The 53,195-nt window shown below is 54.2% G+C and overlaps 2 protein-coding genes and 1 pseudogene across 11 annotated transcripts; 2 read left to right on the top strand and 1 right to left on the bottom strand.

The window, feature by feature from the left end:
• Window positions 1-6,321: 6,321 nt before the first annotated feature.
• LOC106967323 (60S ribosomal protein L23a-like) lies at window positions 6,322-7,803 on the top strand (annotated as a pseudogene).
• A 6,972-nt stretch (window positions 7,804-14,775) lies between these two features.
• On the bottom strand, window positions 14,776-21,573 carry LOC128316519 (sterile alpha motif domain-containing protein 1-like). 2 transcript variants are annotated; one of them, XR_008300562.1, is made up of 3 exons: window positions 21,197-21,533; window positions 17,644-17,893; window positions 14,776-15,192 (listed from the first exon to the last, which is right to left on the bottom strand). XR_008300562.1 is itself a non-coding variant. In XM_053226896.1 (2 exons), exons 1-2 carry the CDS (start codon window positions 21,571-21,573, stop codon window positions 20,739-20,741), a joined length of 417 nt encoding a protein of 138 aa, XP_053082871.1. In that variant the 3' UTR covers window positions 20,294-20,738. The 2 variants fall into 2 exon arrangements, 1 of the variants encoding a protein (XP_053082871.1); XM_053226896.1 differs by lacking the exons at window positions 14,776-15,192; window positions 17,644-17,893 and adding an exon at window positions 20,294-20,778 and having other exon boundaries at window positions 21,197-21,573.
• Window positions 21,377-52,258, top strand: TTLL1 (TTL family tubulin polyglutamylase complex subunit L1). Of its 9 annotated transcripts, none has more exons than XM_027070556.2 (13): window positions 21,378-21,501; window positions 24,563-24,594; window positions 26,854-26,924; window positions 30,313-30,429; window positions 35,798-36,006; window positions 36,677-36,857; window positions 37,487-37,621; window positions 38,211-38,319; window positions 43,287-43,430; window positions 45,406-45,492; window positions 47,165-47,328; window positions 51,461-51,514; window positions 51,987-52,258. In XM_027070556.2, the coding sequence occupies exons 4-13, from the start codon at window positions 30,317-30,319 to the stop codon at window positions 52,114-52,116; spliced, it is 1,326 nt and encodes a 441-aa protein (XP_026926357.1). In that variant the 5' UTR covers window positions 21,378-21,501; window positions 24,563-24,594; window positions 26,854-26,924; window positions 30,313-30,316; the 3' UTR covers window positions 52,117-52,258. The 9 variants fall into 9 exon arrangements, with proteins under 9 accessions (XP_053082870.1, XP_026926357.1, XP_026926358.1 ...); XM_053226890.1 differs by lacking the exon at window positions 21,378-21,501 and adding an exon at window positions 21,640-21,729; XM_053226889.1 differs by lacking the exon at window positions 21,378-21,501 and adding an exon at window positions 21,833-21,972.
• Window positions 52,259-53,195: the final 937 nt, after the last annotated feature.

Here is a 53,195-nt window from a genome sequence, read left to right as displayed (position 1 = left end):
ATTTATGAGTCTCTTATGCTTTGTCCCCCTCCCTGTTTTTATATTATTTTTGTTTCCCTTCCCTTATGTTCATCTGTTTTGTGTCTTAAAGTCCTCATAGGAGTGAAGTCATATGATATTTGTGTTTCTCTGACTAATTTCACTTAGCATAATACCCTCCAGTTCCATCCACGTAGTTGCAAATGGCAAGATTTCATTCTTTTCGATTGCCCAGTAATACTCCATTGTATATATATATACCACATCTTCTTTATCCATTCATCCGTCAATGGACATTTGGGCTCTTTCCATCCTTTGGCAATTGTCGATAGTGCTGCTATAAACATGGGGGTGCATGTGTCCCTTCGAAACAGCACACCCGTGTCCCTTGGATAAATGCCTAGTAGTGCAATTGCTGGGTCGTAGGGTAGTTCTATTTTTAGTTTTTTGAGGAACCTCCATACTGTTTTCCAGAGTGGCTGCACCAGCTTGCATTTCCCCCCCAAAAAAACTTTTTTTTTAAAAGAGGGGCACCTGGGTGGCTCAGTCGGTTAAGCGTCCGACTTCGACTCGGGACATGATCTCACGGTTCAGGAGTTCAAGCCCTGCATTGGGCTCTGTGCTGACAGTTCAGAGCCTGGAGCCTGCTTTGGATTCTGTGTCTCTGTGTCTCTCTGCCCCTCCCCAGCTTGTTCTTCCTCCATCTCTCTCTCTCTCTCTCTCTCTCTCTCTCTCTCTCTCAAAAGTAAATAAACATTAAAAAATTAAAAAAAAAAATTGGGCCTGCAGAAGCCTTGGCTTCCTTTTAGTCCAAGAAAAAGCCCTGGGTTAGATGGCAAAGGATAATAACAGTAATGAGAATGCTGGCATCCACAACCATCTGTTCTGTCCCCACGTCCCAGGGCTAACGACTTTTTATTATCCTCTGTCATTCTTAGGACTGCCTGATGCAGCAGGAATGAGTATCCTGGTGTCACAGACACCAGAGCACCCACAACGGGTCCCAGAGCAGGCAAGAGACAACTTGCGGCCCCATTTTACAGATCAGGAAACTGAGGATCTAAAAAAGGAGGCTAGCGGCGCCCCGCTGGCTCAGTCGGAGGAGTGTACGACTCTTGATCTCAGGGTGCCGGGTTCGAGCCCGGGGTTGGGTGTAGAGCTTACTTACATAAATAAATAAACCTTAAAAAAAAAAAAAAAAAAAAAGGTCAGTTGCTGGAGATCACGCAGCCAGCCTTTGTGTGCAGAGACAGTTACAAGCCCAGGTCCTTTCAGTGCCCTTTCCACCCCTCCACAGCTGGGCTCAAACCTCCTGGGCCTCAGTTTCCCCTTCTCCATAGGGATTTGCTAGCCTGTCCCAGGGCCGTCATGCCATGAATCCTGCTCTCTAAGAGAACACCGCGACCTGGTGGGGCAGCCCCTTCCTTCCCAGGGAGGGGGGAGGGTCTCCATCCCAAGGAGCTGCCTCCAGGGGCCTTGGGATCCTCCAGCCCCAGCCGACCCCTTCTCTCAGCAGTTTAGGGATCCACTAGCCGGTAGATCCTCTGACACCAACTTAGGGTTGAGTATTGTCCTTGATATGACATTTTTCTGGATCATTCATTTAAGAAATATTGATTGTCACCATATGCCAGGCAGGGTGGTAGCTGATGGGGGTCTAGAGATGACACATTCTAGCAGGACATTCATCCAAGGCGGGGGGCTGGTGGGGAGACGGGCGGTGGGAAGAGGGAGCAGAGAGCGGGGCAGCTTGGAGCACGTGGATGCTGGAGGGGGCACAGTAAAGCCGGGCGGTGAGTGGGGAGAGGGGGAGGGCCAGGTCTTCCAGCCAAGGTGGTGGAGGGAGGATGCAACCTTCCTGGAAAGATGGAAAGAAATGAGGACAGGGCCTTCCCTAGATGAGAACATTCCCCTGCCTAAGGCGAGGGAGGGGAGGGGAGGGGAGGGGAGGTGGGAGCGGCAGGGGCGAGGAGGGCTGGCCAAGTGTGTCTGCCAAGTGCCAGCCTCAGTGACCGGGGCCCAGGTGGGGGAACGGCGCATCGGTGGGATTTTCAATGGTCCTGTCTTTCCACTTGCCATCCCAGACTTTTGGCCTCGCCTTGGGACACCTTATCTGGAAAATTCTCCCGCTCTGAGAGGCTTTGTAGTATCAGGAGGGACCCATCAAAGGGCTTTGCTGTTCTCTCCTGACTTGTGCCTGAGCTCCTTGCCAGCAGGCTGTGGAGAGCTCTGTGGGCTGGGCGTGTTCCTGGGTGATTTCGTGTCACCTTCATGTGCTCCTGCAAGGTAGGTCTCCCCATTGCACAGACGAGGAAACTGAGTCTCAGAGAGGGGTCCTAAAGAGTCCAAGGTCACCTAGCCAAGAGATCGGAAGACTGGGGCTTGAACCTTGGTCTCTCTGTCCCATCTGACTTGGGGGTCTGTAGCAAGGCTTCAGGAAGTCTGTGAACCCCTTCAAACGAAGCAAAATTTCAGTTGGGGTATTTGCCTTTCCCAGAGAGGGAGCCTGCAGCCTGGTGAGTGAGAAAGTCGAGAACGGGGACTCTGGGATCACTCAGCACTGAGGTTGGATCCTGACTCTGTAACTTGTGTGGCCTCGGGCTGCTGAGGAAATGGAAGCATACGAAAACTTCAGTGCCCGGCGCACAGCTGGAGGTCAGGAAACCCAGAGGCTATTGCTGAAGGAATCCACTTGGCATGTTCACCAAAGAAACTGTATCTCGGAGGTACAGCTTCTATTAAACGAGAAAACACACTTTTACAAGCCAGTGCGTTCACTACAATCCCACATCTTGAAAATATCCTTATAGAAAAGTCTGGGAAGAAATATAGGACTGCAAAACGGGAATAGTGGTCATCTCTGGGCATACAGATAACTGGTATGGTTTTCTGCCTTGTGCTTTTCTGTATTTTCCAGATATTTTTTTTTTTCTCTACAGATGTGTATTGGGAATCAAAAAAAAAAAATTTTTTTTTTTTTTAGGAAGAGAAAGAAAACTGTTTGGTCTTGTCTCAGACTGGAGCTGAGCCAAAGACAATGGGCAAATCTATAGCTCCAAGTGAGATAAAAGCAGGACAGAAGAATATAATGGATCTCAGGCAGAAAGCTCCGGGCCTCGGGAGACGGAAAACTGAGTCAGGCTCCTTAGAGAAGACTCAAGCATATCAGGAAAGTCTTCCTGGAGGAAGAGGTCTTTGAAGGGCTAGATTTGAGAGCCAGAAAGGGCTGGATTTCGACCAAAAGGGAAAGATGAGTCTGGTCCTATGGTCCTGTGGGTACTGGGGGTGCCGATGGAAGGGCTCTGAGCAGGACTAGATCTTTAGGAACTGGACCCGGCAGCCACATGAGATGTTATTGGATGGCAGATGGAGCCTGGGGTCTCTGAGAGTGGCCAGGGCTCCTGAACTGGGGGGAGGGAGGGCATCCCAGCTTCCATCCAACTAGTAGAAAGACCCAGGTTACCCCCCCCCCCCCCCACAGCTGGTCAGCAGGGTCTCCTTTACTTTGCTCTGCTCATCTGGCCCAGACTATACTGCAGTCCACAGTTAGTGCGGCCCCCTATGGATGGACCTCTTGTGAAGCCCTTGGGAACCTCATGACATTCCCATTTTACAGGCCAGGAGACTGAGGCTCAGAGAGGCCAGCTGAGCTGTAGGATAGGGAGGTGCCGTTGCACTGGGATGAGGGGGAGGGGGCTCCCTTCCCAGCTATGTGAGCAGGAACTCACCTACTGCATCCAAGCCTGTTTCTCTCACTTTGCAGGGAGTGGGGGACAGTGACACCCAGTTGTGAGGACGGCAGCGGGTGCCTGAAGAGACCGTCATGCCATGACTGTCCCAGGTCACTCAGCAGCTGGTGGGGCTACTGGGTATGTGTGTGCATATTCACATGTTGTCTATGGAGCTGTAGGGGGGGAAGATGGGGACATTCTCCAGATACCTCTGGGGGTTGGTCCCCCTTGGAGTCCAGTGACATGGTGGTGGTGGGGAGGGGGGGGGTTGAACCTTTGTGCAGGGGGGAGTTTCCCCGGGTCACTGGGTTAAGAGACACATCCCCACAGGCTAGCCCTGCCTGGAATTTCTGGGGAGCAGGACCAGGCAGTCTCTACAGGTCACCGTAGGGCTGTGTGACCATGCATCCGTGGGGGCCCCGGGGCACATGAATCTGGAGTCCGGGCTGTATATAGCCGATAGCACTTGGCTTCTCTGGGAATTCGAGGAAGCTTCAGGAATGACCGAGATCAAGGTCAGTGGCCAGAACCAAGCATCTGTCTTCAGCTGGGGAGCCGCTGGAGATTGAGGGAAGGGGGAGGTGGGGAAGGGTCCCTGGGTGCCCAGAGCCTGGAGCCAGATACTTCTCCAGGCCCTAGAGAGGCCTTAGGGGACAAGAGTCAGCGGTAGTAAGAGTATTTTTGAAAGTCAAGGCTGGTTCTTAGCTGCTTGAGTAATGCCTTGGAAACCCGGAGAGCTTAGTTACCCCCTCGGTTCTCTCCCAAGGGTCTGGCGCTGGCCTTCTCACAGCCCCGCTAACTCACCTGCTCCCACACCGGCATCCGCCAGTCTCAGCTGACATCCCGTCCCAGCTGACGGCAGCCCCGTCCTTCCAGGTGCTCAGGCCAAAGACCTCAGAGTTGTCCTCGATGGTTCCTTCTCTTACACCTGCCACCTCCTTGAATGTGGGCCAGGTTCAACTCCCTCCTCCCCTCCTCCCTTCTTCCCTTCTTTTCCTCCTGTAAACTCTACCCCCAACGTGGGCCTTGAACTCACAATCCCAAGATCACGAGTCGCCTGCTCTACTCACTGAGCCAGCCAGGGACTGATTTCCAGGGAATAATTTCTAATGTTTATTTATTTTTGCGAGAGAGAGGAAGAGAGACAGAACATGAGTAGGGGAGGGGCAGAGAGGGAGATGCAGAATCCGAAGCAGGCTCCAGGCTCTGAGATGTCAGCACAGAGCCTGACGCAGGGCTTTAACTCACAAATCACAAGATCATGACCTGAGCCAAAGTCAGATGCTTAACCGACTGAGCCACCCAGGTGCCCCTCGGGGGACTAATTTCTAATGAACAGAATTTGGCAGAAATGAAGCTATAGCATTTCCAAAGCCAGCTGCCAACAGCCGGCGCCTTATAAGTGCCCCTGCCCTCCAGTGGACCCTCAGGTTGCATTCCCCCATTGCACACATCTTCCCAGGGCTCTCTGTCTTACAGAGTAAAAGCCAAAGTCCTCAAGGCCCTACCTAACCTAGCCCCATTTTACCTTTTTGGCTTCATTTTCTTTTCCTTTTTCTTTTTTTTTAATGTTTATTTTTGAGAGAGCGCGCACACATGAGCAGGGGAGGGGCAGAGGGAGAAGGGGACTGAGGATCCGAAGCGGGCTCCATGCTGACAGAAGAGAGCCCGACGCGGGGCTCGAACCCACGAACCACGAGATCATGACCTGAGCCGAAGTCAGAATCTTAACCGACTGAGCCACCCAGGCACCCCTTGGCCTCATTTTCAACTACTCCGCTCATTGCGCATTTCATTCCAGCCACCCTGGCCTCCTTGCGATTCCTCAAACACAGGTTCTCAGCTGCCTCAGGCCCTTTACACGTACTCCTCTGCCCGGATTGCTCTTCCATTAGAAATCTGCAGCTTGGTCCTCGGATCTCCTTAAATCTTGGCTCAAACGTCACCTTTGTCAGCAAGGCATCCCTGACACTCCCACCTAACCCTGCAATCCTTGGCTTCCTAGAGTTCTTTACGACTGTCTTGCATTTATGACCTCTTACGGGCACTATAGTTCTCAATTTTGTTTATGGTATGTCTTCCCCAACTGGCATAAAAGTGCCACAGGGACAGGGATCTCTGTCTATCCTTTTTCCTGTCTTCACCGCCGTATCCTCAGAGCCTAGAACAAGGCTTAACTTGGAGTCGGCATTCGGGGTGCCTGGGTGGCTCAGTCAGTTGAGCGTCCGACTCTTGGTTTCCGCTCAGGTCGTGAACTCACGGTCGGTGGGCTTGAGCCCCGTGTCAGGCTCTGTGGTGACATCGCAGAGCCTGCTTGGGATTCTCTCTCCCTGTCTCTCTGCCCCTCCCCCCACCTCTCAAAATAAATACATTTTGAAAAAATTGTTGAGGGGCTCCTGGGTGGCTCAGTCGGTCACGTGTCTGACTTCGGCTCAGGTCTCATCTCACGGTTTGTGACTTCAAGCCCACATCGGGCTCTCTGCCGTCAGGACGGATCCTCTTCGGATTCTCTGTCCCCCCCCCCCCCCCCGCTCCTCCCCCATTCGTTCTCTCTCCGTCTCTCCCTTTCAAAAATAAATACACATTTTAAAAAAGTGGTGAGATATCTCTTCTCACCCAATGGGGAATGTTTCAAAAGCACGAGGTAATTGAGTGAGGGTGAGCGGTGGGAAAGTGGCCTTGGGCCTTCCAGATTCGTGGGGGGTACACTCGGGCTCCATGAAGACGCGGGCTGCTCACCGCTATAAACACAGCGCCTGGGACCGTATCTGGCACAGAGTAGGTGTTCACTAAAAATTAGAATGAACGCATGATTAAACAGATCTTTCCAGAAGGGAATTTGGCAATGTAGAACAAAAAAACTTAAGAATGTGGGGGCTCTTGGGTGGCTCAGTCAGTTGAGTGGCTGACGTCAGCTCAGTTCATGATCTCGCAGTTCCTGAGTTCAAGCCCCACATGGGACTCCCTGCTGTGCGCACAGAGCCTGCTTCCGATGGATCCTCTGTCCCCCTTCCTCTCTGCTCCTCCCCCGCTTGTGCACTTTCTCTCTCTCAAAAGTAAATAAACGTTTAAAAATATATATTTATAAGAAAACCCAGAAACTTAAGAATGTGTATTCTTTGGGGGCCAACAATCCGAATTTCAGGAATTTTCTTGCAAACATAGTTAAACTAGTTGTCACAGGTGTGTGTGCGAGCACGTTCTCGGAAACTTGTCCGCTCCCTCCCGCACCCACGCCGTGTGGGGGAGGCGGCACACAGACAGATACGTTTTCTGTTCTTATGGAGCATATTGTCCCGGGAGTGAGAGAGAAGCAAGAGGAAATCAAATGGGAGAGACAACCTGAGTCCCCATCATCCGGGGATGAAAGATGCCGTGCTGTGCAGCTGTGGGTCTACACGTCCTGACGTGGAAAGGCATCGCACCTCGGCTGTGCTGAGTGAGACAAAAATGTTCTAGGGTAAAATGTATCACAGGAGTTGACTTAAGTTGGAAAATATTTTCCCCCTTCACAAAGATGGCGCCAAAGGCGACGAAGGAAGCCCCTGCCCCACCCCCATCCCCCGAAACCAAAGCCCGAGCAAAGGCTTTGAAGGCCAAGAAAGCAGCGCTGAAAGGCGTCCACAGCCATAAAAAAAAAAGAAGATCCGCACGTCACCTACTTTTCTATGGCCCAAGGCACTGCGTCTCCTAGGGCAGCCCAAATATCCTGGAAAGAGGCCCCCTAGGAGAAACCAGCTTGACCACTATGCCACCATCAAGCTCCCCCTGACTGCGGAGTCAGATATGAAGAAAATAGAAGACAACAACACACTTGTGTTCCTCATAGATGTCAAGGCCAACAAAGCACCAGGTCAAACAGGCTGTGAAGAAGCTCTATGACATTGACGTGGCCAAGGTCAACACCCGGATCAGGCCCGATAGAGAGAAGACGGCATATGTTCAACTGGCTCCCGACCATGATGCTTTGGATGTTGCCAACAAAATGGGGATCATCTAAACTGAGTCCAGCTGGCCAAATCTAAATATAAATTTTTTCACCATTAGAAAAACAAATTTTTTCATTTGCCTTGAAAGGTCTGTAAGGAACATTCTAGAAGGTCAAGAGTGGTTAATAGGTGCAGATATTGGGTTTTTTTTTCTTTCTCTTGTACATTATTTGCAAGTTTTCCAATGAAGATGTATTATGTTTCTGGCCATAACACTTTTTAAATGTTCATTTATTTTGAGAGCGAGAGTGGGGGGCGGTGAAAGAGAGAGAGAGAGAGAGAGAGAAAATCCCAAGCAGGCTCCAAGCTGTTAGCACAGAGTTCAACGCAGGACTCGATCCCACCAACCGAGAGATCGTGACCTGAGCCAAAATCAAGAGTTGAACGCTCAACCGACTGAGCCACCCAGGCGCCCCAAAACAATAACTTTTTAGTAGATATTATGATGAGTGGAAGGAGCCAGACATCAGAGAGAACATACTGCACAATTCCACTTGGGTGACGTTCAAGAACAGGCAAAACTAATCTATGGTAATAGAGGTGAGACTATTGGCTAGGTCTCGAGGTGGGGGTGGGTACTGGCTGGGAAAGGGCACGAGGGAACTTTCTGGGGTGGTGCGAATGGTGCTCACGGGGTACATACCTATGTAACCATGCGTCCAGCTGAACGCTTAAGATTTGCGCACTTTCCGGTATGTAAATGAAAACTCGATACTGGAAAATAAAAGTAAACAACACAAAGCACAACGCATCAGACTTAAAATAGCCAAGCGCAAGGATTCTAATTAAGACCCGGATGCCCGGCTGCCAGGAGTACTTACTTGGTGGGCGGAGCCCGTGATGGGAACCCGAGGGGCCCCCTTTGCTGGTGGCGAGGGTCGTATCACAATTGAAAACAGAGCCCGTGCATTTCAGAGCAGATTAAGGAGGCTTAACCAGCCAGGCCACTCAACTCGTGCCACAACAATTTAATAGACACGTGTTCGGGCCAAAAAAACCAAATGGCCCTGAGTGACCAAAATAACCTAATCTCATGCAACCTGTCAGGGGGACAGAGAACAGGCCTCCGCTCCATCAGACAATTCCAGGAATCCAGGGTCAGAGAGAAGGTGATATCTGCTCCTGAAGCATTGTGGGGGCCTTGAGCCGCAGGCCGTGGACATCCTGCGGCGACGGCCACCGCTGTTCGATGCCAGGAGCAGGTTCAAGGCCCCAGGTTATCACTCAAGTCAGGTCTGGCGAGAGGGACCTGGCCCACGTGGCTGCAGGCAGGAAGGAGCCCCGGTTCTGCAGAATCTCCTTTCACCCAGAAATAACATCCCTTCTGACAGCTCAGTTTATCAGTGATAGCAGATTTTTTGAAAACAGTAACAGCAGTTTCTACGGCTCACATGCCCACAGTCCACAAGGAGGGGCTGGCCTGTGGTGTCAGGGCAGCTGCTGTCCACACCTCTTCTCTGGGGGGAGGAGGCGCCCTTCGAAGGACCTCTCCCAGTCTGGCTTCCTGCGGTCTGTAAGCTCCGAGAGGGCAGGGCCCGGGTTCGCTTTCCCTCTCCTTCACCCCGCACCCCGGACCCTCTGTAGATCTCTGATTTACAAATGAGGGAATGTCCCTTCACCATCCCTTTCTGTCCTCCCAACAACCTAGGAGACAAACAGTGCCGTTCCCATTTTACAGAAGAGGAAAATGAAAGCAGGAGGTGATGCGGGCCACTCGAGCGGGACCCCGTTTCTCCTCCCAGGCCTGCAGGTTTCCCCGTCTCAGGACTGCTAACCACAGCTGTCCCAAACGCCCCTGCTCCAGCCTCGAAAAGTGAGGAGGACCCCGAGAGACCACAGCATTTTGGGAATTTTTCTTTCATAGAGAAATAATTTTTCTTCTTACTTAAAAGTTCTGCAGTCTCGTCCTCTCTTCTGAAGAAGTGTAGGTGTCACCATTTCCCCCAAATCGAATCAATAAAGATAGTGCCGAGCAATCAAGCCTTTGATGACCACAGGGGAGCGGGGAGCCCCGTCTCCTTGGGCACTGGGACTGGGAACACACAGAGATGCAGCCTGGAGGTCAGCCTGGTAAACATCTCAAAACGTCCACGACCCAGAAATTTCACTAAAGGACACTCAGGGTAGAAGGAACAGCGTGAGCAGAGGTATGTAGGCTGGAGAGTTGAAGCACAGACGTTTGACCTGGCTCTTTGTTCCAGAAGGAGGGAGCTGCTAGCCAAGCCAGGTGGCAGGACGGATCACCCCCATCAAGGACTGGGCTCAGCACTCAGTGAGCCAATGATCCTGGCTGGAGGAGGCCTGGGCCTGGAACCCACTGAGGGGCGGGGGAGGGGGGTGGAAACTGACCCCCCAGCGTTTGGCCAGTGAGGGTTTGTTTTATTTCTCCAGTGCAATCGGGTGAAATTTGTATCTAGAGCCCATTTCACAGATGAGGAAGTTGACTTCAGTGAGGCTTCAGCAACAGGCCTGAAGTCATAATGCAATTAAAAAAACAAAACAAAACAAAACAAAAACCAGTTTGCACTCAGGTGTGTCCAATTCCCGATTTCAAGGCCATCCATTCATGCCCAAACCTCCCCGTGGCATCTCCACTGAGCAGTGAGACTCTGGGAACAACACGGGGTGTCGAAAGCCCTGCCCTCAGGGGACTCAGCATCCAGAGGGGAGGTCGAAAATGGGAGAAAGTATCCAGCTAAAGGCTTAGGGGCCTGAATCTTCCTCTGATAATGTGGGTCTTTTTGGGGGGATGGGGTTGGAAGTTCGGGGCAGGGGCGGAAATGGAACCCAGCGCAGCCCATTCGGGTGCACGTGCTCGTTTTAGGGCATCTGCCCTGAGTTTTCTACAGGTCCTGCGTCAGGTCTGTGTTGGCCCCAGATGAACTGTGGGGCCTGGGCCAGCCTCCTCACCTCTGCCTCAGTTCCCTTCAGTGCTGAACAGGGGTAACTCTGAACCTCAGAAGGCCGTCGCAGATATCATGATGTGAATCGGGGGGCTCAGATTTTCCTGCCCGAGGCCGGGTGGCTTAATTCATTGGTAGGAACTTTTCTTAGGTCTCTTCACCAACACCCGGTCCCCCCTTGCCACCTGCAGATGCTTTCCTCCTCACTCCCTCGTCTGGTGCAACCGCCTCTGGCAGTCTGAGGGGGTGAGGGGTCGGTCAAGTGTGTGGGGGCCGGAGGGAGGATCGAGGGCTTATTACATTAGGGTCCATACGCTCACACGGTTCTGTTAAATTCCATCTCGTCAAAAGCACTGCCAGGCGAGGTGTGTGGACCCTTCTCGATGGAGAAACCAAGGCCCAGGAGCCCTAAAGGCCGAGCTCAGGTCCAGAAGAGATGGTCAGGTACGTACTCAGACCTTTTCTTCTGAGAGAGAGGGGCCCCAGGGCTGAGAGAAGTCTGGGTATTTTAGACGCGTGCTCATACAGGGAGCTGTTCTTTTCTTGGTCCTTCCCAGTCCTCACTGGCCACCTTCCGTGGCCAGACCCATGCCAGGCCCCCGGGGGGCACAGCCGTGAATAGTCACAAGCGGTCGGAGAGGGAGACAGGTGATCGGCCAGCCTCCTATGATGGGCTCCCTGACCTCCAGCTGCACTTCTCGGCCTCCACCACCCACGGCAGTCGCCCGCACACCCCGCCTTCCCCCACCGATGGTGCACAGCTTGCCTGCCTCCAGCTGCCCCAAGACAAAGGGCAGCAAACTCGGAGTCCCCCAGACCTGGGCTCAGATCCCCTCTGGCACCAGCTGGCTCCCTCCATGGTGCAGGTTTCCCCATATGAGCAGTACTGAGCAGGACGGGATACGAATGTGTGCGGTTGGCTCACGGGCACTTGGAGGTGGGGGGTGGGGGGACAGGACCCCATCTCTCTCACTGGCTTTGTGTCTGTCCTGGGGCCTTAACATGGGGGGGAGAGCATTTCCCATGAATCTGAGATTTGTCTGGAGAGAAGGTTTGGACTCTAGACTCTCTCTTAACCCCCATCCCAACCCATCAAACCTCAGTCCTGCCATGGGGTAAACACACACACACACACACACACACACACACACACACAGAATGTGGTCCTCATCTGAGTGCTTCTCTTTCATTAATAATGAATGATAATAGTAATAACAGGAATGATCATAGAAACCGCACCCCCCCCCCCGCCCCCAGGCCCGGCTTCTTGCTGGACTGTTCCATGCGGCCTCATTGAACCTCACAACCCTCCAGCTGGTTCTATTTTAAAGAGGAGGAACTGAGCACCCGAGAGGCTAAGAATTCAAAACCACAGCTTGTGGGCGGCTTTCCGGGATATAAATTGATTCTTTTGTCATTGTTTTTCCTCTACTGCTGACTAAACACCTACTCAGCCTTACCTGGTGGAGGGTCTGAACACCTGGGGCCCCCCCAGGGCTGGGGGACAGTTGGGGGATCCCAGCATGAGGGCAAAGGGGCGGGGTCCCTGCAGGCGCAGAAATGGATGAGAAGGGAAGGACGGGGTGGGAGAAAGTGGGGGCCCCCCACCGAAATGGCCCACCCAGCTGGCTTTGAGGAGTGACCCTTGCCTCCCACCGGCTCCAGGCACTGAAGATTCTAGCCAGGAACACAGAAGTGCAGGGAGGGCATTTTCATGTCTGAAAGGCCCTCTCGGGCCCACAACTCTGCTGAATTGTCTCCGCCCTCTGCTGTGTGTCCACGAGCCGCCCGGGTCACCTAGCTAGATGAGGCTGACGTGGCAGTGTGACCCAGGTGTCGCCAAAACCCTGTTCTTGTGTTTATTCCCCATTCAGCTACCCCGTGCCAGCCCTGACTTGGGGACGGGAGGAGACTGGGCCCAGCTCCCAACAGCCCAGGCTCCTGGACGGGGCCCCGTGGCATTCTAGGCCCTTCTGGCTACCCCTGGGCCAGGTTCCCTGCTGTGTGCCAGGCCTGGGACAAGGGTCATGAGATAGGAAACCGAGGTGCCCAGTGGTTATGTTTGCTGCCCGGGGTTGCACAGCCAGAGAGCTGGCAGGACTGTTCTGAGTGGGGCGCCCACGCTGTGCGTTGAGTGTGGAGCCTGCTCGGGATTCTCTACCCCCCCCTTCCCCCTCTACTTGCGCTTGCTCTCTCTAAAATAAAATAAAAATTTTTTCCTTTTTTTTTTTAACATTTATTTATTTTTGAGAGACAGAGCAGGAGCGGGGGAGGGGCAGAGAGAGAGAGGGAGACACAGAATCCGAAGCAGGCTCCAGGCTCTGAGCTGTCGGCACAGAGCCCGACGCGGGGCTCGAACCCACGAACCGCGAGATCATGACCTGGGCCGAAGTCGGACGCTTAACTGACTGAGCCACCCAGGTGCCCCAAATTTAAAAACTTTTTTTAAATAAATAAGAGAGAGGAAGGAAAGAGGGCATGACAGAAGAAACGGGGGGTGGAATGAAGGCCTCCAGTGACAGCCTCCGGGAGGCCAGAAGTCACAGCCCCACAGAGCCTGTGTGTCTCCTCTTATACACGACCTGGTATGTTTGTATTTATTCATTTACTTGCCGATCATTCCTCTGCCCCGCGGAATGTGTGTTGTCCCCACCGGAGCCAAGCATGGGAGAGGCGTTCGGTAATTATTTATTGAATGAATTAATGTTTGCTTTTTAATGTTGGTCATGACCCTCTAAACAGAGCTCACAGCCCACCAGGGGGTTGTCTCCCAGTCCTGGACAACTACCAAGAAAGAGACTACTCTTGAGAGCGTTCTTTCCAGTGGCAGGAGTGGGGGGAGGCAGGGAGGGGGGTAGGCAGGGGCTCCCTGCTTTCAAACCCCTCCCCATCTCTGTTCTCATCATTTCTGAGCCCCCAAGGACTCCACTCCTTTGGCCCCAGGCCAAGCAGCCTGCCCTCTGGACTTCAATCCCTCCCCCCACCAACGCCCTCCCTCCCGCCTCACCACCTACCAGAAGTGGGCACCACAAAGCCAGAGCTGGGCCCTAGTATGCAGCCCCTCCCCATCCTTGGTAGGTGCCCAGTCTGGGTCCGGGTACTCTCACCATCAAGCCCATGGCCTCCACGCTGCAAGGGGCTGGCGTGGGGGTGCTAGAAACACCGGTGAGCCAAAGCCCGAGGGTGGCCCTGGGGCCGCTGGAGGCTCTGAAGGTGGGGCAGTTCCTGGCTAGACCACTGGTCTGTGCCTGCTGCAGGACAGGGCCTGCGGGTCTGTGAGAGCCTGGGCGCTGGGGGGGTGAGTCGCTGGGTTCCACAGTAGCATATGGAGCCACTGGGGGCTCACGATGGCCTCAGGGAGCAAGGCACTGGGGCTCCTTCAAAGTTCTCAACTGTGCTTTCCGCTGGCACCTTGACAATGGTGAGCAGACCTCCTTGGTGGCAGCATGACCATATTTTAAAAAAGTGGAAATATACACATTAGGATGACTGCTATTTAAAACAAAAACAAAGGGGCACCTGGGTGGCTCGGTACGTTAAGCATCTGACTCAATTTCTGCTCAGGTCATGATCTCTCGAGCCCCGCATCGGGTTCTGCACTGACGGTGGGGAGCCTGCTTGGGATTCTCTCTCTCCCGCTCTCTCTGCCCCTCCCCCGCTCACACTTGTACACGCGCACGGTCTCTCTTAAAAAAATAAACTTAAAAAAAATAAAACAAAAACAAAAGGAAAAAATAAAGATCAGCAAGGATGTGGAAAAAATTGAAATCCTTGCACCCTATCGGTGAGACTATAAAATGATGTAGCCACTATGGAAAACAGTATGGCAGTTCCTAAAAAAAAATTGAAGAAGTATCATGTGAGCCAGCAAACGCACTTCTGGGTAAATATCCAAAAGGATCGGGAGCAGGGTTTTGGAACAGATATTTGCACACCCACGTTCACGGCAGCATTATTCCCAGCAATCAAAAGGTGGAAACAACCCAAACGTCCATCCACTGATGAATGGATAAGCCTAACGTGGCTTGTACATACAATCGAATATCATTCGCCCTTAGAAAAAGAAGAAAATCCTGACACCGTGCTACAGGAGGGATGAACCTTGAGTGAGGACATTATGCTAAGTGAATAAGCCAGTCACAAAAAAAGACAAATGCTGTATGATTTCACTTATATAAGGTCCCTAGAGCCTTCCAGTTTGCAGAGACAGAAAGTAGGAAGGTGGCTGCCAGGGGCTGGGGGGAGAGGGTAGGAAGGGTCATCATTTCGTGGATGAAGTTTCGGGTTTGCGAGCTGATGAGGTTCTGGGGATTATACAGCAACGTGAATATACTTAACACGGCTGAGCTGTACACTTAAAAATGGTAAAGACAGCAAATTCTATGTTCTATGTATTTTGCCATCACTTTTTGTAAAAAGTGGGAGGGGGCGCCGGGGGTGGCTCAGTTGGTTAAGCGTCTGACTCCGTTTTGGCTCAGGTCACGATCTCATGGTTTGCGGGTTTGAGCCCCGCATCGTGCTCCGGAGCCGGCTTGGGATTCTTCCTCTCTCCCTCTCTCTCTGCTCCTCCCCTGCTCGCACTCTGTCTCTCTAAATAAGCAAACAAACAACCAATTTAAAAAAAGAAAAAGTGGGAGAACACCACTTGCTGGGCAAGACTCTTGTGAGGGTTCGGTGAGGGGCGTGCTGGCCAGTGTCCTGCACACGGTGGGTTGGGCTTTGTGGGCTGTCACCTGGGCAACTGATGCTCCCGCAGCCCCACAGCTGGCTTAATGCTACTGTAACTGTTAAAATGCTTCATAATTTTTGAACAAGAGTACCTGCGTTTTCATTTTGCACTGGGCCCCTCCAATGATGGAGCTGGTTCTGGCCCTCGGCCCCTAAGAACCACAGGAGCTGGTGGTTCTTAGTAAGAAGGACACTTGGACAGACTTTGTCCCTACTTCTGTGCAGGAAGAGCTCAGTGTAGGGGACACGGATGGTGGAGGTAGAGAAGGGAATCAGGGCCACATGATGACCTCTCGGGGCGGGGGGGTTGAGAAGCAGTGGGGCCGCCTGCGGAGAGGGCAGAGGGCCACAGAGAGCAGAGGTTGGGAAGGGGCTGGGTCCAGATCGTCCCAAAAAAGGGCCCTAAGGATGCGCAAGTCAGTATTTCAAGTGTCCCTTGGAACCGGCCTGGGAAACCGGCCGTTGCTGGTACATTTCATCCAGGAGATAAGGTTTATTGAACACCCATGAGCCAGCAGCGCGAGGCCGGAAAGCCTCACCTGCATGATCTTCCTGTTCTCGTTCACCTCCTTGGTTTAAGGTGACAACACCAAGGCCTGGAGCCCCGGAGAGACCAGGCACGGAGGGACAGGGGCAGTAGAGGGTGCAAACTCGGCCAGTCAGGCTCCCGGTTAGTGCTGGTTCCACTAGGTGGCGCTGAATGGAAATGATGATGGACCTTGGCTAGACTTGTGGGGAGGTTTCAGGAATGCTCCTACGCGAAGCTCAGAGCACCATCTAGAAAATGCACCTGCCTTCTCCAGAAGGCGGCTCTTTATGTTCTGGGGAGGCAGTGGTGTGAGCGGTCCGGTTTCCCGGGTTCAAGTCCAGGCTCTGCCACTGACAAAGTCCACACATTTTCACAACTTTTGAACTAAGTTAACAACATAATTGAGAATACACATGTGTTTTTGTAATATGGGTCTACTGATGAGGAGGATGAATTTCTTTCTTGGGGGTGGAGGGGGGATAACTTTCACTACATTGGGGTTCAAAGTTAGCGTGTTCCCTGTCATCCAATCGATTGCAAATGGTCATGGGTATAAACCATTCTTAGCTTCCTCGAACTGTAAAAAACAGGTGGCAGGCTGGATGTGGCCAGTGGTTTGCTGTCTCCTGACGTAGCGTATTAACTGTATTAACTCTGTTTCCTTGGTGCTCAGTTCTCCTTTGGCTGAATTTTGTGCCATTGTTGTTAATATTTTCGTCTGAACCCTCTCTTTCATGAACTATTTATCCTCATGGGGCAGTGGACTCAATGTTTACATCCCCGCCCCCAACACATAATTCATGTGCTGCAATTCTAATCCCCGACGTGATGATGACAGGAGGCGGGGCTTTGAGGAGTGATTAGCACACCAGGGTAGAGCCTGCGTGAATGGGATTAGTGCCCATTAAAAAAAAAAAAAGAAATAAAAGGACCTCAGAGAGTTCCCTCACCTCTTCTGTCCTGTGGGGACAGGGTAAGGAGATGAGGGTCTGTGAACCAGGAAGTGGGTTCCCAGCAGACACGAAACCTGCTGGTGCCTTGATCTTGGACTCCCCAGCCTCCAGAACTTTGAGAAATAAATCTGTGGCGTGTGAAAGGCAACCAGCGTCTGCGGATTTGTGATGGTGGTCTGGGCAATCTGAGACGGTCTAAGGCATTTCAGCTGAAATGGGAGAATGCTCTCTGGGGAGACCAACGGCCCAGCCACACCATTAATTAACTTTCTGGCCAACTGTCCACATGCGTATTTTCTCACCTTCCCTCTTGCTTCTTATCTCAGAGGTGTGCCAGGGTTTGGTTCAGAAAATGCACCTTTTGGGGGGCCTGGGTGGCTCAGTCGGTTAAGCGTCTGACTTCGGCCCAGGTCACGATCTCAGTTTGTGGGTTCGAGCCCTGCGTCGGGCTCTGTGCGGACAGCTTGGAGCCTGGAGCCTGCTTCGGATTCTATGTCTCCCTCTCTCTCTGCCCCTCCCCAGCTCAAGCTCGCACTCTGTCTCTGTCAAAAAAAAAAAAAAGAAGGGGCGCCTGGGTGGCTTGGTCGGTTAAGCGTCTGACTTCAGCTCAGGTCATGATCTCACGGCCCGTGAGTTCGAGCCCCGCGTCGGGGGCCGTGAGTTTGAGCCTCGCGTCGGGCTCTGTGCTGACCGCTCAGAGCCTGCAGCCTGTTTCAGATTCTGTGTCTCCCTCTCTCTCTGCCCCTCCCCTGTTCATGCTCTGTCTCTCTCTGTCTCAAAAATAAAATAAACGTTGAAAAAAAAAATTAAAAAAAAAAAAAGAAAATGCACCTTTTTTGGAGCTTTTCTCTTTTGCTTGGTGGGGAGTATTTGTCCCCATTTTACCAGGGTTGCCGCCCATTCATCGGTTCTGAACACATCTTCCAGGAATTCCTCACTGTTTTGTCTGTCGGGAGTATCTCTTCCGGTTTCCCAACTATGTCACAGATTTAGAGCAGGTAGTCATTCATGCAGAGAACCAGTTCTGGAAGCGGATCCATCCTGGGTAAAGACTATTTCTGGAACTCCATTATCTTAGCACCTAAAGAGAGTAATGTCCTTGAAAAGAACTTAACAACCAATGCACTTACATTTGCACACTTTCAACTTAGGACTTTATACAATTGTTATCCTTCAAAAACACACAAACTGGGATTTTCCAGAACCCGTGCTGTGACCTCACCGCGTAATATCTCCTGTCGTCACTCTACCCACGGGGACCACCTGACATGGGCAATGAATCTCGCCCCGCCTGCTGGATCTTCCAGCACCAGTGACAATGGGATATGGTCATTGATCCTCAGCAAACCCAGAGGCATGACTGAGAAACAGAAGATCTTATTTATTTTTATTTTTTTAATTTTATGTTTTTAAATTTACATCCAAATTAGTTAGCATATGGTGCAACGATTTCAGTAGATTCCTTAGTGCCCCTTACCCATTTAGCCCATCCCCCCCCCCAAACCCCCTCCGGTAACCCCGTTTGTTCTCCATATTTAAGAGTCTCTGGTGTTTTGTCCCCCTCCCTGTTTTTATATTATTTTTGTTTCCCTTCCCTTATGTTCATCTGTTTTGTCTCTTAAAGTCCTCATAGGAGTGAAGTCATATATTTGTCTGTCTCTAATTTCGCTTGGCATAACACCCTCTAGTTCTATCCATGTAGTTGCAAATGGTGAGATTTCATTCTTTTTGATCGCCGAGTAATACTCCATCATGTATATATACCACATCTTCTTTATCCATTCATCCATCGATGGACATTTGGGCTCTTTCCATCCTTTGGCTATTGTGGATAGTGCTGCTATAAACATGGGGGTGCGTGTGTCCCTTCAAAACAGCACCCCTGTATCCCTTGGATAAATACCTAGTCGTGCTATTGCTGGGTCGTAGGGTGGTTCTATTTTCAGTTTTTTGAGGAACCTCCGTACTGTTTTCCAGAGTGGCTGCACCAGCTTGCATTCCCATGAGAAACAGATGATCTTAAGACAAAACCTGATAGAGTAATTCTTTGGTTTGGATGCCTTTGGTATTTAGAATCCTGAATGATTCATCTTCTACTGTATTTGTCTATTTCTTCTGCTTTTTCATTGCGATTTGGGGGTGTGAAGGGAAATACGTATGTTCAGACTGCCATTTCAAAATTGAAAAAAGTTTAACTTTATTTTATTGTAGCTTTTAAAAAATTACAAAATAATATTTTTGTGCTACTAAAATCCAGACAATAAAAGATACAGGCTGGGACTGCCTGGGTGGCTCAGTTGGAAAAGCATCTGACTTGATTTCTGTTCAGGTCATGATCTCATGGTTCGTGACTTTGAGCCCCGTGTTGGGCTCTGTGCTGACTGCGCAGAGCCTGCTTGCGATTCTGTCTCCCTCCCTCTCTGCCTCTCCTCCTCTCTCTTTCTCTCAAAAACACATTTTCTTTTATTTATTTATTTATTTATTTATTTATTTATTTATTGAGATAAAGCACACACACATGAGCAGGGAAGGGGCAGAGAGAGAGAGGGAGAAAGAGAGAATTCCAAGCAGGCTCTGCACTGAGAGTGGGGAGCCTGATGCGGGGCTTAAACTCGCCAACTGGTGAGATCATGACCTGAGCCAAGATCAAGAGTCAGATGCTTAACCAACTGAGCCACCCAGGTGCCCTAACACGCATTTTCAATGTATCATTTAGCTTAGTTGATTTTCTTTTTAGCCTCTTACAAGTTACGCTTTTACAACTTGTGAGGATGGGTCTTTCTAAGCACAACAGGAAACGAGATGCTAAACTGGAAAAGGGTTAACAGATTGTAGCTACTTTAAAAACTAAAACCTGGTTATCTTGATGGCAATGGAAAGCCCTTGAAGGCTTTTTTATTTTAAATACATTTATTTATTTACTATTATTTCTTAACGTTTTATTATTTTTTTTTCAACGTTTTTATTTATTTTTGGGACAGAGAGAGACAGAGCATGAACGGGGGAGGGGCAGAGAGAGAGGGAGACACAGAATCGTTAACAGGCTCCAGGCTCCGAGCCATCAGCCCAGAGCCTGACGCGGGGCTCGAACTCAGGGACCGCGAGATCGTGACCTGGCTGAAGTCGGACGCTCAACCGACTGCGCCACCCAGGCGCCCCATATTTTTGAAAGACAGAGTGCAAGCGGGGGAGGGGCAGAGAGAGAGGGAGACACACAGTCGGAAACAAGCTCCGGATAGCTGAGCTGTCAGCACAAAGCCCTACGTGGGGCTCCAACCCACTGACCATGTGCGATCATGACCTAAGCCAAAGTTGGATGCTTCACCGACCGAACCACCAGGTACTCCTAAATACATTTTTTAAAAAGCTTATTTATTTTGAGGTAGAGAGAGCCAGGGAGGTGCAGAGAGAGAAGAGAGAATCCCAAGCAGGCTCTGTGCTACCAGCATAGAGCCCAATGTGGGGCTTGAACTCACGAACTAGTGAGATCATGACCTGAAGTGAAACCAAGATTTGGACGCTTAACCGACTGAGCCACCCAGGAGCCCCTAGGCCTTGAAAACTTTTTAAACTACGTTTACGTGATCTCAGTTTGTCTTTTCCCTCTGGGATCACCTAGCTCCCAGTTAATTTTTCATATTGGCCACAACTTTTTTTTTTTTATACTATTCGCTCTTCCCTGTGATGTTGGCCTCCTTCCATTGGCTGTCGCCAAGCCTGCTAGTATTTGGCTGCTGGTGATGCATCTGGAATGGCACGTATGCTGCATAAGACAGGAGGATGTGGGAAGCCAAGTGATGCGACTTCCTAGGTGCCATGCACCAGGAATTTAAAATCTCTTCCACCCCTGAGAGACGGAGATTTCTCTGGGGAGAAATTGTAATGGAGAGGATCGGAGGTGCCTGGGCCCAAACAGCTAGAATGTATCAGAGCAGGGACATAAAATTCTGCTTCTCTTCTTTCCGGCTATAGACAGGAAAACTGAAGGTCAGATAAGGGAAGTGACCTGCCGAAAGCCACATAAGCTAGTGGACTTTGGAGCGAGGGCTCAATCCAGGTCTGGCTCTGGTTTTAAATTTCTCACTGGGCCAAGCTGCCTCTTCCTAATAGAGTTTACAAAATACAGTTAGAGAAACTAGACCTGCGCCACGCTCAGGGGACATTTCACAAATGAGGTGACCTTTGAGTAGGCCCCGTACTGATTATTACGTGCCGAGCACATGTCACCTAAGGACAACGCACCCGCCAAGGGAGGCACTACCGACAGCGCCAAGCGCACACACACGTTAGCTGAGCAGCCGAGGGGACCGGACCCCGGGCCCTAATCACCCCACGGCTCTGCCTCCCACTGTCAGGCTCCACCTCGCGCCCGACCCTTCTCAACCTCATTCCTGGGTCCTGAAGGCTGCGAGGTTCCCGGGGATGGAGGGCCGGCTCTTCTAGGATCTCCGCCGAGCGCGCGGCGGGCGGGGGGCCTAGGGAGCGGCCGGGAAAATGTGACCCCGGAAGCAGTCGCGGCGCCAGCGGCCGCGTCTTCGGTTGCCAGAGCGCCGCCCCGGAAGTAGAGCGCGGCGCGCGGCGGGCCGGTCCGCGGGGCGGCGAGCGGCGTCCTGCTGCCGGCGCCGGAGTGGGGCTGGAGGCGGGGCCGGGGCCCGGCGCGGGGCCGCCCTGCCCGGTGAGGTCCCGCAGGTGAGGTCCCGCCGCGGAGGCCGCCGCCTCCCCGGACGAGGGTGTGGCCGCTCCTGGTGGGCGGGTGCGCATGCGCGAGCGAGCGTGGGCGCCCGGGTCTACGCGGCCGCGACCGTGTGGTTTAGATGCTGCTTGCCGGACCGGCGGCCCCCGGGAAGCCTGCGCCGATCACTGTGCCCCTGTTTTTCCTCCGAGTTCCTGTGACTTTCCTTGTGCTGCCCGCTCGTTGTAATTGCATTCTTCTTCATATTGGTTATCCCCGCATTTCATCGTTCCTGGGCTTTTCCCATTCATTTGCAGTCTGTATTGTTTCTCTCGGCATCTTTTGCAGGGCGCGGTGTACCTGTGGCGGCAGCTGTGGTCTGGAGACAGATTCGTGTCCCCCGCCCTGCTCGCCCTTCTCTGAGGGATGGGACCTAGGCACTGCCCCTCCCCGTGCCCTCATCACTCAAAGGGAGTGGGAGTGAGTGGGTAGGTAGCCATGCACCCCGTAGAGTAGCTGGGGCATTACAGGGCATTCGTTCGAGAAGTAAAAGTATCCTATTGTAAGCAGTTTACGGTTTGCAGAGAGGTTCTTTGTTCACGAAAACATTTAATGAGCACATTTCAGTGCTGGCTTGTGGCAGCGCTGAAAGGTTGGTCTTGCTCTGTGCCCAGGGGATTACCAATAGTGCTGAGTAGTTGCTGTGGAGGCTGGCACTGCCTCCCGGTGGGGTGTGGACATGGATGGTGGCCATACAGCGGTGCGGAAAGTCCTTGTTTTTCACTATGAGCTATTGTTTTCTTTAAGGGTGGCATTTTTTTTTTTTTTCCTTCTCAAGGAAGACTGGCCGGAAAGGAATCGAAATGCCCTTAGAATCCTGGGCTCGTTGGGACTTTGTGGAAAGTGATACTGACCAGAGTGTTTGGGGGGGGTGGGGGGGGGTAGTGGGGATGGAGACAGAGAGGGCTCCGGTTTTTGTTGTTGTTGTTGTTATTTTTTTTTATGGCTGGACCCAGAAAAGTGCAGTGACTCTATGAATGGAAGTTCTTCCCTCTGTCTGCTTTTTCTCCTGAATGGCTGTCCTGGCTGTAACTGGATGTAGTCATAACTCCGGGATGTGAAAGGCCTTTTGGCAAAGTTCTGTCCTCCTGGGGTTGTAGGTCCAGCTATTCCCCGAGATGTTCTCTCGCTGAGCAGAAATCCGCCCAGCTCCAGGTCTGCTTCAGGCCCCTGGAAAAGCTGTGGAATCTGTGGGTGCTTTTACTGGTTTTCTGTCCCCTGCAGGGCTGACGGCCCCTGTGGGGCTGGGCCGTGCCTCGTTCTCTACTTGGCGCAGACAGCACTTGTTTGATGGTGTGCGGAGGGAATTCCCGTCCTTATTTTAGTTAATTTGTCAAATATTGATTGAGCGCCTGCTGTTTTTAGACACTATTCTGGACGCAGGGGATTCAGTAGGCAATAATGCGGAACAACATGTCTGCTCTCCTGGTGGGAGATATGTGTGTCAAAGATAGGGAGTCACCGGGGAACCGAGTTCATGAACTAGACCGGTTCTTTTTGAAGATTCTTGTAAAATGTTTATTGGGTAAGTTTTGAGAGAGAGAACCAGCAGGGGAGGGGCAGGGAGAGAGGGACAGAGGTTCAGAAGCAGGCTCTGTGCTGACAGTGCGGAGAGCCTGACGCGGGGCTCAAACCCACACACCATGAGATCACGACCTGAGCTGAAGTCAGACACTCAACCGACTGAGCCATCAGGCGCCCCTAGACCAGTTCTTTTCAAACTTGGGCAGGGGTGGGAATCTCACCTGAGAGGTTATTAAGATACAGATTCCTGGGCCCCACCCCCAGAGAGTCTGAGCGTGTGCGTTGGTGTAGGGGTTGGGGGAAGCTCAGGAACGTGTCTTTCTAACAAGCTCCTGGTGGTGCGGCTGCTGCCGGTTCACGGGCCATGCTTTGAGTTGGCCCCGGACCGAACGATTGGGCACAGCCGGGGTGCCACCAGGGAGCAAAGCGACAGCGTGGTGAGTGGTTGGGAATTGGGAAGGCAACTCGGAAAGGTTGACCTTTGCGAAGGGGCCAGATGCAGGGGGAAGAGCAAAGCCTCAAAACAGGATGCGGCTTGGTGGGTGTGAGCAGCTGAAGAGAGCTGGCGCGTGGGGAGGGTGCTGGAGACGAGGCCCGAGAGGTGACGGGAAACCTAGATTTCACGGGGTCCACCTTGCAAGTCATCGGCAGACTGACAGCTTTATTCTGGGTGCTTTATTCTGGAAGCCCCTGGAGGCTTGGGGGCAGGGTGACGCGATTTGCTTGGTGCGTGTGAAAGGGGTCAGTCTGCTGCCGGGCGGAGAATGGGTGCGTTGGGGTGCGGCCGGCACTAGGGAAGCCAGTGGGAGCCTGCCATGGTCATCCGGGATTACGGGGACGCTGGGGAGAGACATAGACAGATCTGGAATCTTCTGGAGTAGAGCTGGCACGATTTGCTGCTGGATGAATTAGTAGCTACTTCCCCCTCAGGACCACAGTTGAGCTTTGTTGGGGCGCCGACGTACTTTGCCGCTGGGGCCCTCAGCGGATGGGGTGTGTTTCTTGCCTCCCTGGATCAACACCGTCCACAGGCACCTCGTCCCAGGCAGCTTTGTGCCTCCCGTCATGGACCCAGCACAGAGCGGCTGTCGGTGCTGAGGGGGTGGGTGAGAAAGAAGCTAGGCTGTCGAAGCACAGACCCCAGGGCCATCCCTGTGCCAGCCTGTCCTCAAGCTTACGAAGGTCCCACCCACTGGCCCCAGGAGTGGGTCCCACGTCGTGTTCTGAAAATTGCCAATTTTCCGAATGCCTTTGCCTGGCTGACGTACCTTAGGAGGTGACAACAGTCCGCTATGATTTCGAGCACGGTCAGCGTAGAGATCAGCACACAACTGACTGTTTTTCTGGGTTAGGTTTTCTGATGTTCAGTTTGAAAAGCAGCAGACCGAACGGCTTTAACGCGCAGTTCCTGGGAACCACTAGGGAGGTGACCTATCAAGTTCATTGCAGGCTACTGTTAACCTAGCCTTTTTTTTTTTTTTCCCCCTCTTCTAGGAGGAAGTAACAGGAAGACCATCTGACGTCAGGTATTTCTTGGTTTTTCTAAGGCAAAGGGCTTAGTATTTCTTAGGGTTGGGAAGCAGGTAGCCCCAGCTTCTGTGCCCGGGGCGGATTGGCCAGCTGGCTCCTTCGCCTGTTCCGCAGACCATTTCGAGCCCCCTTCACTGTGCCTGGCCCCGGCTGGGTGCTGGGGGGACAGAGACGAATCAGCCCACCCCCGGCCCTGTGGGTGAACTGACAGTCGACACTGTGGGAGGGAGGCGAGTGTGGGTGTCCTCAGGCTGCTATCTGTGCTCTGCCCGTTACTCTCGGAGCCCCACTGTCCCCATCTTATAAATGGGAAGAACACCTGCCCCCCGGCAGCCCGGGAGCCAGAACGGTACCCGTGGTAGAGAAGAGCGGGTGCAAACTGCCCAGCTCTGTGCCCCGTGGGTCCTGGTGTTCCGTGAATGGTAGCCGTTGTTTCTAGTGATAGCATACAAATGCAGTTACCGACCCCGAGAGGGTGGGGAGGGTCGCCAGTACCCAGCCAAGGGCCCGGTGGGCCCACTGCAGGTGGGGCGGAGTGGAGGAGTGTGCAGGGCCGAATCAGGGAGAGCCGAGGCACTCGTTTCCAACCCAGTGAACCGGAGTCCCTGTGGTGTGCCAGGCCCACACCTGCCGACCATGCCGTGACCCCCACAATACCATGAAGGACCTGTGGCTTTCATTCCCGTTTTGGGGGGGAGTGCCGAGGCCCCAAGAGAACTAGTGAGCACCCGTGGGCGTGCGAGCACCGGAAACGAACCGTCTCCAGGGTTCAGGTGCAGAGGAACCTGCCATCCGGTCCTCTGGCCCCTCCCAGGCTGCCTCATCGTTGGTTCTCCGTGGTGGTGACCGTGCTGGTTCGGTGCATTTCTGAAAAGAAATCCTGTGTGTCTTTAAAGGAGACGTGGCCTGAGTTCGTTTCTTTTTCTTCCTTTGTAACCGTCAATAACTGGTCTGCCCTGTCGCCCATCACTGTGCTGTGCTCTCGCTCCCACATGCGTATTTAAAGCCCTTCATGGTTGGAAGTTTCTTCTCCGTCTCCTCGTGTCTGGGACGGTTCTATTTTGCGTAAGTTTCCGAGGGCCGTACTGCCAAAGGGCCACGAAGTGGGTGGCTCGGGGAGGCGAGAAGTCTGAAATCAAGGTGTCGGTGGAGCCACGGTCTCTCTGAAGAATCTGGGGCGGGTTCCTCGCCTCTTCCGGCCTCTGGCGGACCCAGACTTTTCTTGGCTTGTGGCAGCATCGCTGTGATCTCTGCCTTCATGTTCCCGTGACCGTCTTCCCCGTGTGTCTGTACGACCCTGTGTCGTCACATGGCGTTCTCTGCCCGTGTCTGTGTCCAGATCTCCTTTTTTGTTGTTGTTAATTTTTTTTAAGTTTATTTATTTTCGAGAGAGAGAGACCGAGAGAGTGAGCGGGGTGGTGGCAGAGAGAGAGGGAGAGAGAGAATCCCAAGCAGGCTCTGCACTGTCAGCACCGGGCCCGACGTGGGGCTCGAACTCGCAAACTGTGAGATCGTGACCTGAGCTGAAACCAAGAGTCAGACCCTTGACTGACTGGACCACCCAGGCACCCCTCCTCCTCCTCCTCCTCCTTCTTTTTTTGTCAAGTAATCTCTACACGCAGTGTGGGGCTTGAACTCATAAGCTGGAGATTAAGAGCCGCATGTTTCACCGACTGAGCCCGCCATCTGGAGATAATGGGGCCGGCCAAAGGGACTGTGAGCCCTGTTGCAAAGGCTCCCACCTGAACCTAGAAAGAATCGGTGGGATGAGAAGGAAACAGGTGACTGAGAGAGAGCCCTCACCTCGCACACTTCTAGAAGGAACGTACGCAGAGAACTAAAACACAAGCCAGGAAGTTCTGTGTGCCGACTGTATCCCAGGAGAGGGATACAGGAGGTTTGGTGGAGGGAAAAGGTGACCAGAGCGGCTCCCTGGGGGAGGCGGCCTTTGAACCGCGCCTTGTGTGATTGGCGGAGCTGGATCCAGAGCAGCAGCGGGGAGGTGGTGGTGTTTCGCCCAAGCAGGGGTGCGCGAAATGAAGGAGTGTCACGGCAGCTCAACGAGGCCGTGGGAGCCAGAAAGTAATAGAATTCAGAGATACTTAGCACAGTGAGGCCCCGAAGCATCTGGCGGCGTGCCCTTGTTCGGCAGAAGACGTATGTCCCGGATACCGTGGCGAGGTGCGGGCTTGCGGTGTTCTCTGTCTCTCGGTCTTGTGCTGTGTACATTTTGTCTGCGTGTTCGTTTGTTTTAGGTAAGAACCCGCAGCACGAGTCACTGAAGGAGAGAAATTGGACGTTCCTGTTGGCTCCATAAGTACCTATGGTGGGTCCGGCCTGAGCAATTGGTTTTCCTTAGCACCCATTGTCCACACGATGGAAAGGGGGAGCCGGGGGCGGGGGGCGGGGGCGCACCAAGAAAACCTCCCCTTGAAGGCTCCGTGTCCTTGCTCAGTAAAGTGAGGATGAGAATATCTGTCCTGTCTGCCTTATTGGTTTTGGGGATCGTGCCTGGGAAGCATTTTCTTTAAATGTTTACTTATTATTTTTGAGAGAGTATGAGAGAGAGAGAGCATGAGCAGGGGAGGGGCAGAGGGAGAGAGAATCCCAAGCAGGCTCCACACTGTCAGCACCGAGCCCGACGTGGGGCTCAATCTCACTAACTGTGAGATCGTGATCTGAGCGGAAATCAAGTCAGATGCTTAACTGACTAAGCCACCCAGGACAACTCCCCCCTTCCCCCCGCCCGGGCCCCCCGGAAGTATTTGCTGACTGTTAAAGCACAGGGCAGGTATCAGGCACTGTGCTGGGTCACCCGGGGTGGGTCAGCACCTGTGCCAGGGGGCAGGGGGACACTGAGATGTAGGACTTCGCCCCTGCTGGTGGTGGTGGTGATGTGGGCGTTTCCGGCCTGGAGTCTGCAGTCGGACTGGAGGGGGCAGAGCAGAGCTGGAGCCAGATTGGGCAGGGACGCAAGCTCTAGAGGCCGCGCTCAAGTGGGGAACCGGGCTCCCGGGCTCCACTGTGGGTGTTGACACTGTGGGGAGTTTGCTCGGTGAGGGGTGCGGGGTAACAGCCGTGGGGATCTGGCTCCCGTGCTGTCCCTACCGTCGTTTCTGTGCGGTGACTGCTGACTCTCCACGTTAACAGCCTTACGTTGTCATATGGCACCTTCTGGTTCACAGAGGACGATTACCTTGACCCCATGGCCACTGGCATCATCCTAATGAAGGCCAGGGAGGCAGAGGACTATGTGAAAAGAGGTGGTGCTTCAGAGTCAGGTCACCCTCAATTCGAATCAGGGCACCATGGGTCCGTTCAGTATGATTTTTGTTTAATGTTGATTTATTTATTTTGAAAGAGCATGTGAGAGCGAGCGTGGGCACCCACAGGCACGAGTGGGGGAGGGGCAGAGAGAGAGCCTCAAGCTGGCTCTGTGCTGGCTCGATCTCACGAACCATGAGATCATGGCCTGAGCCGAAATCAAGAGTCAGATGCTTAACCGACTGAGCCACACAGGCGCCCCGTTCAGTCTGATTCTTTTTTTTTTTAATTTTTTAATGTTTATTTATTTTTGAGAGAGAGAGAGACAGACAGAGTGTGAGCATGGGAGGATCGGAGAGAGAGGGAGACACAGAATCCGAAGCAGGCTCCAGACTTTGAGCTGTCAGCACAGAGCCCGACGCGGGGCTCAAACCCATGAACCATGAGATCACGACCTGAGCCAAAGTCGGACACTTAACCGACTGAGCCACTCAGGCGCCCCTCAATTTTTTTTTAATGTTTATTCATTTTTGAGAGAGAGAGACAGAGTGCAAGCAGAGGCGGGGTGCGGAGAGAGGGGGGGACACAGAATCCGAAGCAGGCTCCAGGCTCTGAGCTGTCAGCACAGGGCCCGACGCGGGGCTCAAACTCACGAACCGTGAGATCATGACCTGAGCCAGAGTCAGACGCTAAACCGACTGAGCCACCCGGGCGCCCCAGCGTTCAGTCCGATTCTCATACGGGTTCTTAATCTTTGAGCTTCAGCTTCCTTACCCATAAGGGGGATGATGACAGTCATAACACCAGATATTTCTGGAGCGCCCTGTTCTCAGTGCCTTAACGTGTTCATTCAGTTAATCCTTACTATAACCCCGTGAGATGGGTGGTTGCTGTCGTTCCTCTTATTTTATGCCTAAGGAAACAGAAGTTCAGAGAGGTTAAGTAACTTCTCCAGAGTCACACAGCAAGTGAGTGTCAGAACTGGGCCTCAGACTCAAGCCCTAGAGCCCGCGCTCTTACCACAGTCCCTCCTCTGACACCGCCATTGCTGGCAGGTGAGGAGGCAGTGGGCTGATTTCGTGTGAGAGCCCCACGGGAGTGCCTTCTCTTTCCCTCTCCGAAAGCAAGCACAGACCTGGGTGCCCACCTTTTAACTTTGTCCAAGTCACACCGTGGTACTGACAGGCCTGGGGCCATAGTCGGTCAGTCTGAATGGAGCATCCACCACATCCCAGGCACAGTGCTAGGCCCTGGGCACAAAGCAGCGAGGAAGAAGGCCGGCCCCCTTGCCCTCTAGCTGGGACAGAACTGCAGGAGTGCTGAGGGGCTGTGTGCCTGTGTACCTGGCGTCAGGGAGGCCTTGTGGAGGAGGTGACATTCACTAATGCTGGCAGGTGAGTGGGCAGCAGCTTAGCCAGGCTGAGAAGGAGGGAGAGTGCTGCAGGCAGAGACAACCAGCATGTGCCAAGGTCCTGGGGTGGAGTGTGGGCAGAGCAGTCCAGTGTGGTGAGAACACAGCAGGGGAAGGAGAAGCGGGTGAGGGGCAGGGGTCTGCGTATCTTAAGCTCACTGGGGAGCCACGGAGACAGGTAGACGGGAGTGATGGGGTCAGATAAACACGTAAGCGTCACCGGCACTTACAGAGAGTGAATTGGAGCGGGGCAGGGGAGGAGGCAGGGGGCGCAGGGGGCGCTGGGGGCGCTGGGGGTGGGGTGCTCACGCTGGGTTAGGCGCTCTCTCCCACCCTTTGGAAGTCAGCTCCAGGGCCTCCTGCTCAGGGTGGTTCTCCCCAGCCACCCTGATGGGCAGCTCCTGCCGTGGCTCTCACAGCCCCAGTGCTGTCCCTGCCTCATGCCTCGTGATGTACACTGGGTGGCGATTATCCGATTGCTGTCTTTCTCCCCCGCTTGGGCCAGGATCTCTTAGTCTTGGCCCGGTTGACATTTTGGCCTGGGGGACTTGCTTTGGGGCGGGGGGGGGGGGGGGGGAGGGGCGTCCTGTCCACTGCAGGGTATTGGGCAACACCCTGGCCTCTACTCACTAGATGCGAGAAGCCTCCCTGCCCCCAGTTGTGACAACAAAAGACGAGGCCAGAGGTGCCTGGCTGGCTCACTCGGTTAAGCATCCAACTCTTGATGTCAGTTCAGGTCATGATCTTGAGGTTCGTGGGTTTGAGCCCCGCATCAGGCTCTGCACTGACAGTGTGGAGCCTGCTTGGGATTCTCTCTCTCACTCTCTCTCTGCCCCTCCCCTGCTCTCTCTCTCTCTCTCTCTCTCAAAATCAATAGATAAACTTAAAAAAAAAAAAAAAAAAGACGCAGCCAGATGTCCCCTGGGGGCCAGTGGCCCCTGGCTGAGAACCACTGCCCAGCAGGTCGAACTTGGGATGTGCGAAGGGGAAGCTTATGGCCACTGCCGTTTCAAAGCTCTAACAAGTTGACTTCTTCCAGGATTATGGCAGGGAAAGTGAAATGGGTCACTGATATCGAGAAGTCGGTGCTGATAAATAACTTTGAAAAGAGAGGATGGGTCCAAGTGACAGAAAACGAGGATTGGAACTTCTACTGGTAAGTACGAAAAGCAGGATTTGATTGTTTTTCCGAAGCCTGCTTTTTTCTTTTTTAACATTCATTTTCATTTATTTTTGAGAGAGAGCGTGCACAGGTGCACGCGGGAGAGAGACAGAGGGAGAGAGAGAATCCCAAGCCGGCTATGCGCTGTCAGCACAGAGCCCGACCCTAGGGCTCGGTCTCACAAACCGCGAGATCATGACCTGAGCGGAAATCAAGAGTCGCTCAACTGACTCAGCCGCGCAGGCGCCCCTGAACGCTTCTTACCAGTCTTGTGAATGACGGTAGTCCAGGCACAGGCTGTGTTCTCAGAGGGGCGTCCCCCACCCCCGACACATCTTTCATCCCAAGCTCTTTGGGAGCACGCATTGCGGGGTGCCCTCACACTCCCGTTTACCAGCCTGGCGTGAAGTCCCAGGACGGTTCTACACAACCCGGCCTGGCGAGTCCCGTGGGGGGTCAGGTGAGAAGCCAGAGGCCCCTCCCGGCGGTGCCAGTCAGTGCCTTATTGCCCAGCGCTGGGGAAGGGGACTGCGGGGGAGGGGCCTGTGCCTCCCTTGCTTCCTCTCGCAGGGCAGAGGGCGCTGGCTGGACTGGGTAACGACAACCGAAAAGCGAGGGAGACGCACGAATGGGAGAGCAATGTGTTTGGTGTTGACTCCCCAGTGGTGCTCCTTCCAGCCAGAAAGCTGGGAGCTGTCCTCGCCTCCTGCCCCCGCCCCGCCTCCCCCTCCTCGTGGGCTGAGGTCCCGTGTCCTCCCTTGTCCGGGCCTGGTGTGCTCCCCGCCACAGGCCTGCCTCCACCCTCTGGCAGGGTCGTGTACCCGAACACAGATCCGTGGTCATCTCTGCTGGGCGCCATCCTCCGCAGCTCCCGGGCCCGGAGCCCTGAGCGAACCTTTGAGGGAGGGGAGCTGGTGGGTCTCCGGAGGCCTTTTTACCCTATGGGTCCCCCACTCCCTGAGACCCACTCCCTGCTGTTCCAGCCACTTCCTTCCCCCCCACGCCCCAGTGCAGCCGCCGGCACGCTTTCCCCTGCCGACCCGCTAAGATGGGCGGTGCTCTCTGCCTCCTCAGCCCATTCTTCGGGGACGCCACGCATCCGGCGGTTAGACGTCCAGACGCTGGAGCCAAGTCGTGCCTGGCTTTACACCCTGGCTCCCCCGCTGCTGCCTGTGTGGCCCTTAGCAGGGGACTTGACCTTTCCCTTCAAACACAGCTGTCGGAAGCCTGAATGAGTCAGTAAAGCACAGAGCGTGTGGCATGTGATAGCGGCCAGCGGTTGCTGGCCTTCGCACACCACTCCTCAAGCCTCCTGCCCTAGAAGCCACCTGTGCCCCTCCAGCCTCCCAGATGGCTCCCCTCAGTGCTGTGCAGCAAGTGCCGCGTGCCAGGATTTGGGATTTCCCCGCCTGTCCCGTCTTTCTGCGCTGCTGTGAACCCGATGACAGTGAGGACCTTGTCTGGCTGGTCCCAGCCTCCCAGAGCCCGGCCCTGGCCCAGGTGCGGTGTAGCCTGGCAGCCCGCTTCCATCTCCAGCAGCCACTGCAGGGATGACCCTTTCTCTGCTCCCCTGGCAGCTGAGGATACCTGTGCTTTAAACCACGATCCAGTTTCCCCGGGGGGAGCATGGAATGCAGACGGGGAGAGGCTGGTAGAGAGGTGCAGCCCCTGTGTGGGCTTTGGCATCAGGTTCACGTCCTCGAAGGTAGAGCGAAAAAATGTAGCCTGAGCCCTGCTTCATGGGAGCTCTGAAAGAAGAGAGTTTGGTACTTATGCTCTGCGTCCCACGGCTCTGTGCCATGGGCTTAGCCAGTTCTCAGCGAGCCCTTTTGGCTTCTCTGGGTAGTTAATCGGTGCTGGGGAGGGCGTCGAGCGACTCCCTGCTTCCTACCACGGAAGAAGCATCTTGGAGCCAGTCTTCACAAGACGGAGAGAGAAAAGAGCGGAACTGTGTAACTTTGGCTCTTTGGTGCCTTAAGAGCTCCTGTCCTAAGCACTCTGTGTACCATCGAGTCTTAAAAATTGGTTAGGGTAAAATACCGGAAACAACTAAATGTCAAATGGTTAGGAAAAGGTAACCAAGTTAACCGAGTGGATTACAGTGCAGCCATGAAAATAATTAGGACAATTATAAAGCAATTTGGAAAATCGTATAACAACAATCTGAAGACAAACATATTATGAAACTGTATCTGTGTTCTGATCACAGCTTGAGTATAGGGCAGGAAGTAGGAGCACGTGAAACATGGGAGTCAGGGCTGCGCTAGGGAGATGCATTAATCACCGATTGCCAGATTGATGGCGTGTGACAAACACCACAGAACTTAAGGCTTGGAACAACCATTTGCACAGCATGCGCATTTATCGGTTTGGCTGGTCGGTTCCTTTGGTCCAGCAGGACTGAGCTGATCCTGCCTGGGCTTCCCTGCTGTCACCTGGGGGGTCCAGCCGGGGCTTGTCTGGTCTTGGATGCCGTTGGCCAGGACCACAGTGGCTTCTCACCACAGATCTCTCGTGGCCCTCCAGCCAGCTGGCTTGGGCTTGCCCTCCTGGGGCGGCTGGGGTCCAGGAGGGAGGGAGGAAGCTCTCAAGGCCTCTCGGCGCTAGTCTCAGAAGCGACACGCCATCGCTTCTGCCTCTTTTTTGGCCAAAGCAGAGCCAAGGTGAGACGGGTCTGGGCCCAGGCCTTAAGGAACTAGCAGCTTCCCCTTCCTTTATGTGAACTGTCTGCGGGAGCCCCAAGCTGCCAGGTGGGGCCTCTCTGGCTGGAGGAGTTGTGTTGTGTGTGATAGTTACAGCCACTCCTGGCCTTCCAGCCGTGCCCACCAAGGTACCAAACATACGAACGACGCCTTCTTGGACCCTCCAAATGGGGTCATCTGCTGGCTGAATACCACCGAGTGGCCTCGGTCCGGGCCACATGGAGCAGAGGCAGGCTCGCCTGAGCCCTACCCAAAATTTTGGTCCACAGGGACACCTGGGTGGTTCAGTGGGTTGAGCATCCAACTTCGGCTCATGTCATGATCTCGCGGTTTGTGGGCTCGAGGCCCACGTCAGGCTCTGCGCTGACAGCTCAGAGCCTGCTTGGGATTCTCTCTCTCGTTCCCTTTCTCTTTGTCTTTTCCCCGCTTACGCATTTTCTCTCTCTCTCTGTCTTTCAATAAATAGATTAAAAAATTAAAAAAAATGTTTTGGTCCACAAAACCACAAGATCTGATCCAATGGTTGTTGTCTTAAGTTGCTAACACCAGGCACCTTGCTTTGCAGTAAGAGGTACCCAGAATATATCATCACATACCCGAGAGTGGTAGGGAAGCAGCTCATTATCTTTTGAAAACCGATAAATAAAGGGCAAGAATCAAGCATTTAGTTAGTCTTTCCTCTGTGAGGTATGTTTTGGGGTATCCAGATTGTTGATGAAGGGACATTACTCCTTGTAGAAATATTCCTGCTAACACATGAAGAAGAAATGAAAGCAGAGGGTCCACCATCTCGTCTCCCCTAATGACCTAAGGGTCTAGGCCCGCCCAGTATGGGAGCCGCTGAGCTCAGGGCTGACGAGCACTTTGGCGTGGCGGGCCCAGTTGTAGGTGTGCCCCAAATGGACCTACAGCTCCCCAGGCCTTGCGGTCTGACTCCTGATTGACAGGTGGCACGGGAGCCAGGGCACTGGGCTGAGGAAGAAGCGTGTGAGGACCTAGAAGGCAAGTGGCCCAGGGTCCTCCAGAAACAGTTGGCCTAGGGAAAAAGAAAGCAGGGAGACTGTAGGTTAAACGAGTCGGGAGAGAGAGAACAACTCATCAGAAGGCCTGACCCTTATCTGTACAAGCTCTAAAAATACTTATCAGATGACTTGGGAAATATGAACACTGATTAATATTTGATGATATCCAGAAATCACTGCTGCTTGTTTTTAGTTGTGACAGCAGTATGAAGTAGGATATCGTATCTCTCTTTAAAATTTTTTTTTAACATTTATTTATTTTTGAGAGACAGAGCACAGGTGGGGGAGGAGCAGAGAGAAAGAGACACAGAATCCGAAGCAGGTTCCAAGCTCTGAGCCATCAGCACAGAGCCCAACATGGGGCTCGAACTCATGAACCACGAGGTCATGACCTGAGCTGAAGTCGGATGCTCAACCGACTGAGCCACCCAGGCGCCCCAGTAGGATATCATATATTAAGAAGTCCGTAACTGTTAGACATTCTTACAGGAGCATTTTGGTTGGAATATCGTGTCTGGGAATTGCTTCCAAATAAGCCAGTGCCGTGGGGCACAGGTGGGGTACAATCAAGACAAGACCGGGTGCCTGGTTGCAGCCCCTAAAGTGAGCAATGGATTCTCTTACACTTTCCTCTCTGCTTTTGCTTGTGGTTGAGCTCTTTCATAATTAAAAGTTTGAAAACTCCCCCATCATTCTAATGATCATAGAATCAGAAGAGACCCTTTGGGTGCTTGGGGCCCTCTGTAGGTTGGTGCCCGGGGTGGGGTGGGGTGGGGGCCTAGAGCAAGAAGCCATGCCAGCCTGCCTTGCCTGTGGCTCCCTTGTGAGTGCCAGTCCAGTCCTTCCTGCTCCCTCCCTCCCTCCCTGCCTCTCTGAGGGGCTGGTAGGGTGGAGGGGTGTGTCCAGGAGGCTGGGTTTCTTAGAGGATTAGAGGGAATCAATTTCTTTTTCAACCGTCCTCATTTACTCGGGTGCTGGCCTGTCATCGGTTTCTACAAGAATATGACCCAGAGCCCTTAAATCACCTGTGATTTTTTTTTTAAGTTTATTTATTTGTTTTGAGATGAGACAACGCAACCGGGATAAGGGCAGAGAGAGAGGGACAGAGAATCCCAAGCTGACTCTGCACTGTCAGCCCAGAGCAGGGCTCAAACCCACGAACTGTGAGATCATGACCTGAGCCAAAACCAGGAGTCTGACGCTTAACCGACTGAGCCACCACCCAGGCGCCCCTGCCCTGTGGCCCGGGTGCTTCTTGACTTTGGGTGCAAATACTGTGTAAATGATTTTCCTGATTTCAGAGTCTGAAGGAGGCCATTTTTCATTAGTTTGTAATCAGCAGTCAATGGTATCATTGATTCATCAGTAAGCATTTATCGAGTATCTCTTCTGTGCTGGGCAATGACACCGTCCACTGTAAGACGGACTCAGAATTGCTCCTGCCTCAGTTCAGGTTCAGGTCACAGCCGGTCACCAGACCCAACGCTGTGCCGCTGGGGCCCGGGCATCTCCGGGTCTGGGTGCTGGGACTCAGGGAACAGGCCAGCCCTTCTGGTCGCAAGCTTTAATGAGAACTGCCACCACGGGGACCTCCTCTGAGCTTTCGCCCTGCACGTCCCTTCTGTGCTTCTCTTTTAGGATGAGTGTGCAAACCATCCGAAACGTTTTTAGTGTCGAAGCTGGCTATCGGCTCTCAGACGATCAAATAGTCAACCATTTTCCGAACCACTATGAACTGACCCGGAAGGATCTGATGGTGAAGAATATTAAAAGATACAGGAAGGAGCTGGAGAAAGAAGGGAGTCCTCTGGCAGAAAAAGATGAAAACGGGAAATACCTCTACCTGGGTTTGTGCCTTTTTCACTGGGCTCGTGTGTTAAATGAATCCTAGAAGTTCCTTAGTCACACGAGCTACCGGGATGGCGACTGCTGGCTTTGGTGGGTGAACATGTTTGTGCCAGCTGTGACAGGCGCCTCTCTCATTCCACGTGTGTCTGGAATGGGCAGGCTGGCGCTCACGTTGGGATCTGAGTTTCCATGGGTGCCCAGGGAATGCGGTGCATGCGAGGGAGAGAGTGTCCCCAGTGTGTGGATGGAGGGAAACGGTGTGAGCTGCAAGCTGCATTTTGGAATTCACGGTCACTACCGCATCTGGCGGTTCCCAGGCGGAACAGCGTGTCCCTGTTCCATCTGGTGGGCTGGCCTGCCGGATAGTTCCAGAATCCTTTTACCTACCTGGGAAAAATTATATAACCAATCTCTCTGGGCCTGCCTTTCCTCATCTGATAAATGGGAATGACAACAGGTTGCTGTGGGCATTACAGGTTTGTAAAGCGCTTAGCACACGGGCAATGAGGTTATTGTACGGGAACTGAACGGCACAGGGCCTTGATCTTCAGACGCTGGCTTGGGGCAGAAGGCATGAAGCAGCCTCCGGAAAGGCCGTGGCAGTGTGTTTCCGTCCGTGGCCGCTGTTGGGCTAGCTCACCCGCCGTCGTCCTCTTTTTCACCTTGCAGACTTTGTTCCGGTCACCTACATGCTGCCCGCGGACTACAACCTGTTCGTGGAGGAGTTCAGGAAAAGCCCCTCCAGCACCTGGATCATGAAACCTTGTGGCAAAGCCCAGGGAAAGGGCATCTTTTTGATCAACAAGCTCTCGCAGATCAAAAAGTGGTCCCGGGACAGCAAAACATCTTCGTGAGTCCACCTGCTTAAGATCAGGGCCCAGGGTGTGTGGGTCTGAATCCCTGTCTACACTTACCGTCTGAGTACCTTTTGTTTTGTGGACGCTTACATGCTTCACCTGGGTAAACTGGGGACAGTAGCAGCACCATCACGGGGGCAAGACGGGGATGGGACAGGCGAACACAGGAGTGTCTGTGATCAGTAGCAGGGGTAGCGCGAGGCCGCGTCAGGTCAGGTCTCTGCCCAGCGTTCGAGGGCTCCCCAGAACTGAGATACCAGGCCAGGCGGTTTTGTCTGGGGCCCACCCTGCCTCTGCGGGTCCTGAACTGTACAGAGATGCTGGAGGTGGTTCTCTCCCGGAGGGCTGGTGGCTCACCGTCCCCGGGCGTGGCAGGGTCACCTCCCTGTGCGGAGCATTGAAGTTTGAGTGCACGTTGCCGGCCCCCAGGTGGGTCAGGCGCAGGGAGCACTTCCCTGGTGGGTTCCCGGGGGGAGGGGGGGCTGCTGGCACTGTCCTCTGGGGCGGGGTCTCAGGCTTGGGGGCTCCCGCGTGGACACCAGCTCACCGCCGTCTTCTCCCCCGACGCGACGGGGGCCTTTGAACTCTGCCATCTAATATTGACCGTCTCCGCCGCCCTTAGGTTTGTGACCCAGTCCACCAAGGAGGCCTACGTGATCTCCCTGTACATTAACAACCCGCTGCTGATCGGCGGGAGGAAGTTTGACCTGCGCTTGTACGTGCTGGTGTCTACGTACCGCCCACTGCGCTGTTACATGTGAGAGTCGCTGGGGTTTTGTCTTGTTGGTCGGCAGCTCACGAGATGCAGCCCTTCAGAGACAAAGTAGATTAGCGGCGCGGGGGGGGGGACTGCTGGCGGTCACAGGGTTTCTCGATCGTGGTAGTGGCCCCACAAGTCTCAGTATACCGAGAACCACTGCGTCATACGCTTTAGGTGGGGGAGTCCTGTGGCCTAGGAATTGTACCTTAGCGTGACCGTTCGAAGAAAAGAACCGTAAAAAATGAAAAAGCAGCTCTTTTAACGGCCTGAATCAAAAAGCAGGTCTTTCTATTATTATTTTTTTTAATGTTTATTTATGAGAGAAAGAGAGCGTGAGCAGGGGAGGGGCAGAGAGAGCAGGGAGACACAGGACCCGAAGCAGGCTCCAGACTCTGAGCGGTCAGCACAGAGCCCGACGTGGGGCTCGAAGCCGCGAACCGTGAGATCTTGACCTGAGCTGAGGTCGGACGCCTGACCGGCTGAGTCCCCCAGATGCTCCAAAAAGCGGCTCTTGTAAGAGAACAAAGTGTTCGGTCTTATCTGTGCTTCTCCTCAGCGTGCTGAAGTGGTCTGAATTCCCACACAGGTATAAACTTGGATTCTGCCGCTTCTGCACGGTGAAGTACACCCCAAGCACCAGCGAGCTGGACAACATGTTTGTTCATCTCACCAACGTCGCCATCCAGAAGCACGGGGTGAGTGCGTCCCTTCCCTGGAGCTTACGGAAATGGGCTGCTTTTGTGGGTTTCTCTCTCCTTCTTTTCGCGTGCGCGGGCGAAGCGGGTCCGGGAGCCGGATTCCAGATGCCCTTGCACTCGTGAGGAGTGGGAGCTTTAAGGATCTGGCACATCAGCCCTTCTGGTTCCGTGGCCGTGGGCACGTCCGTTGGAACTCTCGGAGCCTCGGTTTCTCCATTTGTGAAAGGAGATCCTGTTACCCCCTCATGGGGGTGGCGGAAGGATTCACGAGAGGGCTCCTGCGTGGCCATTCGTTCAGCAAAGTCTCCCTGAGCACCTGTCTGGGTTGGTCTCGTGCTGAGTGCCAGGGCTACGTTGATGGTCCCCACTCACGGAGCCTGGCCCGTAGGGGAAGACGGCCGTCAAGTAATCACACTAGTCAATGTGTCATCACAAACTGAGCCACATGCTCTCAAGCTAGGGGACGCAGATCCGGAAGAGCATGGAATGAAGTCCCTGGTCCAGGTGGCCGGAGAAGGCTTCCGTGTGCAGAAATGCTCAAGCAGAGACCTGAAGTATAAGCAGGGGTTACCCGGGTGGAGGTGGGGAGGGAACGTTCTAGCAGAGGGTACAGCCTGTGCCAGGATCCCGTGGCAGGAAGGAGCGTTGCAGGAGCTGAGAGACGGCCAGGGTGGCTGGAGCCCCCAGACCGAGGGTGGTGGAGTTAGAGGTACCTGGTGAGGCCAGCGAGGCCAGGCCCCAGGACCTTGTCGGTTCTGTGTGGGCTTTGGGGCTTTAATCTGGTCCTAACAAAAATGTTCTGAAGGTCTCATTTCTTTATGAAAGACTCTTCTGTTTGGATCTTGCTTGATTGGAGGCCTTGAGTATCCTGGTCCTTTTTGTATAATTGGAGTGGAAAGAGGGTAAGCATTGATAGAAAACAAGCTTCTTTTTCTTTCTTTTTTTTTTTTTTTTTTTTTTAAGTTTATTGTTTTAGTAATCTCTATGCCCACTGGGGGGCTCACATGACCCCAAGATTAATAGTTGTAGGCTCTTGGGGCACCTGGGTGGCTCAGTTGGTTAAGCATTCAACTTTGGCTTAGGTCACGATCTTGCAGTTTGTGGGTTTGAGCCCCGGGTCAGTCTCTGTGCTGACAGCTTGGAACCTGGAGCCTGCTTTGGATTCTGTGTCTCCATCTCTGTCTCTGGCCCTCCCCCACTCAGGCTCTGTCTCTCTCCTACAAAAATAAACATCAAAAACAATATATTAAAAAAAGGGTAGCATGCTCTTCTGACTGAGCCAGCTAGACGCCCCCAAACCAAGCTTTTCTGAGTCACCTACTGAAGGGTTTGTTCAGAGCAGCATGGGCTCAGTCCCCCGTCTATCACTTCTCTCTGTGTGACTTGGGCAAGTCACACGGCCTCCCTGGGCCTCCTCATCTGCAAACAGAGCCCTGGTATTACCTTGCTGGTAATGAAATGCCAATGGCCACCATTTACTGAGGGCCTTGACGGTCTTCTGTGTGAGGCCAACCCTGGTTCACTGCCCCTCGGGTTATCCCTGAGAGCAAACTTCTGAGCATCACTGTTACATGGTCAAGATTAGAGGAGAAAGGATGGCTTGGCCAGAACTTTATTCAGAAGAATTGGAACAACGGAGACGCCTGGCCGGCTCAGTAAGTGGAGTGTGAGACTCTTGATCTCCGGGTTGTAAGTTCGAGCCCCACGTTGGGTGTAGAGATTACTTAATAAAATCTTGGAGTGCCTGGGTGGTTCAGTCGGTTAAGCGTCCGACTTCAGCTCAGGGCATGATCTCATGGTTTGTGGGTTCGAGCCCCGTGTCGGGCTCTGTGCTGACCGCTTGGAGCCTGGAACCTGCTTGGGATGCTGTGTCTCCCTCTCTCTCTGCCCCTCTCCCGATCACACTCTGAGTCTCTCTCTCTCTCTCTCAAAAAATAAATAAACATCAAAAAAATGTAAATAAAATAAAATCTTGAAAAAAAAATGAATTGGGAAGATGAGTTTTCAGGGGATGCAGCCGTTTGGAGAAAGCTGAGCAATGACATCAGGCCCTTTGTAGCCAAGTTAGTGAGGCCTGGGTGTGGGGTGTGGCCAGTGGGTGTGGGTGTGGCCAGTGACCGGCCTCCAGTCCTCTTGGTTTCTCTGAGGACAGTGCAGAATATGTTGGCCTGCCCCAACCCCCGCTTGGATTGCAGGGCCACACTGACATTGGGAGGGCTCCATTTGATGGGCCTTCTCAGGACACCAGTCAGCTGAGTCACTGCTGCATCAATAAGAAACAGAAGTCACTTTTTTTTAACCCGTGGAAGGAGAGAGCAGAAGGCAGGACTTTAGCTTGGCATCGTTGCAGTGTTCCAGAAGCCTCTGTGCCGTCCCTGTCGGTTCTGTTGGTAAATGCTTAGCTTTTTAACGTGAGGAAGTCCTTCCTCTGAGGAGACTACTTGCTGGTAGCCTCACGTGGCTCCGATTCAGAATCGCATGAAGGACAGATGTTACACGGGACGCTGACACGTCAAGCAGTCTACGGCTGCATCTCCCGAGTGTCCCTGGGTGCAGAGCATAGCCCGACACCTGGGACAGAGATGCCCTCGGACAGCCTGCCCTCAGGAGGCTCAGAGACCAGCAGGGGAGGCAGATCACAGAAGACTGATCATAAGGGAGGCTGCAGGGCTGCGGAGGGGGTGCAGGAGTGTGGGGCGGGGGGCACCGGGAGGCGGGATCAATCCAGCAGGCAGAGAAGGGGATGGAGAGATCAGGGGTGCATCCCGACATGGGCAGTGTTTGCAGATTGATTTGATATAGTGTCCTGGAGTAAATCTGATAAACTAGTGTTGCTACAGCCCTAACAGCAGGACACGTTTCCTCGCTTTTTAGGTCTGTGCTTGTGGAAGACAGTGTTTTGCCGTGTATACTTTGTATGTCTAGAACTTTTATCTTTTTTTTTTTAATTTCTTTTTTTAATGTTTATTTATTAAAAAAAAATTTTTTTAACGTTTTTATTTATTTTTGAGACAGAGAGAGACAGAGCATGAACAGGGGAGGGTCAGACAGAGGGAGACACAGAATCTGAAACAGGCTCCAGGCTCCGAGCCGTCAGCACAGAGCCCGACGCGGGGCTCGAGCTCACGGACTGCGAGATCATGACCTGAGCCGAAGTCGGCCGCTTAACCGACTGAACCACCCAGGCGCCCCTGTTTATTTTTTTTGAGGGCGAGTGGGGGCGGGAGGGGGGATAAAGAGAGAGGGAGGCACAGAATCCAAAGCAGGCTCCAGGCTCTGAGCCATCAGCACAGAGCCCGACGCGGGACTCGAACTCAAGGACTGCGAGATCACAACCTGAGCTGAAGTCGGACGCTTTACCGACTACGTCACCCAGGCGCCCCAGAACTTTATCTTTTAAGTAAACTTTCCTTGCTAGTGAGAATCTGTAACTGGAAAAAGAAAGGTGTGGGTGGGCAGGTAGCCTGGCTTCCCTGTAACTTCTCCGAGTCCCTGTTTTTGGGGTACAAACACTGAGTTATTAGAGAGACCATTTGAGGTGAACATGCTTGGGTAGCTCGTCTTTTAAGGTATCTAAGTGGAACTGATGTGTAAATGTGTCTCTGACCTCAAAGGTATCTTTTTTAACGTGGTTAATTCTGTTTTTCTATGAAAACCAAGTCCGTTTTGAGTCGGTGGTGTTTGTCCTTTCTTAGGCTGGTTTTCTTTTTCATTTCTTTTCAAAAGTTCTCAACTTTTTATTTAGGAGAGTGAAACCTAGCCTCACAACCTCCAGATGTACTTCGGGATTTTTAGCTTTTTGCCTCCAAAAAAAGAGGAGCGGGGTAGAGATTTCATGTTTAGAGTCAGAGAAATAGAGAGCGCTCTGGATGGGGGGTGGGAAAGCCAGGCTCGGGTCCCAGCTCCCTCACAGCCTGCGTGGAACCCTGGGCAGGTCAGGTAACCTCCCCGAGCCCTCTTACGCACAGACGGGATGTTGTGACCAGTTGTGGGGTGCTCTTGGACCACGGTGCCTGGCACCGGCCTGTCTCAGGTTGGGTTCTCCGGAAGCAGACTCGGAGGCAGAGATGAGTGCAGGGGGGTTTGCTGGGGCAACATGGGGAGGGAAGGGGGGTGAGGACAGGGCAGAGGGAGGGTCCAGCTGGGGCGCAGCTGCAGCAGGGACCGAGATTCCCTGGCATCGGCCCGTCACGGACTACGGGCCGCTGGGGCGGGCGTGACCTTGGACTGTCCTGCTCCCCTTAGCCAAGGGCAGCTCCCAGCGAGGGTCTCTGCCAGAAGAGTGAGTGTCGTGATCTTGAAGGGGGGTCTGAGTGACATACTCCACCCTCATCGCAGGGTATGAATTGCTAATTATGAGTGAACTACAGAGGTGGTGTTTCTTTTTTTTTTAATTTTTTTTTAAAGTTTATTTTGAGAGAGAGCACGAGTGGGATGGGGCAGAGAGAAAGGAGAGGGAATCCCAAATAGGTTCTGCACTGTTGGCACACAACTTGATGTGGGGCTCGAACTCGTGAATCCTGAGATCGTGACCTGAGCCGAAACCAAGAGTCGGGCACTTGACCGACTGAGCCCCCCAGGCGCCCAGAGATGGGTATTTTATTTTATTTTTTTTTTTATTTTTTTTTTTTAATTTTTGAGAGAGACAGAGCATGAGTGGGGGAGGGACAGAGAGCTAGGGAGACACAGAATCCCAAGCAGGCTCCAGGCTCCGAGCCATCAGCACAGAGCCTGACGTGGGGCTCGAACTCACGAACTGTGAGATCACGGCCTGAGCCAAAGTCTGGCACTTAACCGACTGAGCCCCCCAGGTGCCCACAGGTGGGTATTTTAAACCAAGCGCCGCATAGGAGGTCCAGGTCCTCATGGGGCAGGAGCACCCAGCACCGTTCTAGGGTGAGAGAGCAAGTGCTGGGGTCCTCAGGGTGCATTGCCTGGGGCCCCGTGTCCTTTCCCGTCGCCAGGAGGACTACAACCACATCCACGGGGGCAAGTGGACGGTGAACAACCTGCGGCTGTACCTGGAGAGCACCCGAGGCAAGGAGGTGACCGGCAAGCTGTTCGACGAGATCCACTGGATCATCGTGCAGTCGCTGAAGGCCGTGGCGGTGAGAGAAGGGCGGGGGTCGGGCCTGGGAGCCACCGAGTGGGGCGGGGAGGGCTGCTGGTTCTTTGGCTATGGAGACTCGCCTTTACGGGCCCACCTCCCGCATGGCCACACGTCTGCCAGAGGCCGGGGCAGCTTGGCGGAGGGTGAGGGGCCAGCTTCCGGCCGGGTGCCGCCCAGGGCGTACAGGGTGCCGGGCCTTCTGCGGCAGCCGCCGGCCCAGGCGAGTCCTGCCGGTGTCCCCTGCAGCCCGTCCGTGCCATCGGATCGAGGGGGCGTGTTTTGGCGTAAGCTGCTGGTCAGAGGTGGACTCGCGGTGGCCTCCTCGAGTTTGGGCCTCCCGCTCTGTGGGGTCATGGACGTCGGGGTGCTAGAAACCCACCTCCCTGTTGCCCCAAGCGTACTCCTCGTTGGCTGGCTCGCAGTCCCCGTTGGTGTCTTGTTTTGCTGTGCCGAAGCAGGTGTGCGGCTGGTTTTGAGGGAACGGGAAGGAATGAACAGCAGGCCACCGGTGCACGGGCGGCTGTGCCCCGAGCTTCACATGTGGGCTCCCAGATGCTCATCACCCCGTGACTCAGAAGCAAAACGGAGGCCCGGCCCTGGAGTGGGGAAGCGCAGGGACAGGCGTTGGGGCCCAGGCCTGCCGAGGGGGCTCCCAACAGACAGGCCCAGTAGGTGTGACACCCGAGGGCACTCGGCCCGGCCCGGAGAGTAGGCGGCACGTCCCGTGGAGGGTGTTCCAGCCCCTCTGAGCCTCGGAGGCCGTCTCTGGGAAACCGGGAGACAGTGGGGTGGGGGCCGGGGGAGCTAGCAACCTCCTGTCCTGCACAGGCTGCTGGGACGGTGGTGTGGGCAGTGGCCGGGGTAGGACCACTCCCCGGCGAGATGCGGGCCCACTGACTCCCCTGGGAAACCAGCCTCTGCCCCCCCAGCCTAGTTTTCCTCCAGTGAGTGAGGCTGGACTGGCCTGTCTCCCCCTCAGGAGTTTTTGGTTCTAGATCCAGCGTTTGAAGTAGAGTCCACACGCCCGCTAATGTGTGAAAAGGCCTCACTGCTGTGTCTGTGGGCTTTACTCACTGTGGGGGACAGCAGGGTCCCCAGGTGTATGTGACATGGCTGCTTGCTAGGCCTTCCCACAGGTTTTCATCCACGCAGCCTCGGTGGGGCCTGAGGACCTGCATTGTAAGCGAGCGGCTGGCAGGGTTTTTTATGTGCCTGGAGAACGGTTTATAAAGTGGAATTGAAAGTTAAAAAGAGGGGCACCCGGGTGGCTCAGTGGGTTAAGCTTCGGACTTCAGCTCAGATCAGGATCTCGTGGTCTGTGGGTTCGAGCCCCGCGTCGGGCTCTGTGCTGACGGCTCAGAGCCTGGAGCCTGCTTGGGACTCTGTGTCTCCCTCTCTCTGCCCCTCCCCGCTCATGCTCTGTCTCTGTCTCTCTCTCTCAAAAATAAATAAACATTTAAAAGTTTTTAAAATAAAAATGGAACAAAAAAATTGAAAAGAAAATCCCCAAATTTTTAGTAAACGGATTGGCTGGTCAAAGAGAACAGAGGTTCATAGCCTGGCTCCCCGCATCCCTAAGGACCTGAGAAGGGCCTGTGACGAGGTTGCACAGGCCTGGACTCTGGAGCTGGGCTTCTGTCCACTCTGAGGACAGTCCCATGCCAGCAGACACATGGTTGCTTTGATCAAGCCTCTGATGAGTGAGACCCGGAGACACCGGTAATCGCTTCAGGAAGTGCCCTCAGAGCCCGAGGGAGGTTTCCGAGTCTGGGCCCTGTGGGAGGAGCCGGGGAAGGATGGGAGGCGGCACTGGGGGTGGAGGTGGGGAGCGCTGATCTCGGTGGTGAGACCCCGCACGTCACGTCGGAACCGCGAGGAGGTCCTGCCCCGTGACCTGCCGTGTGCCCGGGTCGGCGGTCCCAGCCGGGCCCTCCCGAGGCTGGCTGTACAAGACGCTAGTTCCTGTCTTACAGCCGGTGATGAACAACGACAAACACTGCTTCGAGTGCTATGGCTATGACATCATCATCGACGACAAGCTGAAGCCCTGGCTGATTGAGGTAACCGCCCGCAGGAGCGCGTGTGGCCGGTCGCCCTCCCGGCTGCCGCTGCCCCGTCTCTCAGGCCAGGCGGCAGGGCCGGGGCACGTGAGGCTCTGGAAGGTGACGGGGACAGACGGGCAGGTCGGACAAGTTTGCTGATGGTGGACAGTGGGAGCCGCCCCTGCAGGAAGCTGCCGGAAGAGTCAGGTTATCAGAGAGCAAACTTCCAAAATAGCTCTTCCCGGGTTACTTCTTACGCTGCCCAACCCGCGTGTGCAGAGACACACACAGATATGTAGAGAGATCGACAGACGCGTGGGTAAAATATTTACGTGCCCTGTTTTTCCATTTCAGAAGTTCAGTGCGCTAGCCATTGCGCTACAGAGCCCTTTTTTTCCATTTTAAAGCGACTCACTTGAATGGCAGTCAAGCTTTCCTTATGAGCTAGGACCTTAATTGGGAATATGACGAATACTCCTTGTAACATAACAGACCTTAATTGTAGCCTATTTACGATAATTAGGGCATGATGATATGCTACAGTGGTAATTTCAAGGGCGCCTGAGGTTCATGCAGCCCCTTTGACTGTATACGTTGGATACCCTACCAGCAGCACGAAGACACAGCCTGACTCTTTGGGAGAAACCCGAGTAACTTGCAGGTTTTTGCCTCCACTCTGCCGTGGCCTGAGGAAGCAGCTAACCAAGGTCATTACAGCTGTGCCTGAAGTGGAGTAAATAGCTGGTGACTGAGGGCCTGCGGGACTCTCCACACAGTCTGTGCATTTTAACCTGAGGACTCCTGACGTTGCTTAGCTCCTCAGAGGCCTTAGGGGACTAACCTTCCGTTTATCAGATGGGTTCCATTTGTCAGAATATTGCTTTATTGGTGAGGTATTACTCTCTTCGCCAAAAAGGGGCCCACTGGGGACGCCTGACTGGCCCATTCGGTGGAACACGCGACTCTTGATCTCGGGGTTGTGAGTTCGAGCCCCACATTGGGTGTAGAGATTGCTTAAAAGGCGGAGCGGAGGGGACGCGTTCCTTTTTTTTTTTTTTAATTTTTTTAATCTTTATTATTTATTTTTGAGAGATAGAGAGAGAGAGAGAGAATGAGCAGGGGAGGGGCAGAGAGAGAAGGAGACACAGAATCAGAGGCAGGCTCCAGGCTCCCAGCTGGTAGCACAGAGCCTGACGTGGGGCTTGAATCCACGAACCGTGAGATCATGACCTGAGCCGAAGTCGGACGCTTAACCAACTGAGCCACCCAGGCGCCCCGGGGACACATGACTTTTTACTTCAACCCCACGATGCTACTGAGGGTAATTGGGTTTGCTGATTCTAGCAAAGCTCTGAGTGGCTTCCAGTACTTGGGGTAGAGTGTCTACCCAGGTAGGCACGGAGGTTAGGTTTATGATCTGCGTTCACTTAACATTTTTATCTGTGCGCTGAGCGATTTGTAGGTCGTAATCCCAACCTGTGTCTGACTTTTTATATTTCGTCTAACAGCTGATGAAAGTAGGATCCTAAAACGCTTCCTATACAAGGTGCCTGAAGATACTATACGTTAACGGGACGAATTGACAATTTTGCCTAAAAGGCGCCGCAGCCAGCGTTTTCCTCTGCAGTGTGTGTTTTCATGCCAAAGGAGCCAGTGATCCACGTGAAGAGTGATTCCTTTCCTCTCGTAGGTGAACGCGTCCCCGTCTCTCACCTCCAGCACCGCCAACGACCGAATCCTTAAGTATAACCTGATCAATGACACCCTCAATATCGCAGTCCCTAATGGCGAGATTCCAGACTGTAAATGGAACAAATCACCCCCGAAGGAAGTTCTTGGCAATTACGAAATTCTGTAAGTTGGCGTGCAGACCGGGCAGCCGTCCTCGTGTGTGTCAGACGGAGGGGTGGCGAGGCCCAGCTTGGATTTTCTGGTTGTGCGTGCACTTGCCTTGTTTGGGCCGAGTATTTCTTTTACTAACGGTGTTCTGGGATAGATCGCGTGGTAGTGAAAAAACGGGTATTAAACTAGGTGTTTGTCTAGGCCTTTTGTTTGATAATTATTCATGAAGCGTTTGCCACACGCTGGGCACAGGTGGGAACAGGAGATCTCTGTGGCTTACCTTCCCCCCCCCACTCCCCCCCCACCCCGGGCCCAGCTCACACCCAAGCCCCACCACTTGGAGCTGGATGACATTGAGGAACTCTGCAACTCTTTGAGCCTCAGTTTGTGCGCCTTTTGAGTGGGGCTGTTGTACAGAGGGAAGGACAAGAAATGGTAACAATAGCAGCAGGCAGTTGAGGGCTGACCACATGCCAGAAACTGCCAAGGCCTTTACTCACGTGTTCCCGTGCTTCGTTCCCCCAGCACCCTCCTGAGGTCAGTGTCGTCATTAGCTCCACCTTAGGCATGCGGAAACAAAGGTTTAGAGAGGTGGTGTGGCCCATCGGCAGTGACAAAAAGTGGGAGCAGCATCAGGAGGGCAGTGGATACGTGAAGTACCACCCGTTCGTACCACGGGGTGGCGGGTGGCCACTGAAACGTGGCCCAGGAGCTCTGCCGTGGGGCCGGGGATGCTGAGGGAGGAAAGTGCATCCCAGAATCCTTGTTAAACGGACAGTGGCCTCAGCCCCCCCCCTTCCCCCCAGCGTGGACATACGTCTGTGTGTCGGGCTGCCTCCGTGAGCGTGGGCAAGCCCGGAAACGTGGAGGGCCGCGCACCAGCTTGTCCACACGGATGTTGCCGCCACGGGCCGTGAGGTGTGGGAGGGAGCCGGAGAGAAAAGGGAGATAGTGTCCCGAACTGGAAGGGGCCCGTGTGTCAGGTTCACGTTATGTATTTCTGTGAAAGTAAAAATGCGTGTTTAATGTCTCAAGAAAACAAGGGAAGAAACTTGTAGTGAACTTCTCGCAGCACAAGGTCCCAGGCCCCCAGTTGGAGGCGCTGCGGGCGCGGGGGCTGGGACCACAGAGCCTCTGCCCTGCGTGGTGTTGATGATGGGCGAGTGGTACAGGGGAGGGTGGAAGGTCAGCTCCGCAGACAAGAGTGTGGAGCCTCCAAGGGTGGCGGAGGGGAGCTTCAAGCACGAGCGCTCGGTGCCCTTGACCGTTTTCTCCAGCCACGGTCAGCTGCCTGGTCCGAGTGCAGGGTGAGCAGAGGGTGGGAAGTGAGCCGCTCTGGGGGCTTGTCAGGCAAGGAGGATGGCGAGAGAGGAGGACAGTGGGAGGGGTGGGAGGTGATCCGAGATCCCGGTGGTTGGAGTTGCTGGGGTGGGGACGCCCGGGAAGCGAGCGGGAGAGGAGAGGTCAGGGTGAGCGTCTGCGGTCCGGGTTTTGCAGGAATGGCGGTTGCTGAACGGGACAAGGTCAGGTGCCGTGGGAATGGTCTGAGCTGGGGGAGGACAAGGTCGTGGTGGGAGAGGGCGCAGGGTCAGGGAACTGGGGTCTCCTCTGTTTGGTCATTGCGGTCGCCGGGGTTGTGAGCCAGGAGCCCGAGCCTTAAGCAGTTAGGGGCAGCACCGTGGAGGGTTCTGGGTAGCCGCGCAAGGAGGGTGGTGGGTCCTCCTGACCCGGGAAGGAGGTTTTGACGAGCGGAGCTCGCTGCAGGCCCAGGGGCATGATGGGTGGGAGAGAGAGCACCCCTACGGGCGGGGCTGCAGGGGAGCAATGTCTTCAGGGAGAGCCAGGTTTTAGCACGGGAAGGTGCAGGGGACGTTTCCAGGATGAGGCCCAGGACTCGGGTTTGCTGGCGACGGAGATCTGAGGGCGCAAAGGAAGAGTTTGTGGGGGGGGGGGTCAGACTGGAGCGTGTGCGGAGCCTCTGGGGGTGGCAGCGAGGGACGTGCAGGGTGACATGGAGGAGACGGGGGCTGAGCCCTGACAGCCTCTGAGACAGGTGGGGGCAGAGCGTGGGGAGGAGTCTTGCCTCTCGCCAGCAGCAGCGTGAGGGACCCGGATCCGGATCCGCGAGCTCGCAGCCCAGGGTGGTGGGTGGCGGGGCTGCCGGGAGCCCGCGGGGGAGGGCGGCACTCTGCTCCCCGTTGAAGATGCAGAGGTCAGAGCCTCCCTGCGATTAGGTGAAGAGACAGAGAGGTGACCCCCCCTCCCCCACCAACCCACTCAGCTGCCCTCTCCCCACCCCATACGTAAGGAAGGCTCCAGCACAGAGCTGATAGTTCCAGACGCTTCCATTCAGGACTGCTCCCCGTGCTTCAGATGACCTCATAGGCAGGAATCCTGTTTGTGGCTCACAGCCTAGGCCTCCCTCCCGCAGCAGGAGGGCGGGCCCCGGCTTCCTGCCCAGCTAGGTGCTCTGCCTTCCTGGAGGGTTGTTCCCAGCCATCCTCCGGGGGGGGGGGGGGGGGGGGGGGGGTGCCGGCAGGAGGAGGAGGAAGCCGGGGTGCCAGTTAACTGCCCAAGGTCACAGGGCTGCTGCTGCCGCCGGCCCCGCAAAATAGGTGCTCTCGTCGCCCTGATTGCCGTCCCGGCCTTCAAGCCATGAGGCCCCGCCCTCTGTACCTGCGGCCTCCAGGCCCAGGTCTGAAGGTGCTGGGTATACTCGTACAGGCTTTAAAACACTGCCTGAACCCTGCCGATGACTGCCATCCACTTGTCAAAACGCCAGGGGGAGGGGCGCCTGGGTGGCTCAGTCGGTTGGGCAACCAACTCTGGATTTCATATCAGGTCACGATTTTGCAATTCGTGGGGTCGAGCCCTGCATTGGGCTCCAAGCTGACGGCCCAGAGCCCGCTTGGGATTTTCTCTTTCCTTCTCCCGCTGTCCCTCCCCTGCTGTGCGAGCTCTCTCTCTCAGTCTCTCTCCCTCTCTCAAAATAAGTCAACTAAAAAAAAAAAAAAAGCCAGGAGGAAAGCCTGCTAGAATGGGAGGGGGCCCTTGAAAACCCTCCTGCCTGATTCTCCTCCACATTAGCTCCATCGGGGGCCATCCCGCCCCTGGGAACAGCTCGTCCCAGATGCCAGCTGCTTGCCAAATGCTTGTTTCTGTCATGTTTGCAAGCTGCACACACCAGCACAAATGCACAGTGAGACTGGTAATCCCTGTGTGGGTCTCCCCCCCCATCATTCAGTACATTCTCATTGCACACCCGCCCCAGAGCGAGGTGCTGGGGCAACTGCGAGCCAGATGGATGGGGTCACTCCGGCCTTTAGGTCAGCAGCACAGGCACAGAACCGGCAGCAGGTGCCAACGGGTGGGTGCTGACATGCGAACGGGGCGTCCAGGGGCTCTAGCAGTCCCTGGGGGGGAGAGGGGCCCGGGAGGCTTCCTGGGAGGACCCCCCACAGGCGGACCCTCCAGCGTCCCTGGGGAGTCCTCCCTTCGGCATCATCTCTCCTTAGGGAGACGGGGGAGACGGGGGTCCCCCGTTGTTGCCCTGATCCCCATCCCGACAGAGAGAAGCCCAACAAACTGGCCTTCCCCCTCCTTGCCCTTCCTTCTCAGCCCCCAGTTTGCCACCAGAAGCACGATGCAGAGACTATGTTCTGCATAGTCTTCTGTCTCTGACAGAAGCTTGAGAAGCTTCTGTCCCACACCACACTCGACGTGCAGATTCTGATTCTGGGAATAAACATTTAACAGAAATATACCCTTTTCCCAAAGTGAGCAAAATTCAGCCAACGCGGCATAACTCAGCATCTTCGTCTCTGTCGCATTTGGCATGAATGTCTGCTTATCACAGAGGGTCCTCGGTCAGGGCGTGGGGATCATAAGTCCCGCTGTTCTGAGTCAGGAGGGTGATGTGAAGTCACGGTGGGGATAGGAGACCTTGTTCGCCAGAGCCTTCCCCTGCCAGGGCCGGCAAGCGGTGCAGTGGGGTTTCTCCGCCCTCACGGACCCCGTAAGAGGGGCTCATCGTGGCGAGAGGGGCCAGGGACCGCCCCGATAGATGTCATCATCGGGCGGGCGCGTCCAGGGTCCCAGCTCACTTCTTTCCAAGGCAAAAGCCCAGGCTCTGTTGCCTACACAGATCATGCACTTTCCTACACGGGCCTGGTGCGCGAATGTTAATGGAGAGGGGCAGGTAAGTCGAGGCTGGTGGAGGCGGGATCTAGCCTTTCCTGGGAGGGCCCTGCTTTCTTGTGAGCCTCTCCCTGTCCTGGCCCCCTCCTCCTGGGTGGGTCATCCACACCCTGTTCCCGATCTCAACCGGGATCAGTCATAACCTGCCCCCAGATGCTGTGCGTAAAAGTGTTTCTGGACGTCAGCTTTCTCCCTCACCACCCTGGTGTCTCACTCATGTTTCCCTTGGGGTCATTGCGCCGTTCCATCTGGTAGCCTTTTATAAGATGTCAGCTGTTCCTGAAAACAGTTTAACAAGGCAGCACGCCTGCGCTCTGTGGCCTCGGGCAGGGTTTGGTGGGCCGGGGGAGCGCAGGGTGGGGGCCGGGCCGCTTCCCTGGCTGCTGCGGGATTCGCCACGCCGCCGCTCAGCGGCCAGTGGCCGTGCGTGGCATTGCTGCTGCTGGACCCTGAAGATGTCCCTCTGTTTCCAGCTATGATGAGGAGCTGGCGCAGGGCGACGGGGCTGACCGGGAGCTGAGAAGTCGCCAGGGCCAGTCGCTGGGGCCCAGAGGGGGCCGATCGAGAGACTCGGGGAGAACCATCCTCACAACCTGGAAGTGACCACCAGGAGGCGCAGAAGACCGCAGCCCGACCCTCCCAAATGCTCCCCGCACCTGGGCCTATTTTGAAATTCCTTTTTTCTAGAGCTTTTTTCCTTTCGTAAGCCCTGTAAATAAATAAAGGCACTTCTTTGAAAGGTTAAGGAGTGTCTCGCGAGGGAGAGGGGCCCTGCTTCTCTGTCGCTCTCGGACGGTACTTCGGACCCCAGACGGGGGGATTTTTCCCACCCCAAGTGATTCTGCGCGTCTCCGGCTGGTGCTGGGTGTCCCACGATTTAACTCAATTCTGACACCATCTGCCTGGAGATGGCGTCGGATCCCACGGGTGAAGGGCCCACGTCCCGCGAGACGGCCCCTCCTGCGCCCCCACTGATGCGCTTTTGAAGTGATGGTGGGGGTCCGGGGCCCACGGCCAAGAAAGAATTCTTGAGACGTCTTTGGCGCGAAAAGGTGATTCTATTAAAGCACGTGGACAGGACCCTGGGCAGAAAGCTGCACTGGGGTCGTGAGGCGTGACTGGTTCTATACCACAGAGTTAGGGGAGGTGAGGGAAGGCCAAAGGGAGGCCTCCAAAAGGACTTTCAGGGGCGCCGGGGTGGCTCATTCGGTTAAGCGTCTGACCTCAGCTCAGGTCATGATCTCACGGTTCTTGAGCCCGAGCCCCGTGTCAGGCTCTGTGCCGACAGCTCAGAGCCTGGAACCTGCTTCCGATTCTGGGTCTCCCTCTCTCCCTGCCCCTCCCCTGCCCCCTCTCTCTCAAAAATGAATAAACATTTAAAACTTTTAAAAAACAAAAGGACTCTCATTGCTAAGGAGGATTCCTAGGATACCTGAGCCTTTGCTATTGTCAAGCTAAGATTGTTTTTTTTCCCTCCAGCAAGCAAAGCATTAACCTTAAGACCCTAGGGACTTCCTGGAGGAATGTTCTCCTCTGTATTTGCCTCAGGTATCTGTCAGTGCGCTGCAGGTTACAAGGACACGTAATTTTATCTACATTTTCTTCTTGCCTTAGTTCCCCACATCACTCTGGAGGGGAGGGTGACGTTAGGGCTCTAGGAAACGGAGGCTCGGAGGCTCGTA

This window comes from Acinonyx jubatus, chromosome B4 (assembly GCF_027475565.1).
Source record: "Acinonyx jubatus isolate Ajub_Pintada_27869175 chromosome B4, VMU_Ajub_asm_v1.0, whole genome shotgun sequence".
Taxonomy (NCBI): domain Eukaryota; kingdom Metazoa; phylum Chordata; class Mammalia; order Carnivora; family Felidae; genus Acinonyx; species Acinonyx jubatus.
This window is presented reverse-complemented; position numbering and strand designations above follow the sequence as displayed.

What these genes read in the sequence shown, in the direction of transcription:
- LOC128316519 (XM_053226896.1), bottom strand. Translation starts at nt 21,573, where the DNA reads ATGCGCACCCGCCCACCAGGAGCGGCCACACCCTCGTCCGGGGAGGCG. An exon ending in CTTCAGGACCCAGGAATGAG is followed by an intron (nt 20,779 to 21,196) that starts GTTGAGAAGGGT and finishes TCCTGTCTATAG; the next exon opens with CCGGAAAGAAGAGAAGCAGA.
- TTLL1 (XM_027070556.2), top strand. Translation starts at nt 30,317, where the DNA reads ATGGCAGGGAAAGTGAAATGGGTCACTGATATCGAGAAGTCGGTGCTG. An exon ending in CGGGAAATACCTCTACCTGG is followed by an intron (nt 36,007 to 36,676) that starts GTTTGTGCCTTT and finishes TTCACCTTGCAG; the next exon opens with ACTTTGTTCCGGTCACCTAC. An exon ending in AGTCGCTGAAGGCCGTGGCG is followed by an intron (nt 43,431 to 45,405) that starts GTGAGAGAAGGG and finishes CCTGTCTTACAG; the next exon opens with CCGGTGATGAACAACGACAA.